The sequence below is a fragment of the Salarias fasciatus genome, chromosome 11 (assembly GCF_902148845.1).
Source record: "Salarias fasciatus chromosome 11, fSalaFa1.1, whole genome shotgun sequence".
Classification (NCBI taxonomy): domain Eukaryota; kingdom Metazoa; phylum Chordata; class Actinopteri; order Blenniiformes; family Blenniidae; genus Salarias; species Salarias fasciatus.
Genome location: NC_043755.1, coordinates 26,191,492 through 26,263,580, shown reverse-complemented (window position 1 = coordinate 26,263,580; position 72,089 = coordinate 26,191,492). Strand labels below are relative to the sequence as shown.

The 72,089-nt window shown below is 45.0% G+C and overlaps 1 protein-coding gene and 2 long non-coding RNA genes across 3 annotated transcripts; all 3 read left to right on the top strand.

Moving 5' to 3' along the window:
- Nucleotides 1–25,780: 25,780 nt before the first annotated feature.
- On the top strand, nt 25,781–28,479 carry LOC115396924 (uncharacterized). The gene is made up of 4 exons (XR_003932412.1): nt 25,781–26,557; nt 27,923–28,201; nt 28,298–28,351; nt 28,460–28,479. It is a non-coding gene; the product is annotated as an uncharacterized LOC115396924 (long non-coding RNA).
- Nucleotides 28,480–28,495: 16 nt separating this feature from the next.
- LOC115396923 (piggyBac transposable element-derived protein 3-like) lies at nt 28,496–30,358 on the top strand. Its single transcript, XM_030103008.1, has 2 exons — nt 28,496–29,526; nt 29,652–30,358. The coding sequence occupies exons 1-2, from the start codon at nt 28,837–28,839 to the stop codon at nt 30,051–30,053; spliced, it is 1,092 nt and encodes a 363-aa protein (XP_029958868.1). The 5' UTR covers nt 28,496–28,836; the 3' UTR covers nt 30,054–30,358.
- Nucleotides 30,359–31,703: 1,345 nt separating this feature from the next.
- LOC115396926 (uncharacterized) lies at nt 31,704–50,548 on the top strand. Its single transcript, XR_003932414.1, has 4 exons — nt 31,704–31,714; nt 35,274–35,279; nt 35,935–36,051; nt 50,523–50,548. It is a non-coding gene; the product is annotated as an uncharacterized LOC115396926 (long non-coding RNA).
- Nucleotides 50,549–72,089: the final 21,541 nt, after the last annotated feature.

Below are 72,089 nucleotides of genomic sequence, written 5' to 3'. Positions count from 1 at the left end.
GATGTTTCGAATTAACTGGTGCCCGTGTTAACTTGTGACCAATACATGATTGAAAAATGTAGTCGCTCTGGCGAACGTCGGTTATCGACAGTTACAGTGAGTGTATACGTTTAAAGTAATTTGTGAGTCTTAGTTTAACAACTGCTGTAATCAGCCTGTGTTTACACAGACCTCCGCCGTCATTCGTTAACATGGGAACCAGTTAATCCATAACACCAGCCGGCGATCGCTTGTATTCTGCTATAGAGCTCTTTATACAATTCGCTATTGCGCGATTTGGTTCCATCTCGCCTCTCCAATGTTTTTTCTGTCGGGTTTTTTTACTAAAAAGGTGTTTTTCAACCACCGTGGCGTTCTCTGCTGGTTTTTTGACTGTGCTGCTTCCCGTTTACTGGCATGTCACACATCACTACATATGAGGGAACGCATGCGCAGAACAAACACTCCCCCAGTTCAATCCGCTCTGCTGTCAGGCTCGTTTATAAGGGACACGGAGCGGATTGTCGATCGGCGTAGACCACCTCATACAATCGGCTCCAAATTACAATCCGCTCCGAGTGAAGCGGATCCACTCGGTCGTTTACATGACACATTTTACAATCCGCTCCACGTACAATCCGCTTATACCTGGTCCATGTAAACGTGCCTACTGACTGAGCAGCTGTGACTTCTCTCCTGTTGCAACTGGAAATAAAGGAACAAATAAGGAACTCATCGTTGGTGCATTATTAATAAAATTTCCACAACACAATTCACCAGAAAGTCCAACTCTTTTTTCTCACCAACAAAACCATAAATAATATCTTTTAAAAGAAAAGGTTCAACGCCAATATTTTTATGAATCCTCATGGATATCTGTCCATAGTGCATCAGTAAGACTGCAATGAAAGAATAAATGATGAGTGGTCTCCACTCCCCCACAAAATACACACTCAGAAGCATCAAATCCAAATCGCTGCTGCAGAAACACACTGGAAGGATACACATCGTTTAAAATTTTGAAATGTAATTCTTTTGCCTTTGGAGTAATTGGATATTTTAGATATTTTACACGCAAAGAATGTACAATGTCCCTAGAAAATAATTGATCACTAGAATTACGAAATGATAACATAGGATGAGAAATGTGTTCAAACATTATTCTAATTTTTTTGTTGGGGATTTTATTAGACATGAAATCATAGCGTTCCCCAAAAAGATGTGGAAAATTTTTAATGACATCTGCAGAAATTGAAGGACCACCTCTGATTAAACTTAAAACAGCATCAGGAATAACTTTTGTTATAGAAATGAAAGTTTTCTGGCTGATATTTACTTATATCCTAAACAGAAATTTTGATAGGACATTATACATCTTTCTTGATCAACAAACTGAATAATTGACCAGACATTTTTATCCATTAATTCCTTATTGTACAGTGATTTTCCTTTGGTTACTATATATCTGTTATTCCAGATCGGGGTATTGTGTGGAGTGAAATTATGATTGTACAGTAATTTCCAGTATAAAAGAACTTGTTGGTGAAAAAGGGACAGTTTGATAGGCAATCTCTGAATGGCAAAGTCACATCTTAATAACAGATCAATGCCTCCTATTTTCTTAAAAATTTCTCTGGGGATATGAAACCAAAAACTATTGTTATTACTTAAACAGGACTTTAATCAGTTAATCTTCAAGGTTCCATTCATGTGATCAAAGTCTATGGCTTGTAAACCTCCTCTTTCATACTCTTTAATCAAATCAGTTTTTTCAACATAGTGAGTTTTTCTTCTCCAGATAAAACCAAACATAATCTGATTAATCTTCTTGATGGCTCTCTTTGAAATATCTAAAGAATACGCTGGATAGACACGCCTCGAAATGCCCTCCATTTTCGCCAAAAACTCGACCAAGTAAAATGATGTCTCTCAACAACCAGGAATTAAGTTTAGCTTGGCATTTTTCAGACACCTTGAATATATATTCATGTCATCTCTTTCAGTATTATCTTTTGAAATATAAACACCTAAATATTTTACACCAGATTTTATAGGGATGTTATAAGCATTTTAGGGCAACAGCAGCTCAGTTGGTAGAGCAGGTCGTCTTATAACCGGAAGGTTGGCGGTTCGATCTCCGCTCCCGCAGGCGTAAAACTGTCGCTGTCTCCTTGGGCAAGACACTTCACCCACCTTGCCTAGTATGAAAGTTGTGAGAGTGAATGGTTGGTGGTGGGAGGGGCCGATGGCGCAGATTGGCAGCCTCGCTTCCGTCAGTCTGCCCCAGGGCAGCTGTGGCTACAGTAGTAGCTTACCACCACCCAGTATGGAGAGAATGAATAATGCAATGCGATGTAAGGCGTCTTTGAGCGCTATATAAAACCAATATTATTAGTTAATTCACAATTACGGATTGGCATCAGTTCACATTTATTGAGATTGAGCTTAAGCCCCGAGGCCTTGGAAAAGACATCAATAATTTGTATTATCTTTGGGACTTCAGTAAGCTGTTTCATGAAAATAGTTGTATCGTCTGCTAACTGGCTAATGATTAAAGTTTTGCCCAATACCTCTAAGGGAGAAATGTTTGAGTTCTTGATAAAAACAGAAAGCATTTCAGTAGCAACACCTGGGCAACCCTGTTTTATACCACGTCTGACATCAAATCTCGTTGAAGTGCCTCCCGGTAAAGAGATTGAACTATTTGTATTATCATAAAGCGATTCAATGATATTTCTAAATTTAACACCAAAGCCAAACAGTTTAAGAGACTGAAAAATAAAAGAATGTTCAATTGAATCAAAAGCTTTATAAAGTCGAGAAATAAAATAAAACCATCATCCTCAATGAGATAATTATAATCCAATAAATCTAACACTAAACGAATATTGTTATGAATTGATTGTTTTTTCATAAAGCCAGATTGAAGGTCACTAATAATCTTGTCTAAATTGGTTTTAAGTCTGTTTGCATAAACATGCGTTATGATTTTATAGTCCGTGTTCAGTAAGGTGATAGGTCGAAGGTTATCTATGATTCTAGGGTCTTTGCCAGGTTTAGGGATCAAGGTAATTACTTCTTGCTTCATGGTGGGAGGAAATGACAAACTAGCAGTTGCTTCTTTTAGCATGAGAAGAAATGGAGCTTTTAAAACATCCCAGAAATGTCGGTAAAAATTGGAAGTCAGACCATCACAGCCGGGGGATTTGTTCAAGGATAGACTCTCCACTACTTTGTCAAGCTCAAAATCAGTGATATCTGAATCACAAAAATTGGCAAACTCTACCTCTATAGAAGGAATAACATTTTCTATATGCTTGAAAAATGTGTCAGAGGCATTTATAGAAAACTTGGTGGAATATAACTTACTGTAAAATGAAACTAACTCCTGAGCGATAATGGATGGGTCTGAACAAAGCTGATCATTAATTAACAAATGTCTAACTGAGTTCCTCTCCTGTCTTCTTTTCTCTAAACAGCAAAAGTATGCAGTGCCCTTCTCACCTGCTAAATTTTGTTTATCACTATCAGAGAGTGAAGTTTTCATACAAAAAGTGTTAATTTATTTAATCAAATTTAGCTCAGTCTATCTGCAGTTCCTATTACAGGGGCTGTATCATGCTTTTTTAGCTAGTCCAAACCCTAGAAATGGCATTAACATGGTAATAGTTTATTTTTGGCGCTAAGGAAAAGTCATTTTGTGTGAAATAAAAGATTTTCTGGGGCTAATTCTGAAACCCGGAAGAGAAAACGCTCTGTTTCACTGAAATCCCGCCTCTCCCCCTGTGGACTTTGACTGAGAGCTACTTCAACCAATCAGAGCTTCAAAACAAATACGCTGGCTAGCTTTAGCTCTTTGGCTCTAGCTTCTCTACACGCAAAGACACGCGAAAACGTCTTTTCCTGTTAGAAACTCACCAAGCGCAGACCCTTCAGACCCTTCAGACCCTTCAGACCCTCCAGACCCTTCAGACCCTCCAGACCCTTCAGACCCTTCAGACCCTTCAGACCCTCCAGACCCTTCAGACCCTCCAGACCCTCCAGACCCTCCAGACCCTTCAGACCCTTCAGACCCTTCAGACTCTTGCTCTTGCTTGACTGTTGCTTTCAGACGATGGTCAAAGTTTATCTCCGTAATCGGAGATACAAAAAGCAGCAACACTGATTGCCGAGGGCCTGCGGGGGGGGGGGGGGGGGGGGGGGGGGGGGGGGGGGGGGGGGGGGGGGGGGGGGGCTCAGGGGAGCCATCTTCACCGTGTGACGTCAACGTGGGAAACAGAGCGTTTTCACGGGTGCGGGAGGGGCTGCCTCTCTGAGCAGCACAAACACGAGGAAAGCTCAAACACACAGGCACGAAGGAAAAAAAACGTTTTGGGGGTGTTTTTAAACATTTTCCCAAAATGAAGAGAGAATTCCCGAATTTTGAATTCAAGAAACTCCCATTTAGAAACATATGATGTCAAAGAACCTTCAGTCATCACTTCTATAATTAATTGTTTTATCCCCTCACAATAGGTATGATTCTTCAATAGACTTGCATTAAACTTCCAATAGCCCTTATTCCTATTACAGAATCCCTGTGATGAAAAGATAATTTTCAGAACCGAGTGATCTGTAAGAGGAGCAGCAGACAGAACAATCTGAGACCAGTTGTAACATGGGGACAGAAATTAACCAAAAATCAATTCTGGACTTTATTGTATCATTTGGTTTAAACCAGGAGTACTGCTTACTGTCAGGAAATTTTAAGCGCCAAGGATCTAATAAGTTATGTTTGCTACAAAAATGAGATAAAACAGGGTTGAGAAAGTTGGAATGACCCTTAGGAGGGCATCTATCCAGGTATTCATCATTAATCATATTAAAATCCCCCCCATAACTACATGGGCCAGTGGATAATCACTCTTAAACTTCTTAATCACATCAGAAACCTCTGAAATCAAATACTTGTTTAGTATGGGGTTATTAAAACCATAGATATTACCTAAAATAACATACTGCTCATCCAGTTTTAATACACAAATTAGCCATCTTCCATTATTACTGCATTTGGAGGTTAACATTTTCCCAGGAGAGTTGAAAAATAAAATAGCCAGACCTGGTGATTTAGTGGAACCATGATCAAAGAGGATCTTATCTCCCCACTGGTTAATCCAGAATTTTTCATCCTTTGGTATCGAGTGTGTTTCCTGTAATAAAACAAAATTATTTTTCCCACCCTTACAGAACAAAAATATCGCTTTTCTTTTATTGCTATCTCTTAAGCCCCGAACATTCAATGACAAACAAGAAAAAGGAACAGTCATCTTGAAGTGACAGAAATGAGAGAAGAAGAAGAAAAAAAACCTCTTAAATTGAACAATCAAAACAATGAATAAAAGTGAGAATAAAGGTCCAAACTTAGGCAACGTCCCTTCAAAATCTTTTTTTTTTTTAACTTAACTATCCAACCTGCTCATAACACAAAGGATATTTTTGCATGTAGAAGCTGCAAACCTTTTCTCAGTCCATGTAGTCCAGATTAAGTAATCTTCTGACCTTCGATGTAGCCATCACCGCCTCTGTAATATGCTCGTTTCCCTTCGGCTCGTGCCTGCTGAATCTTTGGCCACAGCTTTGCAGAGATCCTCCATGAAGCCGATGCCCTGATCCTTGCAGATGGAGGAGTTCTTGGTCATTTTCCACAAAGCGTCGCGATGTGTTCTCTGTGCGAACTGAATGATGACTTGCCTCGTTCTTCTTTCCTCTCGTCGGCCCAACCGGTGAACCGAGTCCACAATCTGCTCAATGTTCTGGGACCACTGGGGGGAGATTTTAATTAACAAGTTGGAGACCACCTCACAAATATTTTCTCCTTCTTTTTCTTTTATCCCCCGTATCCGCAGATTCCAACGCCGCTTGTACCGCTCCATCTCCAGGACTCTCTCACTCAGCTCAGCGTTGATTTTAACAACAGCGGCTACATCCTTCTCCAGAACTTTCACTTGCGATTTGCAATCTTTAATTTCTGATGCATTGAACTCAATGGCCTTCGACATGTTAGCCAGCAGGACGGAGTTCAGTTGAATCTGAATGCCTAATGAGTCCACCTTGTTTTCGATCGCTGAAGTCTGGGTCGAGAGCTGATTAATTGCTTCCAGAATAGCGTGCATACCTTCATCTGTCCCAGAGTCCTTCTTTTTGGGGTTTGGTTGGGTTTTGCCCGGAGAAAAGGGGACTTTTCTTTTGGCGCCATCAGTGGAAGTTTCCATTTCAGCTGCGCATTCGTGGCAGTCAATTGCCGAGTTTCCTCGGCCAGTGGCGGAGGGTTTCATTGAAAATAATAAAAAAAAGACGTTAAAGACATTAGGTCCTTTAAATCATCCAAATAATTCACCGGCAGGCTGGAAAGCAAGTTCTGGAGCAAAAAAGTTGGGACAGGCAGACGGAGCTCCAAACTATGCGTGTACCCAGTCCACCACCTTGCCTGGACCTCGCTGGCGAGCCGAGTCGCTGTGTTTTCCTCATTTCCTCATTCTTCAAGTCAGCTGGCGAGTTTTTGTGTTGCTGTCAAAATTTCATGTCCTTTTATCAGCGATCCTGTAGATGAAGGAGCGGCATTACTGTAGCGTGATTTGAATATTCGTCGGGAGATTATTTACAGACCGCACAGAGATGTTTTGGCGTTTCCGGACAGTTATCTTTTTGAACGGTACCGCTTCACGTCTCAATCCATACGTTACATTTCACAATCTTATCCGGCTATACATTTGCAACATAACCAATCGTAGTCGCGCACTCACATCCCAGCAGATATTGTGTGTTGCGCTGCGGTTCTTCGTAAATGGGAGTTTTTTTTATATAACACTGGAGATGCAGAGCACTAGGAGTTTAATCACCACCATCATTGCACCACAGCAAATAACAGACATGACACACATTTCATTTTGTCTTCTTTATTTCCTACAATAATAATAATAATAAGAAAAATAAAGGGTTTAGTTCATGTTCCAATAGTGAACGTAATTCACCTGTGACCATGAACCCACCTGCAACTTGTGCTCCAGTACCTCAATTTCCAATTTCGTCTTCTTCATCTGGAGGTCCAGATCCTGCTGTTCTTGAAGGGATTTCTCTATCTTGTGAAGTAAGTGGATTTTTTAAATTTCTTTGACTGGTAACTGGGAATACATAGAGGACATTAAATTATACAGCTGCACATGAATTGAATGAAATGAACCTCTGGTGTTTACTGAACATCATCTCACAGTGTTGATCTGTGATGTGGAAGCTGAGGGACCATCCTGCTGCTGACCAGCCATGATCTGTTAAAAAGGATGACAATTTGAATATTTCAGTGTCGGCTAAATGTCAAGCTCTATGTTCCACAGGACTATTCAGAATTTTAATGGGAGGAGAACAATCAGTAACGTACCTCCATATGACTTTCCGGATCCTCTGTGAAGGCAGCAGACACGGTTTCATCTTCCTCATCCTGGATAAATGACATCTTTCAGTATATTTTTCCAAACTAACATTTGGCAAAAATATTCTGAGTATTTCCTACTGACAGTTTCAGGTTGGTTGTAGCATGAAGGAGCTCCAGCAGGCAGATAGGACCTTCACAATCTGGGCCAAAAGAGGAAAAGGACATGAAAGACAAAATACATATTTGTATCAATAACATTTTTAAAATATTATACTCAAATAATAGATAATAATATTTAGTGCTGTCAGTTTTAATCGCGATTAATCCATTGAGGTCTGCCAATTGGGTCAAAGAAAAGAATTAGAGGATAATAGTGTTTTTCCTGACATTGGGACTGATTTATGAGGATTACATTCTTCATTGTGATTAATCTCTACTTTAAAAAAGTTAATTGTTGACAGTTTTCCATGAATTAATCACGATTAATTGCGATCAATGTGATTAAATTGCGATCAATGCGATTAAAACTGACAGCACTAATAATATTAGATTAAATAGGATTAATTATTTAACATAACATGATGTGTGACATAAAACAACTGCACAGTCCATCAGCCACTTAATATTTATGCTACTTTACAATGTTAAACATGCTTAAAATGATGCACCTCAATGAGATTATGCCGAGGTCTTTTGAACAATGTTTCTATATTTCATCTTTAGCTGCTGCCATGTGCGCTTCTTCCCCGCGGGATTACACCTAAATGAAATACCTTAATTGGTGACCATTCAAACAGTTTCCCTGTAATAATATTTAGTATTTAATAATATTCTGATATAAAGGACTACATTTAAACTTACGCATTGACACGGGCAGCAATTTTCTGCCACGGCATCTCCCTCTCCTTCGCTGCTGCAGCGGTGTTGCATTTTTTTTTCGAAAAATGTGTTCCAGCTGCCAAATGTCGCTCTCAGCTTCTCTGTTGCCATGGTGACTCATCGAATCGGCGCTCCATTGATGCTGGCTTTTTATAGTTGTCGTGCACGTGCTAAACTCCAGGTGAAACTACCTGAAGTTGAGTAATCCAACTCAAATCAGCTGTTGTGTAACCGAAAACCCAGCGTTTTTCATTTTAGAGTAGATCAATACAGAGTTCAGGATTTCCCTCAGAGTTTTTTCAACCTGCTTGGTGAAATGGACCTCTGCAGTGCTCTCTCTCGCTTTGTAGATATTTTTTCTAGCATCCAGACGTCCTTTTGTTTTTTTAATTCGCTGAAATGAGTAGCATGCTGTAATTACGTGGTAGTCAGCTCCCAGGTGATAGCTTTCCATTTTTGTTTACATTTCCCGGCCTGCCCCGTCCATCATGCATTGCGTGAAAGTCACGTGGTCTTCCCAGCTCATTATGTAATTGTAATAATATTAGCAGTATTGACTAGTCACATAATGCCGTAAAATATTTTCATTTTTATTTATATTGTCATTAATATGACATTTTACAATGCAATATTTACCATCTCAATTCAAAAAAAGTAGTTGACTGAATGATTCATTTCAATGTTAGCTAGATACTGGTCACAAAGAATGAAAATTAATTCTTTAAGCAGCAACACAGATGTATATTAGCCAAACTGAAAGGTTTTTTTTTTTTTTTTTAATATTTACTAATTTTCACATCAGTTTGTTACAATGGGGGAGCTCGGGATGCCCCACACTCCACACACACACAAGAGCACCCAGCTGCAGACAAGACGGTGGCCGCCAATGACGTATAGAATTACTAGACCGCTCGCTGCCCCCTGAGAGACGGCAAATCGCAGCTGACTTCCGGTAGGGGCAAAAAGCAGATTCAGAGTGGGACTCCAGCACGGTATGTGACTTTGTGTTTCGTGATTTACCAAGGTACAGTAAACTTCTGTGTTGGAATCAAGTCACAATGCTTGAGATACATTGTGAACACCAAGCCAGGAGACCCAGGAGTTTCTTTTTTTTTTTTTAAATTTATCTCCTCTGAAACAGAAGTCACAAAGACAAGTGTAACCTGCGACTGCGGAATGTGCAATTAATATGTCATTCATTCATTTTCTGCCGCTTTATCCCTTTCGGGGTCGCGGGTGGCTGGAGCCGATCCCAGCTGCTGTGGGCGAAGGCGGGGTACACCCTGGACAGTTCGCCAGTCTGTTGCAGGGCTGACATATATAGACAAACAACCATTCACTCACACATTCATAATATGTCATTGTGTGCATTTTTTCATTTACTGTGAATAAACTTTTAATTTTTATTGCAATTACTGTTTCATGCTTTCATTTTTCCATTTCTTGTCTTCCTTTGGCTGTTTCACTCAGTCTGTTGTAATTATTCTAGAAATGAGTGTCCGTTGTATTCAATGGACCCCACTGCTTAAATTGACTTCATTTTTTATTACACTACTTTATCTCTTACATTTTACTCTGAGAAACCTCTGTGTATGTTAAGGTATTCAGTTCAGTTCAGTTCTTTATTGAGCATTAAAGCATTATTACATAAATATATTACATAAATACTGTGCATGTTCGGACTGCAACAATTGCTCCTCCAGAAACTTTTTATCGCCATTTTTGTGGGAGGAAAAAAGCAACCATTCCAAGGTCTGTGGGTCTGAGCAGCTGTGAAAGTCCAGCTGAATCATTTGAATTGGAGAAAAATTGTTTAAAACACTTTCTTATTTGGCATTATTTCTGTTTTGGCAGAAACATTGATTTCAATCAGCAGTTGAGGGACCATCTAGAATTTACAGGACGCTGGAACAGTGAAGACAAACGCCATATCCAATAAATTTGATAGGAGACAAATGAAGGTTGTGGTGATTATGGTGACACTGCAGTGAATCCCACTGGTGGTATTACGTTTTGTTTTTTTGTGTTAGTTTTTTTTTTTTTTTTTTTTGGTGTTTATCTTCACTGTTGCAGCGTCTTGTAAATTGTAGACGGTCCCTTAACCCCACAGCAGGACCGGCTGCTTATAGAAATTAATATTGTTTCTGATGCTTGATAGACACATTCTTTTAATAAAAATGAGCTTGTAACATGTCGTCCACCTCACAACGATGGGATGGAGGCGCCCTTTGTAAGTTACTGACGTTTTGTGTAAGAGTTATTGAGACCGAAAGTCCGTATCTGTCAACTAAAAACATGCTTTGTTTTTTCTTGTCTGTGAGGGCTAAACAACACTGTGATTGCCATGACAACGTGCCTAGGACAGAGATTTTACTGTCTGCTAACAGTAAAAGCCATAACATAACACGTATTGTCCCATCAGTGATGACAAGCAGGCCTTGAAGTCTGTGTATTTACACTGGATGACACAGCGCCCCACAGCTTCCTGCCCCTACCGGAAGTCAGCGCCGATTTGCCATGGCACCGCTGCTGTCCGCCGAGCAGCGAGCGGTCTAGTAATTCTATACGTCATTGGTGGCCACCATTTGCAATCCATACCGGAAGTCCATACCGGAAGTCCAAACCGGAAGTTAGTCCATACCGGAAGTCCGTACCGGAAGTTGACCGCGGAAGTGTTTTTTTTAAAGTAAGATTATAGAATGCAAACAGTACAGACAAACATCAAACATTTAGACAGAGACACACCATTCACACGTCATTACATTAAGAGTATCCTATTATACCACCAGAGGAGAAAATAGTGAACAAAAATGACGTTCATAATAAAATAGAAAAACAACAATAAGCAAAGGAAACGACAAACAAGGGATTTACTGATCCATCAGATGGAGAAGAACTTTTCCATTGAAGCCAGAGTCTTTACAGCCTCTTTACAGGTTCTGTTTGATCGACCTGTGGGCCCAATATTGTTTCTGAACAATTTGAACATTTATTGATATCCATTCCATTTATTAATATCTGCTTTTCAATTTTCTGAGTTTGTGGGTTGAGTTTTGATCCTTTTAATAGATGAATCAAGCCTTTTGGTATCACTGAAACAATAATGTTATAGTCTATTTGTGAAAGTGAGATTTTGTATTTAGTGATTAATTCATTATAGCTGATTATTTCTCCTAGTTCGTTTATTATTTGATTTGCCCATTACCAAACCAGGTTTTGAAAAATAAAGTTGTGTTTTAGTGTGTGATACTTTCATTGTTCCCGAGAGCAGCTGGTTGTAGATCAGCCTCCTATAATTTGTGAAAATTATAGAGCGCAATGGGATTTTCTCTATTTTATAATTACATTTAAGTAGGAACTGAATTCCACCCACCATATTAAATATATATTTTGGGATAGCATTCTATATATTGAGGTCCTGTTTAATTAATCGACATAGTTAATTTTGAATGCATTGTTAAAGCGATACTTCAACATTTTGGCAAATTGGCCCATCTAGGGCAATTCGGTAGTCATTTAGAACAGCATACTTACTTTTTTTGTGAGGGCGAGCTGTTGTTTATTCAGCGGTGAGTCTGAGGAGAGCTTCACGGCGGACATAATGGAAGTGGATGGTACAGTAGCTTCCCTCGTCAAACTCATCAATCCAACACAATCCAACAACCCCAAAACACACTTTGGTGGACACGTTATAATCCCCACATTCACTACGCTGTGAAATATTAATGCAAAATTACGAGATTGAGCGTTTTTTTGCGAAGATTGCTAAGACGGAACTACTTACTAAACATGGCGTCTGGGCGTAGTGATCTCAAAAGAAAAAGTAGTTCCCAATATTTGCTTCAATGTCGTAACGCTACAATATTATTTGTTGGTGTTTCACAGCGTAGTGAATGTGCGGATTATAACGTGTCCACCAAAGTGTGTTTTGGGGTTGTTGGATTGTGTATTTGATGAGTTTGACGAGGGGAAGCAACTGTACCGTCCACTTCCATTATGTCCGCCGTGAAGCTCTCCTCAGACGCACCGCTGAATAAACAACAGCTCGCCCTCACAAAAAAAGTAAGTATGCTGTTCTAAATGACTACCGAATTGCCCTAGATGGGCCAATTTGCCAAAATGTTGAAGTATCGCTTTAAGTGTTTGAAAACTTAATCCTTCCATCCCCCACCTTTTTTCTTATTTCACATAAGTTCCCTTTTTACATAGTGGACCTTGTTCTTCCAGGTGAAATTAAATAAAATCTTGTCTAGTTTTTTAAGAACCTGTGGGCTCATCTCCATAGCTAATTCTATACGTCATTGGCGGCCACAGTGTTGTCTGCAGCTGGGTGCCTCCATAGATATCTTATAGAACACTAGATGCCTTAACGGCAGATTCCACGACGTCCGCAGAGGTCGGCCATCTTTGTACAGGAAAGCTGTCAGAGTTTCTGTAGAACGCAATGTAAGGTTGGTGATCTGTGCAGACGTTTATACTCTTTTTTCACTGAATTTTTTTAATGGAACATCTTAAAGCACTATAAGGTAATTGCTGTTGTGACTGTGAGTTATATAAAAATTGATTGATCAAGAGATTCACTCAGTTGCCTTTTATTCGTTTACTTAATTATATTGTGACTGTAATTCCATTATTTGACTTGAGACTTTCTGAGCTCCTTTTATAAATTTTTACAATGCCTAATTAAATACTTTTTTTTAAACAATGTGTTTTCTGGTTCACTGTTTCATGTTTAAATAATCTATGGGGGGGGGGGCATTATACATTCACAAAAGATTTAATAATGTGGAAGGTTGCTGTTTAATGTTATATATTAATGAAAAATAATATAATACATTCAATATAATGAGGTTCATGAGATTTAAGTATTTCTGAAGTTTCAGGTGGGTAAATTGTTCATCTTCAGCCTCCACTACAGCGCTGCCACGTCTTAAAATATTTTCACCAAAACTAAAAATATGGACATGTATGGCTTGTCTAAATTATTCATAAGTGCTTTAAATATATCTCAGTGTAAGGATTTGAACATGGAGCCTAATATGAAGAATATTATGAATATTTAGGATATGATATATATTTATTATATATATTTAAGGCATGCCATGCTCATCAAACATATGTCATGTCATTAACAGAGATTTGATGTTTATTACAAACCAAACCGTTTGAAAATCGGGAAAAATTTGAGCAAGTTATAGCTTGTTAAGCAGTTCAACACAATGTCATGAGCGAGCCAGATTCCCGTACAAAGATGGCCGACCTCTGCGGACGTCCGACTTCATTGGCCATCAGCGGGGACGAGGTATTAGTGTTATATAAGATATCTATGGGTGCCTCTCCATACCAACCAGGACCGCCACTGTCTGAGTGGAGCTGCGCAGGAAGAAATGCAATGACGTCACTCCTCCATTCATTCGGGTAACTCCCCCCCCCCCCCCCCCCCCCCCCCCACCACCACCGGTTTAAACAGCTTCCCGCGCGCCTGGGGGAGGGGCACAGAGCGAGCTGTTTGCACAAAGGACCGGAAGAGAGGCTGCTGACAAACTCTGCAAGGAGCAGGAGACAAAAAAAAAAAACAATCCATCTCAACGTGCCAGTATCGATCCGCCCCCTTCGTTTGTGAGCCTCCAGATGAAAACCACGAGAAGGAGAAGAGTCCGCCTCCAAGTCACGGCTGTATTTTTCCGTGAGAGGAAACATTTCATCTGCTTCAGCGACTCGGACTTCTGTTCAGGTTTTCAGAGAGTTCATTACTGAGAGGATAAAAGCTGCTGCTGCAGAAATCTTCACTGCGTTGGAAGAAAGGATGGTTCCGTGTAAGGAGGAGCTGGATGTCCAGGACAGACTGCTGGGAGTCAGCGGGGGAGCTCAGAGGGACTTCCCCACAACAGGTAGAGAAAAGTCCGCATCTGGTTCCTTCTGTTTCTTCTCCTTATATTTCTCAGTTGTAACTTTATTACATCAAGCACATACATATTACGGCAGCCTGCCTCAGTCTCAGTGAGTGCCACACTCAATCGGGTCCCTCCAGGAACATGTAACAAACGTTCCACGTGGCACAGGATCAACTCCTGAACGTGCAGCTGGAGGATGGATCCTGTTCTCTAGAAGCCAGCAGACAGAAATGAGGCTGCAGCTGTTTCTTCTGCTTCAAAGTGACTTTAAAGCAGAAAGCTTCAGGATGAAACATCTGGATCAGAAGCAGAGGAAACGCTGAAGAAGGTTTTTATTGAGGCTCAGTCTGAGCTGACTGACGAACTGACTTTCTTTAGATCAAACACAAACTAAAGCTCCATTTCTCTGAACGTGTGATGGGTTCTGATCAGAAACATGTCCTAAAACAGTATTCTGTGTTTTCCTGAAGGATAAGCCTTTATTTTTCAGAATGTTAACATGTAAAGAATATAAATAAATAAACTGAGGGAGTTAGAAAGTACTAAATATAAATTACATGGAAAAATACAACAGAAAATAAACACAAAGAAGTTATACACAGAGATTCTATAATAAAATTTAATAAAATGAGAAAAGGCGGCTTATCTTGGGTTATATTGACAGATAAGAGCATCAAATGTTTCTTCCTGAGTATTTTTGATTGATTTTAAACTTCTGTAAAACTATTTGAATTTCTTTAATACAGCATGTCAGTGGGTTCTTTGGGAGAATCTCTTATCTTCAGACTTTCATGCACTGCTGCTTCACCAACAACTTCCACAGGATGGCGGCATCAAGGCATCACAGATACATACAATATAGACTTGGTAGACAAGCTCATCCACCGTCAACGTGGGGTCTATGCATGGATGTCCTTGCTCCTCATGGCCATGCTGTTATACAGGTTCCGGGGCGACGTGGAGTCCAGTTGTTTGGACTTCCATGTTGAAAAGAATGCATACAGAGCTAGACAATTACAGCAGAAATTGTGGCTTTTTGGCCCCCGAATCTCTCTCTCTCTCTCTCTCTCTCTCTCTCTCTCTCTCTCTCTCTCTCTCCTCTCTCTCTCTCTCTCTCTCTCTCTCTCTCTCTCTCTCTCTCTCTCTCTCTCTCTCTCTCTGTGTCCTGTTCCTGTGAGCTTCTGTCAGCCATGGCAGAGTCTGCAGCTGCTCTGTTGCCATGGAAATGAGCTCCACTCACCCGCCATGACAGTGAATCAGCACTTTTTCATGCAGTGTGCATATTTGAAGAAATGTCGTCTGTCGAGAACCGAGGATGGAAAATACCCCCCAAAAAATGTCACTTTCTAAGTCACGAGCCTTTTGTGGATTTATAGTGAAAATTTCATGTCTGTAGGATCTTCCATTCAGGCTCGGCGAGTTTGTAAAGATGTGTGAAATTTTGGATTCAGGCGAGAAAATCTCTCTCCAAAATGCATTGGAGCGGATGTGAGAAAATACTGCACTCTCTTTTTTAGAACTTAAATTTTATTATGAGTTTTTTTTACCGCACAGAGCATTAGAACAAGTGTTATCAGCCAAGAATTACCATCAATACACAAAACACCAAAATAAAAAAATATATTCTAGTACAACGAAGAAACATATTTACAATCACATACTAGATGACTTTACCGATCTAAAGAAAATAACTTTTATGTCATCAATGACTTGGCTATGCGCCATCGCAAGCAAAAGACATGCGCTTGAAGCCTTAATGTGTAAGTTATCCTTTCCATTTGATAAAGTTTCTTCACTTTTTGGATCCAAACATTTAAGGATGGCGGATCGATTTTCATCCAAGAAATTGAAAGACGCAGCTGTAAAAAGTATGTTTAAAAGATGCGATTCAGCACGGCTATGTATCTCTGGTGGAGTAACACCAAGAACTGCCACAAACAGATCTCTGGGTATGGTGACTTGAAATATTTGATTTATTGCTATATACACCTCATCCCAAAAATGTTGTATTTTAGGGCATGACCAGAAGATGTGTGTATGATTAGGTACCTCTGTGCCACAATTTCTCCAGCACAGACTAGGAGCATCTTTGAAATAATGTCTGGAGTCAGACAATACCTACTAATTATCTTACATTTAAATTCCCTCCATGTGTTTGAATTTGTGGTATGGTGTGCCTCTGAACATATTTCCTTCCACGTTTCATCAGAGATGGTTTTTGCCGCCTCTGCCTCCCATCTTTGTTTTGCTGAAATGGGCTTATTTGGTGACATTAGCGAGAATAATTTGTAGAGTTAAGCGATTACTTTATCACCTTCCCACTTTTGAATTTTAATTATTAAATTTTCAATAGGTGATGAATCTACTAGTTTTTCCCACTCCTTATTAGAGGTCAAAAAAGACCTTAATTGTAGATAACTAAAGAAATCATTTTTATTGAGATGGTTTTGCCTTCTTAGCTGCTCAAAGGACAATAAGCCATCCTTATCAATTAGTTGATGAATATAAACTAAGCTGTGATCAGCCCATTTCAGAAAACCTCTATCTAAACTGTTTGGTATGAAGGATTTAATATACCCTATACTAGAAAGCACAGATAGATTCATTGGTAATTCAAAGGTCCTTTGGATTCTTTTCCAAATGTCAGTCGTAGTTTTAGTCTAGGGGTGGACGGTATAAACGGTGTAAACGGTATGCGATATAAATTTGGCCCACGGTAGGGATTTTGGTCATACCACCCAATCGCGATAGCACATTACCTCCTCTAGGTGGCAGTAATGCAACGTATTAGATGCCCGTTCCCAGAAGAGGTAGTGTCTCAAGAACTGCGAGTAATTCTTTGAACAGCAGAGGGCAGCATTACACTGTATATGTGTACAGCCTGCCGGAAAGGAGAAGAAGAAAAAGAGGTAGTACACAACAACAGCGGTGGCGGTGAACAGTGAATAGACAGAGGAAGAGCTCGTGAAAAAGATTGGTGCAACATCTATAACAGTGGTCGGCAACTGGCGGCCCGCGGGACACTATTGGCCCGCAAACAATAATATCTGGCCCACCAGATGATTTTGAGAATCTGAGGCAGCTGCTTCACGGAGGCAGTAACACCGTCCATTAACCTGTTAGCATCCAGCTCCTCCTAAACCGCCTTCATTACCTGTGAAACACCTGGAAACCCTCTGATTCAGTGAACAACCTGAGCCCTGCTGCCTTCAGGGACACTTTGTGTCCTGCTGCTCGATGCCACCGGTGTGTCAGTCAGCTGTTAGCTTAGCTGTTAGCCACTGACGAACGAGCTGGCTTTGAATGATTCCTTCGTGCTCCAGCTTCAGCGGGACGCAATCTCAACTTCTGTGACGGCGGAAAGAAGATTTAAACACTGAGCGTCTGGGACAGAACGGGAAAGGTTGTTACTGACGGACAGTCCAGTTCTGAGAGGAAGGATTTGAGCAGCGAAACAGCGGCTTGGAGATAACAAGGGAAACATTGTTCTGGTAGGTTTAATTTCTGCGTTTAGTGTGGCTGTTTACTGTTTTGCTTGTTGTTTTATCTTCATCTTGTTGTTGAGTGATTATCGTGTTGCTATCAGGAGTGAAGGAGCTGCAGCTTTGTTTTGACTCTGAGTGAAGCAGTAGACACTGAAGTTAATAGCAGTAGTCTGTGGTCTGTGTCAATTGCAAGCTACTTTTTTAAATGAGAAAATTTCTGACACCATTGTTTTAACGTTCAAGATTTTTGACATTTTTGTTTTTTTAATTGCATTTCAGAAAATAAAGAACTTTATCACAATATTCTAATTTTCTGAGACAGTCCTGTATATGTATGTGTGTGTATAATATATATATATATATATATATATACACACACACACACATACACGCGCGTACATATACACATACATACATGCACACATATACACATATATGCACAAATACATACATACACATGCACATGAACAAATATAGATATCCACACATGTGGAAAATTAAAAATAGATGCCAAAGCCAGTCAGTTCAAGCATATTCAGAGAGAGCAGAAGTCTACACCAGGAGGCCAGGAGACCCCTGGTGTCTCCACCTCTGTGACTATAGGAGCAAGAACGGCGTGGGAGGATCGAAGCCATAGAATCAAAACAAGACAATCAATTTCTGATTTGTGCAATGAAAGGACCCCAGATGTTATAAAACACAGGTTGGGCTCCAGCCAAACAGTAGCGTACTTCCTCAAGGTAGATGCAGGAAACCATATCATTCAACCACGTTTTGAAACAGGGGGGTGACGGCAACTTCCACTCTCGCAATATGACACGTTTTGCAATAACCAAACCAAATGCAAGGGCCTTTTGTAATGCTCTTGGAAAAGACAGGGTATGCTTAGAATGACCGAGAATCACCAGTAAACCATCAGGGAGCAGTTGTCTGTCGAATACGTTACTGTAGAAATTGAAAACACTATCCCAAAAAATCGTAAGCGCAAGGCAGGCCCAGAAAAGATGACCAACCGTCCCATTGGCAGACTTGCACCTGTCACAGGTCGGAGATACGGTACTGAAACTGCTTTAATTTCAACTGAAAATGAAGAGAAGCAGTGCAACATAATGTCTGAAACCTTGTAACTTTCACATAATACAATGGTCTTTAAAGTTCTGAAAAATAAAAGTGCTCGCACAGTATCTGCTTTATATCAATTAAACCAGCGGTTTTCAAAGTGTGAGGCGCACCTCCCCTGGGGGGGCGACAGAGGGCTTCATTGGAGGCGCGGCGAGCTTTTTGTCCCTGTGCGGCTGCCGTACCCCCAGCGTGTCATTTTATTCACAACAGCAGAACATTACACCTGAAAAGAAAGCTCTGAGTGAGCACCGTCCCCCCGGTCCGACAGTACGGGTGAGCGCTGGCCTATCCGACACACAGATGCGCACCATGCTATCCCCAAATCTTGGTACGCAAATGAGCGTTACAATGTTTCATCAGGTACGCATTTTTTAATTTGGTAGCACATGCGCACCAGTGCACCGATATGTGCAGCCCTGTATATAAAAGAATTTCCACACTGCCGACGATTTGGTGAGACGAGCAACCGTTCTCGTTCCTGTTGTCTCTGCACTGGATGTGACTCACGGAGAATCAACCTGCTGCAGTGTAGCTCAGCACCTGTCAGCGCCACCTCCTGGAGAGGAGCTTCTTCCTCTTTCATGTTTAACGGCAGCTTGCATCCCATTCGGTTGCACTACCGCCATCTGCTGGTGAGGAGGGCTTACTACGCCTGGGATTTTCTTGTCTTGAGCATCAGCATCTGGCATCGGTAGCCTTCAAGAGTACTTGATACTTTCAAATAAGGCCAGTATCGGCCTGATACCGATACCGGGTATCGGTACTCGCACATCCCTAGAAAAAAATTGCTTGTTTTTGGCAATTTTCTCGGTTATTTTTCACCTGGCATGGCAGTAGAGGGTTCAGGAGGAGAGTGACCTTCACTCGGACAGTGCGACTGGTGAGCGCTGTGTGCTTCGGTCCAGCTGTTTTCCCCGTTTCATTGGTTGACTTTACTGCATGCACTCTGCCTCCATCTGCTCTCTTGATGCGCTCTGCAGGTCTGTGTGTGTGTTTAATTTTTTTTAGTCTGACAGCATTGACAAAGCGCATCAGGTGACGGTGTGTGACGCACAAATCATGCGAAATGATGAATCACTGATGAAATTCATCATCAACGCTTGATCATTGATTTGTTGTTGCAGCCCAATATAGTATAATTACTAATATTTCGTGATATAAAAGCACTCTGTAGTGCTAGGGGTGCTAAAATAGCTTATTATTGACTGTAGAGGTCTTTGGCAGGCTGGGCAAAGCATGATATGGCTCCTTTAAGTGTTTGCGGTCCTGTCTCATCCATCCATCACCTCAGTGACTTGATCTGGTTTCCCTGCAGAGAGGCCCCAGCAGCACATTGGTGACCAGAGGACGGCGTCCACTGTGGAGCAGGAGGAACATGAAGCTCCACACATGAAAGAGGAGGAGGATCCTGTTGAGGAGGGTGTTCCTGATGGTGGAAGTGAAAATCCCCACCACTCTCTGAGAGACCTGACCAGCCAGAGACTGACTGCTGCTGCTGCTGTGGAAATCTCCAGCGTGTTTGAACAGACTCTGGTCCAGTACCAGGAGGAGTCTGATGGTCGCTGCAGACTGCCGGCCGTCATCTGGAACCCTCAGATCCAGCTCCACAGAGCAGGTATGGAAAGGTGTGAATGTGGCTGCTGGAGGATCTCCATGGTTATGGCTGTCTGCTTTATCCCCCGCAGACCAAGCAGGATCTGTGTCTCTTATGCTTTTAATATTTGGATCCCCTTTATTCAGCAGACTGGGAGCTCCAAACGCTTTCTTTCTACTTCACCTTCACCACTCAGCGCCCCCTCTGGTGTGGAAGTGGAATCACAGGAACAGCCCAGCGTTCCACTTTAGGAAGCACAGCGTGTCCTTTTTCCCCAACCAAACATTCTTTCTCAACTCAGCTGTAAATAATATCTAGAAGTGTAACAAACAGTCTAAAGTGTGGGTCTTTCACAGCATATCTGCAGCGACAGTAAACAAACATGTAAGACTGTAAACAGTGTCCACTGACCAGCAGGCTGCTGTATGTCTTCTGAAGTCAGTGAGGAGCTCCTTCATCCTGCTGGTGTTCAGGACCAAGTCCCTGCTCACACAGCAGGATGTGAGGACCTGGACCTCCTCTCTGGAGACCGTCTCCTCATTGCTGCTGATCAGTCCCACCACGGCTGATGGAACCATGACACTTTGTTCCCTCATGGACTGAACACTGAAGTTATGGACACTGATGTTTTCTGAAGAGTCATTTCCTGAGAACATTTCAAAGCAGGACGTCTCTTTGTCCCTCCGTCTCAGGTAGCGTGGTAAACAGTGAACAGAAGGTCAGTGAACACACCACGAGAAAAACTTCATGAAAAAAGTAGTCTTGATACTGATCTTTGGCGGAGTTGTGGAAATCTCTCTCTCTCTCTCTCTCTCTCTGTCTCTCTCACTCTCTCTCTCTCTCTCTCTCTCACTCTCTCTCTCTCTCTCTCTCTCTCTCTCCTCTCTCTCTCTCTCTCCCCCTCCCCTCTCTCTCTCTCTCTCTCTCTCTCTCTCCCCCCTCCCTCTCTCTACCCCACCCCACCCCAACCAGAATACCAGAAAGCTGCCTCCTCTGAGCCTGGTTCTGCAGGGTTCTCCTCCTCTGAGCCTGGTTCTGCAGGGTTCTCCTCCTCTGAGCCTGGTTCTGCAGGGTTCTCCTCCTCTGAGCCTGGTTCTGCAGGGTTCTTCCTGTTAAATGGGAGCTTTTCCTTTCCACAGTCGCTTATGTTTGCTCATGTGGATCTGTTGAGCTTTCTCTGTAAAAGTGTCCAGAAATGACTATGTTGTAATTGTCGCTTTATAAATAAAGCTGAATTGAATTGAATCTTTGATGTTGTATTTTTCTGTGTCTGCAGAGCTGCAGCAGCCCCACGACTGCAGAGAGGAGCAGCTCTTGGACCAGGAAACAAGCTGCTGTCTACAACAGGGAGAACCAGAACCTCCACATATCAAACAGGAAGAAGAACCAGAACCTCCACAGATCAAACAGGAACAAGAAGAACCAGAACCTCCACAGATCAAACAGGAACAAGAAGAACCAGAACCTCCAGAGATCAAACAGGAAGAAGAAGAAGAACCAGAACTTCCACATATCAAACAGGAAGAAGAAGAAGAACCAGAACTTCCACATATCAAACAGGAAGAAGAAGAAGAACCAGAACTTCCACATATCAAACAGGAAGAAGAAGAAGAACCAGAACCTTCAAAGATCAAACAGGAACAAGAATCAGAACCTCCAGAGATGGAGGAACTTGAGGTTCTGGGTACCAGCCAGGAGGGAGACCAGCTTATTCTTAAGTTTGAGAGCGAAAGTGACCTGAGAGAACCAGAAGAAGTACGGGACACTGAGCAGCTCCTCTCTCAGGACTCTGAAGGTCAAAAGCTTTGTGAGGAAACATGTGGTGAACCTGTCCGCAAAAAACCAAAATTGCATCCAAAGGCAGGAGCAGTAACTGACAAGAAGAAAACTTGTGAAACATGTGGGAAAAGTTTTAGTCATCAGGGGACTTTATTGGTCCACAAGAGAGTTCACACAGGTGAGAAGCCATTTCCTTGTGAAACATGTGGGAAAAGTTTCAGTCGGAACAGTCATTTGTTGGTCCACATGAGATCTCACACAGGTGAGAAACCGTATCCTTGTGGAGTATGTGGGAAAAGTTTCAATCAGAACAGTCATTTGTTGGTCCACATGAGATCTCACACAGGTGAGAAACCGTATCCTTGTGAAACATGTGGAAAAAGTTTCCGTGATCAGAGTGCTTTATTGGTCCACAAGAGATCTCACACAGGTGAGAAGCCATATCCTTGTGAAACATGTGGCAAAAGTTTTAATAACCGGAGTAATTTGTTGGTCCACATGAGATCTCACACAGGTGAGAAGCCATATCCTTGTGAAACATGTGGCAAAAGTTTTATTAACCGAAGTCATTTGTTGCGCCACATAAGATCTCACACAGGTGAGAAGCCGTATCCTTGTGAAACATGTGGGAAAGGTTTTATTAATCGGAGTCATTTGTCGATCCACATGAGATCTCACACAGGTGAGAAGCCATATCCTTGCGAAACATGTGGGAAAAGTTTCAGTCAACAGAGTGCTTTATTGGCCCACAAGAGATCTCACACAGGTGAGAAGCCGTATCCTTGTGAAACATGTGGAAAAAGTTTCAGTCGGCACAGTAATTTATTGGTCCACAAGAGATCTCACACAGGTGAAAAGCCGTATCCTTGTGAAACGTGTGGGAAAAGTTTTATTAACCGGAGTCATTTGTTGGTCCACATGAGATCTCACACAGGTGAGAAGCCATATCCTTGTGAAACATGTGGTAAAAGTTTTGGTCATCGTTGTTCTTTGCTGCACCACATGAAAATTCATTTGGAGGTGGTGAAAGAATATTGAAGATCTCATTGGCCCAGTTTACAAGCATGTTTTTTCAGTTCCATTGAAAACAATCTAGTAGATTTATACAAGTACGGCGTACAAAGCGATCCACGATCAGTCCTCATTTATAAGGATTAAGCTGCGTTCACATCGCCAAATGATTTCCACGTTTTTGCGTCAAAATGTAATTGAAAACAATGGGGAATACGTGTTCCACTGGCGACGAAACGTGATGCGTCGGACGTGATGTGTTGTCGCGACGTGTCAGACGCGTTTTCGCGGCGCGTCGGGCGTTCTTGCGTCGGGTCGCGATTCTGCAGCCGACACTGAAGTTGGGAAATCTGAACTATTGACGCGTCGCAATTTTGCGGCAAACCAATCAGAGAGCGTGTCTATGGTGACTTAGGTCAGGGAGTGGGGACCGGTGAAAGCGACACCGGTGCAGCTCCTGGAGTGAACGGTGAAACTCACAAAACTCCGACCGTCTGTGGATAATATCGTGCACCCAGGCACGGCATACTGACCACCGACGGCGTCGTTGTCTGGCTTTATTAAGCATATACCACTCGCTCAACAGCTTCAGCCATGATGCTAAGCTAACACATTAAAAGGCAGGACGTCCCGCCTTCCCACCACAGACGTGTCACGTCAGAACGAGCAGCGTTGGTCAGCGTTGGACGTCAAAATTCGCGCGTGTTCGACTTCTCGGGTTGTAGCGATTTTTGACGCAAAATCGCGTTTGGTGTGAACACGGCTTTATACTTCGTCCTATGACATGCACACAAAATCTCTTGCTGAACTTTCAGGTCTTTAGCTTTGCAGCCAGCAGTCCTCAGCGTGGAGCAGTCTTTTTATCTGCTCAAAAAATGTTCCAACATCTCCATGGTATGTTGCTCAGAGAGCTCCTCCCCCAACCAGAGTCCCGCCCCCCGGCACATCCCGGTGTAAAGCACCGGGGCTCAGCTCCGCCGATGTTATGAATTAACTGGTGCCCATGTTAAGTTGTGACTAACAGATGTTCAAACACCAGCTGAAACTTGGAGTGGTTCAAGCAAACAACGGTCATCTACATTTACAGGATGTGTTTACACAGAAATCTGCCGTCACTCGTTAACATGGGAGACCAGTTAATCCATAACACCGGCTGTTCGGTCTACTCATAGTGTGCCTTGGAGCTCTTTGAACAACTCACTGTTGCGTGCTTTGTGGCCATCTCGCCTCTCCAGTGTTTGTTCTCTCGGGGTTTTGTCTACTACGGAGGCCCTAGTAAGGGCTCTGCTCTCTCCAGGCAGTACTTGTCCCACAGGGTTGTGGACACTGTTCGCCATTCCAGGCCGCAGGCTGGCCTCTGCCCGAGGGTTTGCATTGCCATTCCACCAGGGTGGTGTCCATGTCATGGATCGCCCTGGAGGGGGTGCCCTTGGACGAGCTATGTGCTGCTGCCGTCTGGACGATGCCCGACACCTTCTCCAGGTTCTACAGGTTGGCCGTTGTGCCTCCGCATCCACTGCAGGTGGTACTGGGCCCTGCAGAGGCTTCTCAGTGAGGTTGGTCTCTGGAATTCCTCATGAAAAAGTTGGCTTACGTCATTCCAGTGCTTTCAGCGCCGCCTCTGGTGGTCAGTACAGATGAAATAGAACGACAATTACGAATGTAACTATGGTTCTATGAATCCCAGATGACCGCCAGAGCACTCTGTCACTTGGAATCCTCGTGGCCACATGAGAAGATTCTGTAGGAGCCGAACCTGGGTCAGACCCGAACTTAGAAGCAGTTCCTGGGTCACCCAGGGGTCACAAGTGAAATTGTTGGTATACATACTGGAACTGTGCGAAGGGATCATTCCAGTGCTTTCAGCACCACCTCTGGCGGTCAGTAGGGATTCATAGAACTGCAGTTACATTGGTAACTTTCGTTTCTCAACCATCGTCCAGTTCTCCTTCTTCTTGTTTTTGACTGTCCTGCTTCCTGTTTACTGCGCACGTCTTCACACCACTACGTACGAGGGAGTGCATGCGTGGAACAATAATCCACCGTTTATTCATTTCAGTCAGACAGTGATTGTATGAGACACGGCATGGGTTATAGATCAGCGTAGAATACCTCATACAGTCGGATCTGAAATACAATCCACTCCGAGTGAAGCAGATCCACCCAGTGTTAATATGACACATTTAAAATCCGATTATACAGGGCCCATGTAAACATGGCCATTGAGGAAGTTCATCTGTAGCTAACACTAGAACAGCCAAGACGGTCTGACAGACCGTTTGAGTTTCTATAATTCAAATAAATCTGTTGGGCGGGGGGGGGGGGGGGTCTCTAAAGCTTTGAGCTTCAATAAACAGCATTTTTATTAAACTATTCTTGACTACTTTATTTAATTAATAATGAAAATATAACTTTGCAGATTGCAAAGTTTCCATGTGGCCGCAATAAAGTGATTGCCCGTGTGACCCTTCTTTGAATATTTCCCGTGTGGCCCCAAAATAATTCACACTTATGGCCGTGTCACCCGAGTATTTTTAAAGTCCAACGTTCTTCAAATATTTTCAGAAATGAACTCCTGTCCTGTTAACTCCTGACATTAATTAGCGTTAACCAGGCAATAAAGGTGGAGGCATTGGCCTGCAGTAACCATTGGGAAATTATTTCAAGTGGGAAGGGTTAAAGATTTAAGACCTTTATTGGAACTTCTAACTTTAACAAAAAACCTTAAAGTATTAAACGAGACATGTTTTAAATATGAAGTGCTTTTATTAATGTAATATGACATTAAGAATGAATCATAGCACAAGTTTCTTTAATAATCATAACATTTCAAACAAACAGCACATTTTATTCAATGCATTTCCAATACTGGGGCCCCATTAAAGTTCAAGTTTCTTTCAGTGTCAAATAACATTTACAACAAAGTAATAAACATGAGTATATATAATATGTACAATGCACAAGTGTCTCCTCAGTGTTCTGCACAGTGTTCAGTTCATTGCCAACATTCTCTCCTGCCAGTCCACTGATCCTGCTGGGGAGTTGCTGCAATGCTTGAGTAGATTTCGCTGCCTCTTCCTATCACGTGAGGCTGTGTTGGGGCCTTGCACAACGATAGTGTCCTCCAAGTTCCGTCCTCTCTGTGCCCCAGGCTGCAGGTTCCCATCTGGTTGTGAACAGTCCACAAGTGTATTCTGGAGCACTGGGTAGCGAGTGCACATCAGGTTGTGGAGGATGCAGCAAGCTTCCACAATGATTCTGACAGTTTCATGGTGGTGAGCAGGATCTGGAACCTGTTGGCCAGGATGCCGAAGGCATTCTCCACGACCCGTCTTGCCCTAGACAGCCGGTAGTTGAAGATGTGCTCTTCATGGGTGAGATTTCTGGTGCTGTACAGCTTCATGAGGTAGGTCTGCAGTGAGAAGGCGTCCTCCCTGATGATGACGTAAGGCACATCCTGATAGGGGTAGGGGGTCTGGCTGAGGAAAGGCATGGATCCTGTTCTGGTCAAGCCCACGATGGAGATAACTTTCGTTGGAGATCTGCGTGTCTGAGGATGAGCCGTTGCCTGAGACGGCATTGTAGGTGAACTTGTAGTCAGCATCCACCATGGCAAACAGGATCACGCTGTAAAAGCCCTTGTAGTTGTAGAATTCTGAGCCAGAGTTAGGAGGAGCTTTACAGGCCTCGTGCTTGCCATCAATGGCACCAACTGTGTGGGGAAAGTTCCATCTCTGGTACCATTGGTCAGCCAGGTGTCTCCATCCTTGTTCAGTTGTTGGGCAAAACAAGAGTTCATCTGTGTACTCCTCAATGATGGCCTCTACCACTTCTCTGACTACCACACTGATGGTGTTGTGGGGAACCCTCCAGGCATACTGCATGTTTCTTTGGTGTTACCAGAGGCCAGGTGCCATAGGGTGATAGCCACTTTTTGAGACCAAGTTCCAGGCTTGCACAGTAGTTGGTGTCTTGCTTGGTCAATCTGGGGGTCAGCCTCTGTACAAGTTCATCAAACATGTCTGGTGGCATCCTCATGAAGTGCTGGAAGGCTCGTGGATCCTCATTCCTCAGCTCCACCATCAGCTTGTCATACAGTCCATGTTCAGGCCTTCTCAGTATCCACTGTCTGACCCACACAACTCTCTCTCCTTCTTCTCTCTCTTCTCCTTATGTCAACAGCTTGTTGCAATCTGAGGAGGTTCTGATTCTGCTGCTGGACTAGTGCACCAATCATAGCAAGTCTCTCAGCATCCATTGTGATACAGTTTTACTGTAACTTTGAGCAAATTCAATATAGATGAGGTCTGAACTCAACGGCAGATAGATTCCAAATGAGCTCCTGGTCCATTTCTCCCTGTATTTATAGCCAAATTCTGGTCCCACTCCGACACCTCTATACCAACACCAAACCAAAGTTCATCGCCGCCATGAATAGCTGCTTCAATGCTGGACACTGTTCCAGCAACCCCGTGTCCACTCGTAAAACGCTTACAACTGCTCCATCAAAGTTTGTGCAACGTTTAATCACCACTCAGGCAACGTCAGGCGATGGTGGACTAGGCATTGGTGGAGCGGGGGGCGGAAAATTGCCCCCTCCTCACTGCTCGCAATATTTTGTGCAGCTCAAAACTTTCGGAGCGGTAGGAGGGCCCCTCCAGAAACATCAGCGGTGGTCGAGCGTATACGGCGTTGCTTTAACAGGGGCCAACTTCTGTTTAAAGGTGGTGAACGGTTTACGAGCGGTGATGTATTTTTTTCACCGCTCCAGGAACGCTCCAGCAAAGTTCGAGCGGTGTGACCGGGCCTTTAGCAATTATACAGGAGATAAGTGAGGATGAATCGGATGGCGGAGACATGTTGGACATCAGCGATCTTGACTGGAGTGAAGAGGAGGAAAGCTCTGAATCAGAGTCAGAACAGCCACGGGCCAAACAGCGAAAAAAATGTAATCCTGCTGCCCCAAAAATGCCCAATCGATCTCCAGCTGTTGTCCAGTCCAGCGCAGAACCTGCAGTTGCGCATGGAAGCGCTCACGCGTCACCTCCAGGTATAGAGAATTACTGTAGGCTGCTGTCAGTTTACGACAAAATGACATAAAATGATGTAAAAAAATAAACTAATGTAATAAATCTCAACACAACAGTGAACAGCAGGAGCACTGGCCCAGCGTCTCCAGAGGTGCCAATTACAAATTCAGGTAAAGTATTATATACTCCATCAAAGTACAGCAAACCATGTATTTCTTGTTTCCAAAAATTAATTTTAGAATGAAAATATTTTCTGAATAAATACCTTTGTCCTGCAGAGCCTGCAATCCCAGAAACAAATGAGAAGGGTAAGGACGGGACCGTGTGGAAAGGTGTCCGACCCGGTGCGCAGCCGGGGAGACGACGGGCCCAAAAGCTGCTCACCGAATCTTCTGGTCCCACACCTTATGCCAAGCACAATATTGAGGGTGCAGTGAGTGCTTTTTTGTGCTTGCTGGATGGGAAAATACTGCAGCACATAAGAGACTGCACTGTGGAAGAGGCGCACTGCAGTGAAGACCAGTCCTGGGATCTGTCCGTGGCTGAGCTGAAAGCATTCATTGCTCTCCTTTACGTAAGAGGAGTGTACAATACAAACATTCCGCTGGACAGTCTTTGGTCTGAAGAATGGGGGCTTGCATTTTTCAGAGCCACGATGCCCAAAAATAGATTCAAGGACATCATGCGCTACTTGCGCTTTGACAAGAAGGAAGACAGGTTTTCCCGTTTGAGCACAGATAAATTTGCCCTCATGTCACACGTGTGGTCCAGCTTTATAAAGAACTGTATTGCTTGCTATAAACCTGGGGCATGCATCACAGTTGATGAGCAGCTCTTCCCCACCAAATCACGCTGCCACTTCACCCAATATATGGCCAACAAGCCAGACAAGTTTGGCATCAAGTTTTGGTTAGCTGCAGATGTGGAATCAAAATATCTCCTGAATGGCTTTCCGTATCTGGGCAAAGACGACAGCACACCAGCACAGCAGCGTCTGGGGGAGAATGTTGTGATGAAGCTGGTGGAGCCATATCTGGGGAAAGGACGAAATATCACCACAGACAGCTTCTTCACGTCTCTCTCCCTGGCCAAGAATCTGCTGCAAAAAAACACCAGCCTGGTAGGCACAGTCAATAAGGCCAGACAGGAGCTTCCACCCTCAGTTCAGCAAAAACGAGAGCTGTTCTCCACAAAGGTGCTGAAGCACGGGCGCGCAACTCTCACCGTGTACCAGGGGAAACCACGCAAAAACATACTTCTCCTCAGCACCATGCATCCCACTGTCTCCATTGAGTCTGACATAAAGAAAAAGCCGGAGACTGTAGCCTTCTACAACGCCACAAAGGTGAGCTATTTTGTAATAAATAAATACATTCATACATACATACATTCATACAAATAAATAATATTTGTAGTTGTTATTACAACAAAATCACAATAATGTTATGCTTTTGCTCCCATTGTTGTTAGGTCGGGGTGGATGTGCTGGACCGGATGGCTCGAATGTATTCAGTCAAAGCCGCCACAAGAAGATGGCCTGTTGCAGTCTTCTGTAACCTTTTGGACATGGCTGCAATAAATGCCCATGTCCTTTTCAAGGAATGCACCTCCTCTGTCATCCCAAGAAGAGCCTTCATCCTCCAGCTGGCAAAGGAACTGCGGGAGGAACATTTGCGCACCAAGCCCACTCTGACACTGGTGAAACCAGATCTGACGCAAGAGCCAGCTGCCATAGAAAAACGTCGGCAGTGTCAGATCAACAGCCACTGCAAACAAAATAAGACTTGGATCTCCTGCAAAGGATGCAAGCGTTTCTTGTGTGGCAAATGCACCGCGAAGGTGGACAGCTTTTGCGCGGAGTGCACGCAGTAGGGATCGTGCGCTGTCCGTTGCGCTGTGTTGTTTTCTTTCTGTAAGTGGTTTTTTGATTTATTCTTGTTTGCCTGTTTTGTTGAAGTCTTTTTGATATGTTATTGTTCAAGATGTTGCAGTAATCTAAATCTGTAAATTTTACGTCTGCTTAGGAAATATAATTAACTGTCATGTAAGATCTGTGAATGAGTAATTTTAATATGTTCTTGATTATTATTGACGATTAAATAATCCAACTATTTTGTGTGTGTTGATGTGTGTGTGCGTGTTTATCAGGGAAACGAGTGCACGGTGTGCGAGTGAGAGGTGACGCTGCGCAAATGCACACTGCAAAAAGTTAAATAAATTTTAAAACCTGATTTGAGGCATTAATAAAGCAGACATGAGGTATTAAAAGGTGTGCTGATCCTCTTGACTTAATATTTTGTTTGTATATCTTAATTTCTAATACATTAAATTACAGAAAAACAACCTATTGTGCTCCTGTGTAAAAACACTGCAAAATGTATGATGGTCTGGCTGACCGTTGCGGACTTTGGAAGAGTTTTTTGTGTAGAAATGTGAATTTTTCAGAAATGGCAATAAAATGTTGATGTAAATCTGATGGGTTTTGTTTTTGAGTTTTTTTTTTCACTTAACATAACTGAGTCATAATTTAACTTTTTTTTTTTGTTTTAATTGTTCTAATGAACGCTCACTTCACATCACATCACCCAACTTCACATTTATCATTTCTTCAAATCGGCTCATTCTGCCGATAGATTAGTCATAATCAGCGTTAAGATAGTTTCATCCCTGCTGGTGAAATTTGATGTAATGTGTTAAATGTGTTGTCAACAGGAAAACCAATTTCAATGAGAAAGTCAGACACTCATAAAATTTGTCAAATCCTTCAGGACTGATTTTCGGAGAGTCGGCTTTCCATTCTTAATAAAGTTCCAAACTTTGACGGTGATGATTCTCAAAGTGTCTGCTGTCACAGGCTGGTGAGGTTTCTGGTCCAAGAGTTGGTGTTTCCATCCATTCAGCAAGACGGAGAGGTTTTCAAAAACAGTTTCACCTGGAGCTTTTCTCAATCCACATTGATCCTTGGTTTGCTACTTGACACAATGAAAATGCTGTGCCAACGAAGCTCAGCTTTGGGAGGAGACTGACAAAAGACAAAGAGACAAGGATTTGTGTTGTTTTAGAAAAATGTTCAGTTCTTCAAATCTAAATTGAATTCAGGCATGCAGACAAAGGAAGGTGGGTTTTTATTAGTCCGGAGAGAAAATGCTGAAAGTGTGGGTATGGATTGGGTCTGATACCCTCACAGAGCAAACTCAAAAGAGTGCAATAGTTCATAGAGTTTATCTAAAAACTAATGTCAAAAGCATTCAGAGGGTAGTCCTGAACCAAGTCCAAAGAACGGTCCAAAATACAAGAGATGTCATGAGACGAAGGTACGGTGACGGCCTGGGAACAGCAACAAGAGGGGAAGGGGTTGAAATAGACTGGGGAGGGAAGACAGAGGTGAGCTGACTGATACCCCTTTCCAGGCCCGCTGACAGCTTTTTCTGGGCCCAGGACAACTTATTGTTAGTTGGGCCCTGTCCCAACTAGCAGAGCCGGGGGGGGGGTATCGGAGCAGTACGGCGTGCGGGAAACGTTGCAGTGGAGCGGTGCAGCACGGTGCTTACGTGCAGTGTAGGACCGGGCGGTGGGGAGGTGCGGAGCAGCGCGTGGAGCGCGGTGCCTGCATGCTGCGTCGGGAGCCGTGACTGGATGCCCCCCCCAGGGGGCCATCGAAAGGCACGCAGGCACAGAGAAGCACCAATGCAACAGAGGGCTGCAGGTGCGTCCTCCCTCCAGTTATTTTTTCGGGAAGCATCACCTGAAGATGATATCTGCTGCAGAACTTTTTGAAGTCTCTCATGCACACTTCTTGTTTCCATAAAAAAGTTGTGTATATTTTTTGCACTGCAGTTTGAAATGTTATGAATAACTACACATTTTATGGAAAAAAAAATTACCTTCTCAGGAATATTTTCCTACAAACATATGCGCCCCCGCCCCCCCCCCCCCCCCCCGCGACCTGTCCTCCTTTTTGGTGTTGTAGGAATGGCCACCCTCGTTCCCATTACCTGTAGGCGACAAATTTATAGAGCTTCAGAACGTTTAATGTGCTTCTCGTTCACAGCCACCACAGCTCAAGCGCGTAACATCCAGCACTTCCAGTTAAGCCTTTCACAATAAAACTCTTAACACCACATCCCCCTTTCTTGAAAACAGTGCAAACTATACTAAACATTTTACTGCAAACCTGAAAACACTTTTTTTTCTGTTACATTTCCCTTTTTTTTCCCCTCTCTGTTGCTTTTTCCTTTTACCTTACTTTTTCAAGTTACATTTTCATATCCTTTCCAAGCTTTCCAAGTTTTGTTTCAAGTTCAGTTTTTGAGGTTTCACAACAACTCGCCCAAACCTAGTTTTGACAACACCTGGGGTTGCTGTCTTCTGAGTCTGAGCTGTAGTCTCAGAACTTTTAGGTGTGGGAAAGACGCCCTCTGGTGGTTTTCCAGGTGTACTTGGTATTTGAATTTCTGGTGTGCTTTTAAGGCAATGGTTGGAGGTAATGCCTGTTTCTCCTGATGGCTCCTGAAGGGCTCTCCACTACATATGAACGTGGTGCAGAGTGATGACACTATTGTCACAGATGCTGGACTTCCTTCCTCTAGGCTTATTCATTGTCTTCTCCGATCAGTCCTATGATAGTGGTGTCATCAGCAAACTTAACGATGGTGTTGCTGCAGTGAACAGGAGAGCAGTCATGTGTGAACATGGAGTAGAGAAGGGGGATCAAGGTTAGCAGAAATGGCAGCCTTAATATGGGGAGATATGAGTTTTCGAAGCCTTTGGTTATGATGGGGTTAGAGTCATTCAGGCAGCTCACTGTGCTCTTCTTGGGCACAGGGATGATGGCAGCTGTTTTAAGGCAGGTGGGGATTACAGACTGTAGCAGCCAGAGGTTAAAGATGGTGGTGAAAACCTCTGCCTGCTGTTTAGCACATGACTTTAGAACTCTTAACTGGAACACCGTTCTGACCAGGTGTGATTTTCGCATGTTGACTCTGGACCTGATGCTGCTACAGGCTGGATGGGGGGGTCGTTCTCTCAGGAAGAGGCAGCGAAGGTGGGGGCCTTGTCCTTGCGTTGGTCAAAACAAGCAAAAAAGGAATCAGTTTCAGAGTGTCTGGTAGACTGAGGTTGTACGATCCATGGCTTATAGCGAGGTGATGTGTACCGAATTTCGGTAAATTTTTTGGTCCCGACCGAATTCCCGCTGAAGTACCAGGTATCGAGTCACGGGAAATACGTTCCCGGCACACATTTTGGTACCTGAAACGCACCTGTTTTTTTTTTTTTTGACCCTGAACGCACCTTGACATTATGCAATACGGCAAGAGCGGAGGACACTGTGACGCGGTTACTGGGTCCAAAATCTTGGAGTATTTTGACGTCGCAGACCGGGATCAAATATATAATATACCGGGAGAGCGGACACACACACAGTGAGAGCGGGCGGGGGGGGCGGCCGCTTTGTGGCTGCTGGCCGGAATAGACCCCACTGGCCTGGAACACACCAGCCGTTCGGAAACCTCCCGATGGCCACCCCATAGACATATTTGGGCCACCCCGCCCCTGTTCGGAGTTGTTCACGGGAGGAACAAGCCGCTTCTTGCTGCTTCTGCTTCGTGCGATGCTCACTCCCGCTGCATGTCACTTCCTAAACAATGCTATGGCGCATGCGCGGCTCGAAACAAGAGCGTGCATCGAGTGCGCGACTCGACATGATATGTCATCACGCAAGAAGCGTCCCCCCGTGGCTTTTGATTGACATTATGACTGCCCAATCAACGAGTTGGAGAACCATACAATTCTGATCCTCCAGTATACCTTTGAGTGTTTACTGTAGAGGTGCCTGGTGCTGCTAATGTGAAACATTTTATACAGTTATTTATTCTGAAAGTTGTTTGTTACTGTATGGGCAGCAGGTGCAAATGTGAAAACATTTCATACAGCTATTTATTTTGAGTCTATTTTTATTAGTGTTATTATTATGTGTTATTTATTAAATTTTTTTACCTTGATCCCCACACACATTTTTCTCAAGTTCTATGTTGGAGTTATTTCAGTTGAATGTTATTGAACATAAATGTTGAAATTCTGGAGTTTTGACAATTTTTTTAAATATACAAAATAACTTTAATTACCAAATGCATATTCCCACCCCCCCCCCCCCCCCCCCCCCCGCCAACAAAAAAAAAAAAAAAAAAAAAGGATCGAAAACAGGTACCGAAAAATAGCGGTATCGATTCACAGGTACCGAGTATCGGTATCGTATCGATTCAGATGTGAAAGGTACCCATCCCTACTTATAGCCAATGAGTCTCTGGATTCCTTGCCACATGTTCCGAGTGTTGTTGTTGTCAAAGTGTTCCTTAATCCCCTGTTTGTATTTGCGCTTGGCCGTGTTGATGTCTTTTTGCAGGGATCACCGTGCCTCTTGATATGCCTGCTGGTCTCCTGACTTAAAGGCAGCCTCCCACACTCTCAGCAGAGTGTGCACCTCGCTGTTAAACCATGGTTTTAGGTTTGGGAACACTTTAACAATCCTTGTTGATGTACCACTCTCAGAGCAGAAGTTGATGTGGGAGAGCACAGCAGATGTGTGACTCACCAGATCTGCCCCTTCTGCAAATATCTCCCAGTCTGAGGTCTCAAAACAGTCCTGCAAGGCCGAGGTGGCTTCTTCAGTCCATACACCAACTGGTTTTGTTGACAGATTTATAAGCAGGAATCAGGGAGAGAAAGAAATGGTCTGAGAGTCCCAGATGTGGCAGGGGGGTGACTTTGTAGGCATCTGGAATGTTTGTGTAGACCTGGTCCAGGATGTTGCTTTCCCTCACTGGAAAGCTCACATTTTTAAAGAATCTTGGCAGTACTGGCTTCAGGTTGGAATGATTAAAGTCTTTGCCGCAATCATAACACAGTCAGGGTGTGCCGATAGCTGCTGGTTTATGGAACGTTGTAGTCAGTGGCGGCTCCAGAGTATTTTTTCTGGTGAGGCTAAGGTGGGGCTGGCCCATATTGTGGCAGGGCTCCAAAAAATGCCAGAACTTCAATGTGAATGTATATTTAAAATAAAACAACACCTCGGCTCGATCTAGATGCAGTGAGATCACGGTCGCTCCCTGGGTCGAGCCAACTTTCTTCGTTTGCCGCATTTTTGTCTGTGTGAGGCTTCCGTAGCGCACGACACGAACTCTGAGCATGCACATCAAGCATGGCGGAGAGCCGGTCTTCCTTCTGAAAGTCAGCGATTTGTACAGCCTGCAGAAAAATCATGTACAACAGAACAACCATTCTGGCTGGGTTCCGTCTCCGGTCCGGAATCACCGCAGCACACCGCCTGCAATGCCTCTGCAGTCCGCTGGAGAAGGTTGCCAGATCTGTCATGAAACCCGTTTAACTCAATAGAAAGCAGCCCAAACCGCCATCTCGGTTGAAAATGCACGTTAAAACCGTATTTGTATAATAAAAAAAAAAAAAAAAACACTTCGTAAACACATAATCATTTCATCAACCCGTCCGACGTGTTCAATAAAGAAGCTTGATTTGGCAGAAACCCGCCCAATCTGGCAACACAGAGCTGCTCCGGTCATACAGCTGTATTCCACAGAACAGCCAAGAATCTAAACACAGCTCCAAAAAATTAGGAATGTTTTCAGCAAGAGCGCATTGAGGAGGCAAACCACACGCAGCAGTCAGGAAAATAATATACGAGGGCGTACCCAAAGTTCCCGGAATTTGACTGTAACTTTTTATTTTATGATTTAAGGAACCATAACTGATTTAATGAGCCATTTGCAGTTTCACTGTACCGGCCGTGTGTACTTAGACTTGCATGGCTTAATCTTTGAGACAAGCATATGCTACTGGCAGGATCAACCAGGTAGTCTCTCTGTGTTGGGTTTGAGTTTTTATTTCTGACATTTCAAAATAAAACATCATCGTCACCTTCAAAATAATCTCCATCTGCATTAATGCAGCGCTCCAGCCGTGTCTCCCACTTCACCAATGTGTCGTGACACCCATACGTAATTGTGCCATTCTGGGCCGGCTGCGATTTGTCTGTCACCTCCTCCACATCTGCAAACCGCTGTCCCTTCAGCTCCTTCTTCAACTTGGGGAACAAGAAAAAGTCACTCGAGGCTACATCTGGCGAATAACGTGGATGGGAGAGGAGATTCATCTCATTCTTCGCCAGAAACTGCGTGAGGCGCAGCGCCGTGTCCACTGGCGCTCTGTGGTGGTGGAGTGTTTCTGCTGCTGGTTTTTTACCAGCAAAAAGCAGAATTTAATGTTTGCACGCTGCTCTGGCTTCCCAGTCAATCTCGCCATTTGGGAAAAAAATTGCAGACCGTAGCGGCACTCTGTTACTATAAATAGCGCCTGACAGGCGTCAGTGTAACTCTGGGAGCTCAGCTTTTTCACAGATATGCACGAGGCTTACCTGCAGCACATCTGACGGGCAGAAGTCGAAACTCATTATTATTAGTATTTTATGACCTAATTCTGGTTTCTTTTGGGTACCCCCTCGTACAATATTAAACTCACCAGGCTGATTTTCACAGAAATACAGTCCTGTGGTTTTTCTGACTGGAGGCACAAAACACAGGTGCACAGGTCCGCTGCTGTCCCGAATCTCGCTCCACGACTCTTCTGCACGTTTGTCTGATAATGTCGCTATGACTGACTCTGATAAGTATTGTGGATGAAAGCTCAAGAGCGGGAGATTGGAGCTGGTCAGACATGAATTCTGTGACACGGAAAAGCTCCTCGAAAAGTGTGAGAAGCAAGACAAACTGTTCATCAACAAGACGGACCGTCCGGCTACGTTTAAAAACGAATGTGTCCATGTTTTGAGCAGCTTACTACAGTTAACTTAATCACGGGTGACTATGAGCCAGGTTAGCTAAGGACCCCATCTATCCCAGGACCCTGATGAGTGACAGCTCAGCTGTCATCGCAGATGCCTGTCTTAAAGGTGGAATACAGGATTTTGATTTTCGGGTGGATCACCTAAATAATTGGTGGCTCTGTTTGTCAATCATTCTGACGAGCTGGTTTCGTAAGGTGGTTCTACGTGCTTGCGCCCAATAAGCTTCTCCCTTTTGCGCATTCAGAGTGTTTATGTAGCTGGTGAGCTTCTGAGCTAGTACTGACCGATGGCGAGTCTGACATAATGAAACTGGTACTGTTTCGGAAAACAAGCTTTATGTATGAGCGACGCCGATCGCAGAAACTGGAAACAGAGCCGTGCACATCCGGAGAAGAGGAGATCGCGCTCGCACGCTTCCGTGTTTCCTGGGAGAAGCAGGAGAGCCGGGCGGATGGTCTGGCGCATGGCGTTGTTCAAAAAGTGAGTAACAGACGTTTGGCTTCGTCTTTTCGAGAAAATCCTGTATTATACCTTTAATGTCGTTATATGCACCGTAGTGACGCTGCTGGATTTCAAACTTTTATTTTTTCTTGGTTGGCTTATGGTAGGGCTAATACAATTCTTGGTGGGGCTTTAGCCCAACCAAGCCCCACCCTGGTGCCGCCTATGGTTGTAGTGTATCCATAGAAACCTTAGATAACACCGAAGGCTGGATGATGGAGGAGGCGGTGAAGGGCTCACAGGCACTGAGGTACTTCAGTCCACGTTGCACTGTGCACCTCCTGCACCTTCTTAAACAGCTGAGTCACACGGTTGCCCTGGCTCCTCTCCCACATCATCATGGCCACCCGGTAGTCACAGGAGTGCCTGCAGACAGTCCAATCATTCTACTGAATGTCACATACTAATATTTCTAGAATGTCAGTAAAGTAATGTATTATTCTATATTTTATACATGTGCAAACATGTATAAGTACACCGTTCTTATCGTTAATGTAGTTTACCTGTAGGTCAGAATGGTGGAGAATTTCCGGTGGTGCTCAAAGTCCAGTCAGTCCGGCCATGACGCGGCCTCTGTTGATGGCGATGGCACGGCACATTGGCATCAGGACCTCAGCCGTATTCTGAATCTCCTCGATGTCCTCGGGGGAGAGCTGGGCTCTCTCGTGGCAGATCTTGTCGATGGAGCCCAGCAAGAAGGTCATGTTGTTAGCTAGGGCGAACGTCTGGTTGCTGCTAGCGTAACCTCAATCCAAAAAGCCCACCATGCGCCTGTCCCTCTCTGACGGCAGCATGGGCTTTCCGCCAGGCCAGGTGGAGGATCTGGAAAGAAGGCACAGTCTAACGGATTCCTCTATGGCAGGTACTCCTGAGATCGGCGGCCAGCCGTCCGCGCAGCAATATTCGCGGTAGCCCTTCACCGTGCCCTTGGCGGTGAGCGGCATACTGCAGTCCCGCTGCACGTGTGCATGAAAAGATGGCACAGTGAGACATAACACCGCAGTCCGGGACCGAGTCCGTGACTGGGTTGCTAGCCCGAGTGGAAAGTCGCGCTGCACCGGCTCCGAAGGCTGCGGCGGCAGCGCGAGGCTGGTGTGCCCGGCGGTGGACGTCAAGAGCTCCGTGAGGTGTTCTACAGGCTCGTGGGGGGCGTCCTGGCAGCTGGCTCGAGAGAAGGTGAAGACGGAGTCGTCATGCTGAGTCGACCTCCGCGACACCGAGGCGCTGCCGCTGCTGCTGCTGCTGATGCTGCCGCTGACCTCGGCCCAGTCATACTTGACGGGGGCGAAGGCGTCTTCGGCGGCGTCCTCGCGGGCGGGAACCGGGGAGGCGGAGCCCATGAAGGTCGCTCGCCGCTGACTTTCTTCAAGTGGCAGAATGAGGCAGGCCGGGCATGACGACCACTGGCGGTGATGCTGCCAACCAAGGCAGATGAAGCAGCGCTCGTGGTGATCCTGCTCGATGAGCGGAGCGCCGCAGGAGCGGCAGGTAAAGGGCCCGATGCCCATTGGCGAGTCTTCTCGGGCCGGCGAATCCATCCAATCTTGATCTGAAGAATCTTGAGCGGCTTCTTGATGCCTCAAGGGCTGAGGAAGAAGAAGGGATTGCTACTGCTGCTGGCTCGGGATATACCCTCAGCGAGGGGCGTGGTGCTGTGCCATCACGCGGCGAGGATTGATTCGTCGAGTTTTCTGTTGTCTCAGTGGATTGGCTGCACCAAAGAGGAGTACCAATAGCGAAGCCCGTAGGTGGGCTAAGCATATCACGAAGTAGAACAAACTCACCAAATTCACCAGGTAAGCTTTATGTACTTATGTTATAAGCAAATACTGCTGTTTCCGTGCTTCCCGTCCTGACAACCTTTCTGCTCTGGTGTTTTTTCAGTTATATAGGCTACATATAGCAGAATAGCCACCTTAGCCATAGCCATATGCTCATTACAGAGAAAGATATAAAAGTAGTTGTTTCAAATGATGATCATATGTTGACAGAATCATCAGTCACAAGTAATGCCAAGTTACAAGAGCAAGGTGGCTGTAACTTGCTTGAGAAACTTTAGATGTATTTGGAAGTCTGAAACGTCCAGATAAAATAAAATACGTTCACTGATGTTTTGCCTGAATTCATAGTGAAACAAAAAAGGCAAACTCTTTGCTTATATTTTTTTCTTCACAAAATAAAGTTAAAATGAATCAATTATGACACAGTGAATGTGAAATTGGGACTTGAAATGAATTAGAGAGAAATTTAAGGTCTTCCTGAATTGAAAAAATATATTGCACTTGATGCTGACTGCAAGAAGGTTCTGCTTTGTTACAGCTTTAACAGGCGTTATCCTATTGATGACAAGTAATGCAGCCAAGACTGCTTCCTGATTATATATTATATTAATATAATATTTTAGGGCTTGTTCAGTGGTGTAGGGCTTTTGTAACTTCACTTTTTGTTTTTACTATGGCAGGTGGACAAAGATGCTGATGGGATGAAGGAAACTGTAAAAGTCTATTCCTCATTCTGGAGACCGTGTGGAGGCCAGCTTTACATTTGACTGTGTTTTTTCCTGTTCAGTTTCATGCAATTTTATTTTTATGACAAACTCTTCTCAGTTCCTGAGTGATTTTATTGCAAAATAGCATTGTCAACAAAGATTCTGTTTTTATATTGAACTGTTTCAACTCAAGACAGTCTTTTTTAATATTTCCCAGTCAAATTATATTGATTCCTATCTATGATTTCATGAATACTGGTTTCTACTGCTCTTAAAGCATTAAAGACACCAGAGAGACTGTTGTACCTTACCTGTACAGAGCCCAACTTTACCTCACAGTGAAGCTGTGTTGTTTTACAACCAGGAGCTCAATGTCTGCAACAAAGACCGGAGAGGAGGCGAGGATGCAGGGCTCAACACTGTTTATTTACAAAATGTGGAAAACTTCAGACTGTCAGTTATCAGTGGTATGGATGTATGTGGTTGTGTGTGAACAAACTACAACAAAAAGTAAGTCAGATAAACCATCTGACCTCAACCTTTATTAGGCTACATGTCGGACGTCTTGGTTGCTTTGATGTGAAAATCAAAATATCTACAAAAATGATTAACATTCAGGAATGTTTTGAGACTGTCCTATAAAAATAAATGATTTAACATGACCTGATGATGGTTTGACGATCCTAAATAAAACCTAGCACACATGGATCTTGAGTGTTACTTCAGTATTAATGAATGCCGCAGCTGAGCACAGTAGTGTAAGTTAAGCATATACAATGGATTGTTTCTTTAAGAAAGTGTGGTTATTTGTGAAGCAGATTCACACTTAGAGGACATGCAAACATCCCACATTTGAACACATTTTTTTTGTTCCAATGCATCCATGAGATGTTTCATACAAACTAACACTGTAAAAGAGACAATCGGAAAACAGATGTGTATAAAACACTGGAAATGGAAGTGTGCTCAACACAGTAGGCTAAAGTTTATAACAATGACTATTGTGACTACAGTTTTGGTAGGTGGGGGTTAATCTGACTCTGACAGCTGTTCTCATTAAGGCCTCAGCTGTCTGTACAGTCTGGTTGGCTCAGCAGCATTATGACCTGCCTTAAGATTCAGTTTGTTCATGACTACAAGGCAGAGCTTGTCAAGATCTGGATCAGAGACAAAGTCAGTTTTCCAAAGACAGATGTCCTCTTCCAAGACAATGTTCCCTCTGTCCACTGGCTGGAGGGAGTCCTGTGCTTGATAAAGTTCTAGTACATGATACAGAGGAAAGGTTTTCCATGGAATCGATCGTATCCTTTAGTGCCTGGCTGGATCCCATGGGTGTTCCACATTCTTATCACGACATCCAGCTCCTTCTGTAAAATAAAAAAGACACAAGACTTTGGTCAATAAAAATTAATGTGCAAGTAAATGAAAGTGAGTAAGCATGTGAGTGAGTGAGTTAATGAAACGAGATGTTTCCTTTGTGACATTAAGAACGCAGAACTGGACATGACATTCAAAATATTACTATTTTCTTTCTTGCCATTATCAGTGTTCTGTGCACATCAGTTGGTTATATGTGTGTACGAGGGGGGACCCAAAAGTCCCCGGACTGTGGTTTTAAAAAAAAAAAAAAAAAAACAAGAATGATTTCAGACTTTTGGCCGTTATATGTCGCTATAGCATAGCCTTAAGCATAACTGTGAAAAATTTCACCTCCCAAAGACACACAGGCAGCTCACACGCAGTGTTTATGTTATTACAGTCCCGCCCCCTTCTTCGAAAAATGCGAAAATGGTCCGGCGCCTCTGAACCACGGAGCAGAACCAGGCTGGGTGGACATGTGCCAGGAGCTGAACAGGCAGCTGGAGGATGATGGAGGCTGTTTGGAAGATCCTCCCTGCTGCGACGCTCCGGGAGGCGGACAGGCTGAAGAGGCGGCGCTGTGGGAGAGGGGGGACTGTTTTACGCACAGGGCTCTGCGGTAAAACAGTTCCTGATGAAAAACGGCATGGCCCTGCTGCCCCATCCGCCGTATTCCCTCCATTCAGCCCCGTGAGACCTCTGTCTCTTCCCAAGAATGAACAAGGAACTGAAGGGGCGGAGCTTTGATGATGTGGAAGAGGTGCAAAAAAAAATCGAAGAACGCTCTTAAAGGGACCATTATGCAGCAGCATGCTGACTGTATGGAGCAATGGAAAGCCCGGCTGCAGCACTTGATTCAAGCCGAAGGAGAAGACTTTGAAGGTGACAGTTTTGATTTAATGTGAAAATAAAAAAATAAAAAGTTATAAGCACAGTCCAGTGTCTTTTGGGTCACCCCTCGTACATGTATGTACATATACTGTATGTGTCATTTGGTGCAGGCAGGGCCGGTCCGAGGCATAGGCGAACTAGACGGCCGCCTAGGGCACAGTGTACGGGGGGGTTGGCGCCATGACTGTACAAGGGGCACCCTGGTGCGCCGTCGCATCGCACTGCTTGGCATCGCTCGGCAACCCCCCCCCCACCACCACCACCACCACCACCATTTGTTTTGTTTACCTTTCACTATAAAACTTGAAATTCAATAAAAGTATTGGGGGGAAAAAACCCAGCCAACATGTACATGTGGGCCCCATATGGGTTGTAAAGGGGCAACATGGGTACCAAGTGGGTATGGGCTTGAACTGGACAAATTGTCTGGGCCCCATATAGTTTCAGTAACATGGGTCCTATATAGAAAGCCTATATGGGCAGCCCATATGGGCCCCATAGGGGATATGAGTCGGTTAAGTGGACATGGGATAGAAGTAGGCAGATTATATGGGTCCCATATGGGTCACTTAACATGGGCCCCCAGATGGAAAGCCCATAAGGGCCCCATAAGGGATGTAATGGGGCAAAGTAAACACGGGATGGAACACCATGAACCTGTTGCTTCAATGACATCGGCTTTCATCAGAAAGTCATGACTGTGGGGAAGAATTATGTATAGGTTAGACAGCATTTTCTGTGTTTTTGTTTGTTTTTTTAAATGTGTTCCATTTATTGTTTCATCCTAATATCAAAATCCCAGTTTGACAATGGTGGATTAACTTTCATAATTAACATTAATCCAGACATTCCGATTCTGAATAACACCCTGATTAACATACAGGCTCTATATTTCCTAATAACTATGTGACTACATGAAAGCAGCTGTCAATGTGCTGTAACAAAGTGAAATGTGCCTCAATTTTTATTTATTTATTTATTTATTTATTTATTTATTTATTTATGTTTTCACTGACTGACTGGCCACTGGTTTGAGACTTAGGCTACTGCTCGTGCAGTTTATTACAGTCAAACCGTTGATATGATTAATTTCCTAACACAGACAATTTTGCTCTAAATTTAATTCTTTAAAAAAAAAACCTACTTGTGTTTCCCACAGACCAGGAATCTCTTTGTGGTGGTTAGATAGTAATGGTTTTAAACCATAAGATGGCGCCATCTCCTGACCCCCACCCCCTCCCTCACTGGGTAAATCAATGGGTGATTGGGGGTGGGGGAAGGGGGAGGCAGCTGCACACATACACACACACACACACACACACACACACACACACACACCACACACTAGTGGTCAATAACACATTAAGTTTGACACCCTTGAGCAACGCCCCAAATTAATGTGTGGGAAACACTGGTTAATATTGCTCCAAAATTATGGTGTTATTCTAAGACACAGTTGTCCACTTTTCAAAATTGGTAGGTGACGTAGTCACGTAGCATACGTGACCTAATGGTCGCAGTGCACGCTATTTTTCAAATTTTTCCGGGAGGCGCCAACAGCAGCTCTGAGAGTGGTAGGAGTACAGCAGTACGCTTCGGATACTGGTGAGTGGTGTATCTGTCTCTGTATATTCATTGTTTCAAACCATTACTATCTAAGCACTGTGATGAACAAGTTCGAATGCAAAAATGCAAGCTAAATTACCACAGCAGCTACGTGACCAGGTAAAGAAGAAGTAGTTGTTAGCAACCTAGCATGCTAACGTTTGGGCTCTGTGGCCCTGCTCTGCAGCTGGTTTGGAGGTGTGGATGCCCACCGAGCCTCTTGAAAAGTGACTGTGTGAAGCCATCAGGCTGTCGCTCTGTCTAGAACAGATATTTTTCTGCCATTAACTCCAAAAAGTGCTTTCATAAACTTTGTGCTTCGCATGACGATGTTTCGAATTAACTGGTGCCCGTGTTAAGGGTGTAATACAACATTTTGATTTCCGGGTGGATCACCTAAATAATTGGTGGGTCTGTTTGTCAATCATTCTGACGAGCTGCTTTCATAAGGCGGTTCTACGTGCTTGCGCCCAATCAGCTTCTCCCTTTTGCGCATTCAGAGTGTTTATGTAGCCGTGAGCTTCTGAGCTAGTACTTACCGATGGCGAGTCTGACATAATGAAACTGTAACTGTTTCGGAAAAAAAGCTTTATTTACGTCCAGAGAAGAGGAGATCGCGCTCGCACGCTTCCGCGTTTCCTGGGAGAAGCAGGAGAGCCGGGCGGATGGTCTGGCGCATGCGCGTTGTTCAAAAAATAAGTAACAGACGTGGGGCTTCGTCTTTTCGAGAAAATCGTGTATCAGACCTTTAACTTGTGACCGATAGATGACTGAGACTCGTTGTCGTTCTAGCAAACGTTGGTTTTCTACAGTTACAGTGAATGTATAAGTTTAAAGTCTTTTGTGAGTCTTACTTTAACAACTGCTGTTATCAGCATGCATTTACACTAAATTCCACCGTCACTCGTTAACATGGGAACCAGTTAATCCATAACACCGGCCAAGCGATTGCTTGTATTCTGCTACAGAGCTCTTTATACAACTTGCTGTTGCGTGATTTGCTTCCATCGCCCCTCTCCAGTGTTTTTTCTCTCGGGGTTTTCATTTAAAAAAGTGTTTTTCAACCACCGTAGTCTTCTGCTTGTTTTGACTGTCCTGCTTCCAGTTTACTGCGCAGGTCGTCACGTCACTACGTATGAGGGAACGCACGCAGAACAAATAATCCCCCTTTTTCCCCCTTGGTGCCAGGCTGCGTTGATATGAGACACGGAGCGGATTGTCGATTGGTGTACACCACCTCGTACAATCGGCTCCTAAATACGAGCAGATCGACTCAGCCGTTTACATGACCGATTCGCTCTGCCCTATAAGCCTTTATATGGGGCGCATGTAAATATGCCTAGTGTTAATGCCAGGCGTGCCACCCGTGCAGACCCCTGACATAGAACCTTTTCATGATTTTTAGCACATAAATGAAGCATTCTGGTGTGCTGTGAGCAGCCCTATTCACCTTATTCAGGCCCGCCCATTTCTCTAGGGGCGGGACTTCTGCTTTGTGTTTGCACTTCGGTTAGCGACAACTGCGGTGTAAACAGACGAGAAAATAGAGTGGGGAGAAACTAAAATCTCTCTTAAAATCTCCAGTGAAACAAGTCTGCCTCATCCGAGGCTTTTAACAGAGTGGGAGGATGACATGCGGAAGTGGTCTCCAGTCATGTATGGTGATATTTTAATGACTTTGTGCTATTGCTGGGTGTGGACGGTTCAGCCTGGAGGAACTACAAGAGCAGGGGAGCTAACAAATATCTTCACAGTGGGAGAGTCGGCTGTTTTTTTTTTTTTTTTTTTTAAATCAGCAACAGGGCTATACGTTTTTTAAAGCCAGTGTTAGCCCAAGTCAGGCCAGGACCTCTTCACATTTAGCACGGATGTCGGTGACAGCTGACAGTGACAGAGAGCCGTGGAGACCATGGGATGCTCTTTTATTGCGGGGTTGGGACGGTCCTGAAAATCTACTGAAGTATAATCTGGCTCAAAATTCAGAACGAGGTAAGAGCTGAGTACCTTCTTTGTTTTTATTTTCATGAATGAAGTCCTCTGTCGTGCACTGTAGCCGTTCGATAGCTTAGCATGTTAGCCTGTGGTTGCTGCTAAAACCCTGAGTTTTAAACACAACAGAGAGATATATGTTTGTTTTATCTCTCAGAAGGCATAGTTAGATTTGTTGAGGAAGGAGGAGCACCCTAATCCAGCAGCAGAGGTCCTATTCTTTAGACAGAGATGGGTGCTAAGTTTGCTGACCCGCAGCATTCAGATCTGGGCTTCCCGTGCTCTAAACTATTTTGAGAAAGCCAAAGCTTCATCTTCTTAAAGTTGTTGTGGCATCCATGGACGGAGCAGATGAGGCTGGTCATGTTAAGACTTAATAAAAGTGAGCAATATAGCTGACGAACTCGCTGTCAACACAGCGCAGAGCCAGTAAACCGGAAGTTGCAACACACAATGGTGCTGCCCAGCAGCACTTCCTGAATAAGGTCAATACTGAGCTAGTTAGTTTAGAGTTAGAGGCAGCCCATCAACATTCACACGAATAGTCAACGTATCTGTTGTCACTATTGCACTTTTTCTAACAAGCCTTAGACATTAATTTTTTTTAATACAAGAGTTATATGGTTCATTTAAAAAACATTTAATTTTACTACTCAGGTAAAATCTGTTACCATATCACAAAACTGTCAAATAAGAGACTAAAAATAAAACTGATTTCCATAGACCAAATTTTAACTAAAACAATTCAAAACTGAAAGACTAACTTTAACTAAATCTTTGTTGAGTGACTAAGACTAAAATTAAAAGTTTTTCTTGAAATTAGCACTGTGAAGTCGCACAAGCCATTTCACATGTGACCTGTGGGAACACTTCTGTGTGTTTTAGTGAAATGGATTACTTCCATGGCAATTCAAGGACAAGGAGGAGGAGAATCAAAAGAAGGGTGCAGCAACATTTGATGACCCTTGCCATGGAGGCTCTGGACCATGCCGACGAGACAGTGGACCATGCAGACCAGGCTGTGGATCAAGAAGTGCAGGCGGTGGACCAAGAAATGCAGGCACTTGATTCAGATGTCCAGGTTGAGGAATATATGGAGAACAGTATTGATGAGGCTGTAAATCTGCAGTTGGACTTTGACACTGATGTTGATGACCTGTATGTGTGGAGTGACTGTGAAGAAGATCCTGCCGGTGATTTTACTGAGGAGGAACTTTACTCGGATGCAAAGAGGAAACTAGCTGAATGGGCAGCTAACCGTCAGGTGTCTCATTCTACCCTGTCAGAGTTACTGGCGATACTCTTGGAGCGAGCTTTGGATGTACCCAAGGACCCCAGAACTCTCCTTGCTACAGTGAAAGACTGTGAGGTCAAAGAGATGGGACAGGGAAGTGTCGTGGAATTTTATTTTAAAAAGTATCCTAGGCCAGTCACGGTGCAAAAAACCCCACAAACATATATTCCAGAAAAAACGTAAAATCCCCAAGTATATCCACTCTTGGTTCTTGAAGTCTTCCATCGTAGTTCTCCTCAGAAAAATCAGGCAGAGTCAGAGTCAGAATGCAAAAGGAGGACTTTATTCCCAAAAAAACCCTCCTGGCAGTCAGGTTGACCGAAAGAACTGACGCGTCGATCGCTCTCCGCTCCATCTATTTATACTATTTCTTGGGAGTTCGTCAACTCTCCATGGACTCTTCGTCAAGACACAATTGTTCCCCCCTCCCTACAAAGGTCAAGGTCCGTGACCCCTTGGGAGGCCCTCTCAGTCTCCATCAAGTCTCCATCAAGTCTTCCCAAATGCCAGGTGTTGTGCAACAAATCATAGTGTCACATTTCTTGTCCAATGAGCCTCATTTGCACCAGAGGGAGACAGAGAGACAATTGACCTGTAGTCTTAACTTTAGAAAAAACAAACTGTCCAGCTGCCAAGAGGCTGCCGTAAAAATAAAACATGGCAGGCTGGCAAACAGAAAAAGGATACATGTCTTTTCTACACCTGCGTCTACTAGCATACTATAACTAACAGAGACATGCATTACATGAACAATAGTAAATAACATAATATAATAAGCATGATGTAAAGAATATTATAAAATTATTCAACAGAAGTTACTACCACTTTGGGCTTGCAAGTGCAATACTGTCAGAACTGAAAATGGAAAATGAGCATGAACTGACAACAGATACATTGACTATTTGTGTGAATGTTGATGGGCTGCCTCTTTCAAGAAGCTCTAATATGCAGCTGTGGCCTATTTTAGGTCAAATAGTTGAACTACCAAAAGCAAAAGTGTTTATCATCGGTGTATATGCGGGTCCCTGTAAACCTGAGTGTGTGAATGACTACATGCATGATTTTATTGAAGATTTAAAAGCAATCTCAACAACTGGTGTAATGTTAAATGGGAAACACTACAATGTTGCACTTCCTGATGCTTTCATCTGTGACACTCCAGCAAGAGCTTTTTTAAAGTGTATCAAAGGTCATGGTGGCTATAGTTCTTGTGAGCGTTGCACACAGTATGGCATTTATGTTAACAGGAGAGTTGTGTTTCCAGAAATTGATTCCAGCCTGAGGACAGACACTCCTTTTGAACATATGTCTGATGAAGACCTCTAAATCCCCTCTCCAAGGGCTAGGCATTGGTATGGTTTCTGCATTTCCTCTGGACTACATGCATTTAGTTTGCTTGGGCATTGTGCGCAAATTGATTGGTCTGTGGTTTAAGGGGCCATTGCAGTGTCGGGTTCCATCTTCTGCCCTTTCTGCCATCTCTGATCACTTGAAACTGTGTAGACAAAGCTTACCCCGGAGCTTTTCCAGAAAGCCAAGATCATTGTTCGAGTACGGCCAATGGAAAGCTACAGAATTTCGACAGTTCTTATTGTATACAGGGCCAGTTGTGCTTTTTGAAAGATTGCCCAAGCAACAATACAGAAACTTCCTGGTTTTGTCATGTGCTATGAGAATACTTCTTTCTCCTTTGTGTAAAGAGTTCTGTGGTTATGCGAGAAAATTGTTAAGATTATTTGTTACTGACTTTGCTAAGATATATGGGACAGAATTTCTGCACAATACACAATACACACAGTCTTATACATTTAGCAGATGAGGCTGAAAAATATGGCCCTCTGGATTCAGTTTCATGTTTCCCTTTTGAGAACTATTTGGGACAGTTGAAAAAAAATGGTGAGAAGACCACATGGTCCTGTGCAACAAATTGTCAGACGTGTCTATGAAAGGCAATTATTTCCTCACATGTCAAAAGATGTGCTTAAAGGTGTTGAACTGAAACAGCCCCATGCATCTGGACCACTGCCAACTGATTATTCCATGCATCAGGGTGTTCAATATAAGATGTATAAACTCAAAGACACAATAATCTCCAACTCCAGTGATTCCAATTGTTTTGAACTAGGGAGAAGAGTTGCAATTGTGAGGAATATTGTGCATTCCTCTACAGAGACACATATAGTGTATGAACTTTTTGAGACAGGGGCACATTTTTTCACCTACACCATTGACTCGACATGTCTTGGAGTGTGTTTACAATCAAAACTGTCTGGTTAGCTTGCCAGTGCTCCAGTAACAGACTTCACAAAACCGCTATGGCGTTATATTTGTGCCACAATTCCGACGCGAGCAAAAGATGAAGTACGCGAGCGCACCCACAATTTTGTGCGCTCGCTCGACCCGCCTCTCTCTCGCTCTCTCAACCTGCCTCCTGCGCTCGCTCGACGAGCCCTGTGCGCTCGCTCCACGGTGTGCGGTGTTAGAATTCTGCCACGCTGATTGGTTGCTGCGGCTCCAATCAGATTTTAGCATTCCGGAAGTACGTCTGGAACCAACGGAGAATAACATATGACTCAAGTTGTGGTAGTAAATATGTGTTATTTTGAAGTTATCTGGCCTTTTCTTGTTTGTTTTTACATAAATGCTGGAGGTGTGTTTTGATGTCTACTCAGCTTGCTGAAACATTTTACATATACTGAAGTGATTGTGACAAAATCCATACCAACATATTTAGGAGCTTAAATACAGTTTGAGTTTATCAGTGTGAAAATTGTCATTTCATATTTAAATGCTTATTTGTGTTTGAGATGCGAAGTGATTATTTACAGGTTAAAATATTCACAGATGATTAGGTACAGTTCATGTTGTGGTAATTACTTTTGAAAATATGTGTATAAATAAGTTAAGGTTAAAAATCCATATGGATATGGTTTGTTGGATGTTATGGAGTAAACTGAGGTTTTCTGGAAGTTTGCATATTTATTGCCTGTTAAAAAAATTAAGTTTCGTTGTGCGTGTGGCTGTCCTGGATCAGACAGACAGTTGGGCAAGTGGAGTGGAGCCACACAGTTTTCTGACCTGTCTTTCTCTTTGTATCGCTAGATATTTATTTTATTTCATTTATTTTTCTGGATGTAATGTTTTTGTCACACCACTTTGAAGTTTAAACAGTTTGAGTGAATCGAGAGGATTCTGTGGAGTTTTTTGTATTTCATGTGTGGATTTCAGGAGGAGATAGGAGTGTCAAGCTTAGGCTTCATTATTCAGGAACCTACAATATATGTCTGTTACACCACTCAGGCGACGACAACGTTGTGTGGAAAAAGAGTTCACTTTTATTGATTACCGCCAGGACAGAAGGAAAAATGCAAAGATCTTTGAATGCTCCCCAGAACACACCTGCAAGAAGCTTGGTCTCTTCTCTACTGACACTTCTTCTGCTGACAGTCATTGATCTCAGAGTTTTACTCTGCCCCCTACTGGCAACACTAAGTATGCTACATTAACACCAGAACTAACAAATGAATGAAACCTCTAAGGAAAATAATGAAATACTGTTCACAGAAAAATAACCATTTTTCTCCTGGTGCTACATGGCCAATGTATTTGTTCTTACCTCTTAATTGTCCGTGAATCTACAGGCATGCTGATACCAAATAAAGCTGTTTTTCGAGTGGAATTGTTTTGGTAACCGATTGAAAGGAAAGGCATATTTTTATTTGGCAGTTCAAATACAAGTCATGTGAAACATGTCACGACAAAACGTAAAAAGCAGTAGCATGGAGTCCTAAGTTTTCATGAAAAAGAATAACCTACAGCTGTTCTTTAATACTGCATAGAAACATTTACAGTTCAGTCAAAAGGCACAACAGTGTCACTGATGTTCATCAGTGAAGCACAGGTGCACAATTTTGTCATCATCATTATCAATATGGCATATGTTGGTAGCCCTGTGTTAAAACAAACCTTCTCGTCATCATCTTTCAATGTTTCTTCTCCAATTTCAGCAGCTGTCAGTTTGTTTTTTAATTCCAAAATTCTCTGCAGTGAGTCGGTTGATCTCATCCTGCATGCCAGTGAGACTGATCTGACAATCCTGATCAGTTCCCTCCTCTTCTGGCTGCAGCATGTCGGTCTGCTCCTCCATCGGTTCACAACCACTGGTTGCACAGTCACTTCATGACACGTTCTGTAAAGCCACCAAACTCTCAGCAGCTTCTGAATCTTTCCTCCTCTTGTTGAGGCTTCCAGCACGTTCAGCAGGAGCCTGGGCTCCAGGAGGTGGTGCTGGGACCTTGTTGTGGCCCAGATCCACTAACGGCAACCAGTCAGTTGTGTCTGGGGGGAACAGGTCTGATGGATGTCCTGGAGTGGAAAGATTAAAAAAAAAAAGACATTTAAAAAAAAAATCAATCTCACAAAGCAGGTCATTACATTAACTACAATTTACACAGACTCTACTATATCAAATATGAGCAATAACCCTGGACATACTGTCTTGCAATCACTTTTTAACTCCTATAATAAATCATAGTCACTTCATCATACACATTCTGTTGCACTAAAACATACTGTACATATTAGTATATATATATTAAAGCTCCTGCTATATTTTAGATTTATGTTGGATTTAAGAGTTAGGTCTTTCCTACTTTTAGATAAATATTATATTATCCTATTATCATTCTTATTAAGATTTGCACTATTATTTATTCTTATTCCTTATTCACACATTCCCTGGCTGTTTTGCCCCTGTGTGTTCTTTGAGCCTCTGTAATGGTAAATTTCTCCATGGTGAGATAAATAAAGGCTATTCTATACACATCCACACATGCTCACAGAATTGCTCCAAACCTTGAAGACTAAGAAATGCAGAATGCTGAATTTTATCCTTACAATATCAAACAATTTATATGATGCATTGGGAGTTGATTTGTTATTTTGGAACAGATTTACTTACTTTACTTTACATTATAAACGTGTTGGCATGTGTTTGTCTCGTTGACACGGACGGGCTAACTGAGCATTGGACAGCTAATGTAATTCAAAATTTAAAGACACACAAGCTTACAAAAAAACCGCAATTTGATTAAGTTTATCACAATGTGGTAGCGTAATAATATAATGAAACAAACTACTCACTTGTGGCTGTGGTGGTAAACGTTGGTCTCGCTCTGAAGCCATGCCGTTGTCTGTTGTCGAAATCAAAATGCTTGCTGTTTGTTTACGTTCTCTTCTTCTTCTTCGTTGGTTCTAGACGTACTTCCGGGATGCTAAAATCTGATTGGAGCCGCAGCAACCAATCAGCGTGGCAGAATTCTAACACAGCACACTGTGGAGCGAGCACACAGGGCTCTTCCAGCGAGCGCAGGAGGCAGATTGAGAGAGCGAGACAGAGGCGGGTCGAGCGAGCGCACAAAATTGTAGGTGCGCTCGCGTAGTTCATCTTTTGCTCGCGTCGGAATTGTGGCACAAATGTAACGCCATAAACCACTGCTACTACTGCCTCTTAAGAAAATGTTTGTGGCTTTGCCTCAGCTACACAGCACATAACATGATTAACTTTGCAAGATGGCCTCATTCAGTGTGGTGGAGTTTGTGGACGAAATTGATCATGATGGCTGCAAGCAGGTGGACATTGTTCCTTCTGAGTGGTTCGAGGGAACAGATGGAAAACAATGCTGGTGGCCACCAGCAGGAATAGTAAATGTGACCAAGGCTGTAAAAGAGGGCACACCACCAGCTGAAAACTGGATCCTGTGTAATGTGTGTGTGATGAGAAAAGCAGGTAACTTAAATTTTTCTCATTTTAAAGCTCTATTTGCTTTACTTAATTTAAAACCTCTGTCCCCAAGTTATTCTTTTTCTCATGTTCATTTTTCTTTTAAGTTTCCCTGAGCTATATTGTTAAAGGGCAACTCCAGTTTTTTTGACACCTGGACCTTATTTATAGGTGTGTCATGCTCATATACTCACTCAGACAAACATCGTGCAGCTCGGAGTCCTTCAGAAGTTATTTAGATCCAACCGATTTAGCCGCACTTTGCGGGGGCCACGGCAAGGGAGCTTCAGCGCGGGACATAATCTCTGCAAAGTCGCTCATTTCGGCTCTATTTTTTCATCCAGCGCCAGTGTTATCATAAAGTCAGCTCGTGACCCACCTGAAGACGGTAGACGCGCTGACTTTATGATAACACTGGCGATGAATGAAAAAATATAAGGGCTGGTGCAGCTGCAGATTGTCTTTCCAAACAAGCAGGATCACACCAAACTCAATTCATTCAATTCAGTTGATTTCAGTTCTCACATGCCATAGTTGTGGGTGTGTCCTGTTTGGTTGGATGCCTGCAACCACACAATCCCTCTGTGTTGTCTGGCTATTACTCATGACTTCTAAACAATGATTTTCAAATAATCATATTTTATTTACCATAGTACCGTAACTGTCTGTGGATATTCTCATTTATCCAGGTCATGTTCTCTCTGGGAAAATTGAATCGTAGGCACTTCGACTTGCATTTGTCCAGGAAAGACAAATGCATGTCCAGCTACGAGTAAACTCTAATCTATCCTTTTTTCCTCATTTGCTGATGAGAAAAATTAGCTGAATTGTGACTCAGTACTGTGATTTTATTGAAATTGTGAATTTTGTGATACACGAAAACTATATTCCTATAATATAGTACTTTTTTAATATCTCCTTCACTCCTTTTATTTTGTATACCGGCCTCAGCCACAATGCGAAGACGTGATGTCCTTTTTCACAGATGTTTATTGGTTTCACCCACACCAAACACTGTAGAACTAATAACACAATGCAAAACACAAAATATAACAATAACAAGCGATTAACCCCAATACCAGCATATATACTGATTTACAGAGGAAAAATAAAACGTACCACTTTGGCCTGCTTATGGCTTAGGCTGGAGTCGTCTTCCCTTTTGCATCTTGCCTTAATACGACAAACTTTACACATCGAGGCGATCTTCTGCCATCAGCTGCTCAGACGTGTAAACCTTCCGCTGACATCACATCACCCGGAAGCGGAACTTATTCGAGTAAATACAATTTTTCCCCAACATGTCAATAAAAAAATATAGGTAAAATTTAAATTCTTAGCAAAATACCAAAGTTGATACACAAAACATACAATATTTAGCATGCTTCTTCAGGATTACAACATACAAATAAACACAATATGAAATTATTTACAGTGCAACACCGCCACCTATAGGATTTTAAATGGCATTCCATGTAAATATGACACCATCCTTTCCATTTTGTGTTATTGTATTTTACAGCCACTTAAGCAGAGGCCAGGGTGAAGCTACATCAAGCAGAGTATACATCAGACCTGACAGACACCGAAGATGGCATGAGAAAGAGAAGGTTGGTATTTATGAGAGAATACAGGTTTCACGTCATTTCCATAATATAGAGACAGTAGGTATGGCTTACCTCATATATCGTCATTTTAACCTTTCTAGGGTAAGGGGAAGCCTCTGGTGGCAAAGCAAGCACCTAGAATCAAGTGACGATTCTGATTCCGAGGAAGAAATTCCACCAACTCCCCCAGAAAAACTCCTTGGGCTAGCAGCAAAGAAAGTGGCCAGCCGGATCACCAGCTCCACACCCCAGCGAGGCAGCCACTCCACACCCCAGCGAGGCACCAGCTCCACACCCCAGCGAGGCACCAGCTCCACACCCCAGCGAGGCACCAGCTCCACACCCCAGCGAGGGACCAGCTCCACACCCCAACGAGGCACCAGCTCCACACCCCAGCGAGGCAGCCACTCCACACCCCAGCGAGACACCAGCTCCACAACCCAACAAGGCAGCCACTCCACACCCCAACGAGGCAGCCACTCCACACCCCAGCGAGACACCAGCTCCACAACCCAGCGAGGCAGCCACTCCACACCCCAGCGAGGCACCAGCTCCACACCCCAACGAGGCACCAGCTCCACACCCCAGCGAGGCACCAGCTCCACACCCCAGCGAGGCACCAGCTCCACACCCCAGCGAGACACCAGCTCCACAACCCAGCGAGGCAGCCACTCCACACCCCAGCGAGGCACCAGCTCCACACCCCAGCGAGGCACCAGCTCCACACCCCAGCGAGGCACCAGCTCCACACCCCAACGAGGCACCAGCTCCACACCCCAGCGAGGCAGCCACTCCACACCCCAGCGAGGCACCAGCTCCACACCCCAGCGAGGCAGCCACTCCACACCCCAGCGAGGCACCAGCTCCACACCCCAACGAGGCAGCCACTCCACACCCCAGCGAGACACCAGCTCCACAACCCAGCGAGGCAGCCACTCCACACCCCAGCGAGGCACCAGCTCCACACCCCAGCGAGGCACCAGCTCCACACCCCAGCGAGGCACCAGCTCCACACCCCAGCGAGGCACCAGCTCCACACCCCAGCGAGGCACCAGCTCCACACCCCAGCGAGGCACCAGCTCCACACCCCAACGAGGCAGCCACTCCACACCCCAACGAGGCAGCCACTCCACACCCCAGCGAGACACCAGCTCCACAACCCAGCGAGGCAGCCACTCCACACCCCAGCGAGGCACCAGCTCCACACCCCAACGAGGCACCAGCTCCACACCCCAGCGAGGCACCAGCTCCACACCCCAGCGAGGCACCAGCTCCACACCCCAGCGAGGCACCAGCTCCACACCCCAGCGAGGCACCAGCTCCACACCCCAGCGAGACACCAGCTCCACAACCCAGCGAGGCAGCCACTCCACACCCCAGCGAGGCACCAGCTCCACACCCCAGCGAGGGACCAGCTCCACAACCCAGCGAGGCAGCCACTCCACACCCCAGCGAGACACCAGCTCCACACCCCAGCGAGGCAGCCACTCCACACCCCAGCGAGGCACCAGCTCCACACCCCAGCGAGGCAGCCACTCCACACCCCAGCGAGGGACCAGCTCCACACCCCAGCGAGGCACCAGCTCCACACCCCAACGAGGCACCAGCTCCACACCCCAGCGAGGCACCAGCTCCACAACCCAACGAGGCAGCCACTCCACACCCCAACGAGGCAGCCACTCCACACCCCAGCGAGACACCAGCTCCACAACCCAACAAGGCAGCCACTCCACACCCCAACGAGGCAGCCACTCCACACCCCAGCGAGACACCAGCTCCACAACCCAGCGAGGCAGCCACTCCACACCCCAGCGAGGCACCAGCTCCACACCCCAACGAGGCACCAGCTCCACACCCCAGCGAGGCACCAGCTCCACACCCCAGCGAGGCACCAGCTCCACACCCCAGCGAGACACCAGCTCCACAACCCAGCGAGGCAGCCACTCCACACCCCAGCGAGGCACCAGCTCCACACCCCAGCGAGGCACCAGCTCCACACCCCAGCGAGGCACCAGCTCCACACCCCAACGAGGCACCAGCTCCACACCCCAGCGAGGCAGCCACTCCACACCCCAGCGAGGCACCAGCTCCACACCCCAGCGAGGCAGCCACTCCACACCCCAGCGAGGCACCAGCTCCACACCCCAACGAGGCAGCCACTCCACACCCCAGCGAGACACCAGCTCCACAACCCAGCGAGGCAGCCACTCCACACCCCAGCGAGGCACCAGCTCCACACCCCAGCGAGGCACCAGCTCCACACCCCAGCGAGGCACCAGCTCCACACCCCAGCGAGGCACCAGCTCCACACCCCAGCGAGGCACCAGCTCCACACCCCAGCGAGGCACCAGCTCCACACCCCAACGAGGCAGCCACTCCACACCCCAACGAGGCAGCCACTCCACACCCCAGCGAGACACCAGCTCCACAACCCAGCGAGGCAGCCACTCCACACCCCAGCGAGGCACCAGCTCCACACCCCAACGAGGCACCAGCTCCACACCCCAGCGAGGCACCAGCTCCACACCCCAGCGAGGCACCAGCTCCACACCCCAGCGAGGCACCAGCTCCACACCCCAGCGAGGCACCAGCTCCACACCCCAGCGAGACACCAGCTCCACAACCCAGCGAGGCAGCCACTCCACACCCCAGCGAGGCACCAGCTCCACACCCCAGCGAGGGACCAGCTCCACAACCCAGCGAGGCAGCCACTCCACACCCCAGCGAGACACCAGCTCCACACCCCAGCGAGGCAGCCACTCCACACCCCAGCGAGGCACCAGCTCCACACCCCAGCGAGGCAGCCACTCCACACCCCAGCGAGGGACCAGCTCCACACCCCAGCGAGGCACCAGCTCCACACCCCAACGAGGCACCAGCTCCACACCCCAGCGAGGCACCAGCTCCACAACCTTACGAGGCACCAGCTCCACACCCCAGCGAGGCACCAGCTCCACACCCCAGCGAGGGACCAGCTCCACACCCCAGCGAGGCAGCCACTCCACACCCCAGCGAGGCAGCCACTCCACACCCCAGCGAGGCACCAGCTCCACACCCCAGCGAGGCACCAGCTCCACACCCCAACGAGGCACCAGCTCCACAACCCAACGAGGCACCAGCTCCACACCCCAGCGAGGGACCAGCTCCACACCCCAACGAGGCACCAGCTCCACACCCCAGCGAGGGACCAGCTCCACACCCCAACGAGGCACCAGCTCCACACCCCAGCGAGGGACCAGCTCCACACCCCAGCGAGGCACCAGCTCCACAATCCAACGAGGCAGCCACTCCACACCCCAGCGGGACACCAGCTCCACAACCCAGCGAGGCAGCCACTCCACACCCCAGCGAGGCACCAGCTTCACACCCCAACGAGGCACCAGCTCCACACCCCAGCGAGGCACCAGCTCCACACCCCAGCGAGGCACCAGCTCCACACCCCAGCGAGGGACCAGCTCCACACCCCAGCGAGGCAGCCACTCCACACCCCAGCGAGGGACTAGCTCCACTGCCCAGAGGGTTGCATCCCCCACTTGTGAAGCCATGTTCTCTAAGCTTCTTACAATTGTTGAAGAAATTAAGGAGTCCCAGAGGGTTCATGCCAAGATGCTAAATGTACTGTTGAAGAAGGAAGATGCATCAATGATGGAGGTTCCTAATGGAGTGGTCTTCCTGCTTAGAGTTGCCAACCGTTCCTTGAAAAATGGAATCGTTACGTATTTGGACTCGAAGTGTGCGTTCCGTATTGAGCTGAAAAGGAACGCACTTTGTTCCGTATTTTTGTGAGAGTCAAAACGTGAGCAATGGAACTTGTGCTTTTTTTTGAAAACTTGGTAAATTGTTCACCGGCTCTCTGACGTTCTGTGACCAATGAGCTGACAAACATAGCTTGACAACACATCTTATTGGTCAAAAAAAGACCGTTCCTAGGAGGCTTCAGCAGTTCATTGGCCAATAGTCAGTTTCGTCACAGAGCGCATGGGAAGAAGTAAATCAAAACATTAAAGCAGCGCAGCATGGCTTCCAGAAACACCTAAGTTTGTGCTGTTTCCATATCGGATATATCATGTTTAGTTCATTGATTTGTGTCTGCTGCTGCAGACTGTGGTGTGTTTTCAGTTTAGAAACGGAACCTTGTTGGTTTTTTCTGTTCAGAAGGTTTTTCAGTTTTGATTTTGCACTTTCTTAGTTGAAAATAAAAAAAGAACATGTTAAAATCCAGAAGAGACAGCAGCTGTTTGATGTTATTTTGCACATTTAGCAATAAATATAGAATAGAATAGAATAGAATAGAATAGGAATAGAAGACTTCACTAATCTCACAGTGGAGAAATTTACAGGTGTATAGGCTCATAGAACCCAAAGTGGGGTGCAAAAGTAATGAATGGTGCAATAATTAACAATTTATAGTGCAAATCATACTAGGATTGACAATAGAAGCTAAAGAAAATGAAGATCTAACTGTATGTACATCCTGAATCTTAAAAATATAACAGGATATATATATTATATACAATATATACAATACAATATGCAATATAAGATGCAATATGTAACTATACAGTATGATATAATATGTACAATATGTTTTAGCAGAGTGAATGGATGATAAAGTGTCGGTGAATTTCTGAAAGGGGGGGGGGGGGGTGCAGGATATTATAAAGTCCAGGATTATTGCTCATATTCTACACAGTAGAACTGTACAGTCTGACAGCGGTGGGGATGAGAGGCCTGTGGTAGCTCCTTCCTGCTCTGAGGGTCTCAGTCTCCTCTGAAGGAGCTGCTGAGCTGCTCTGGTCCGGTGCAGTGGCTGAGAGCTGCTGTCCATGATGGATGATACCTGAATGATAACTGTCTCACTGTAGGCCTCAAATACAAACAGATCAAGCTGATCATGAGTTATTGTAGGTGTGATGCAGTAGCCTAATGTGTTTTTATAGTCTGTAATAGGTATAACTGTGGCAAAATGCTGTTATATATGCGTTTTGACCCCCCAAAAACCCAGTTTTTTTAAGCTGCCTGCGAGAGGCGTCCCTTATTTCAATCTCTGGGAGTTGGCAACCCTATTCCCGCTGCAAACTCAAGCAGATGTTGAGGCTCTCGAGGAGAAACTGGGGGACCGCAGTCTAATGTCTGCTGTCGTAAGTTATTTTGTTTCTTTTTAAAGTTTGTTTTTCCAAATTGATTTTCATTAGCTTACAAAAAAATACGTATCACATTACAGTAAATTACATAAATGCTACAGCAGGGTCTGAAATTTACCATTTCCTGCCTGGTCCAAGTAAAAACACTCTTTAGGCAAGCAGAACCTGCGTGGACTTTCCTGATCAGTCAAGCACCAAATTGGATTCTTTTTTTCTTTTTTCCCCCCGTTCTTGTATTTCTTTTACTGTTTCTGTCCTTGAAGGAGTTCTACATGAGAGCAGGTTGCATATTGTTGGCAAACACACTTGTCTCCTTTTCATTAGCCTCTGTGGCCGCTCAGCTCCAACTCATGTATCAAATAATAGCCCTTGACACCTCTCTGCTCCGCCTCCAGAGGTCAGAGGTCAGCATCATGGGGAACTGCACACACCTACACAGTGCATGTAGTGAGACAGCTAAACATAAACAACAGATCACTTTGGCTTAATGAGGTTGATTTGCTGTTCCAATTACTCTGTGATTTTTCATTTGACTTGTTCTCTTGTAGAGCACATGTGTTGTAGGCTATTATGAAATGTTTCCATCTTCGTCCACTTGGCTAATTTCTCTCCATCCATAGCGTCATGTCAGCTTTAGCTTTAGGACAGATAGTGTGTGACTAATGTTTACAAATGATGATTTTACTGTTTTAATTTTTTTAAGTTCCAAAGCTGAGGCTTTGTTCTGTAGGCAAGAAACTCAAACACATTTTTTTTTTGCAAATCTGGACATTAATGGCAAGTCAGTAATCAGCAGTATTGTAAAATTGAATTGATACTCAATAAGTTGGTAATCAACTTGAGACTTAAATAATCATAACTGAATCTAATCGGCAGCACACAAACAGTTTCACAGTACACTTTTACTTTTGCTGATATTCAGAAAACTATAACATGAAATAAAGAAGGTAGATATATTGCCTTCTAAGTTAAAGCTGGTGTCCGGAGTTTCCGTTCGTTTCCAATGTATGTATCATTTTTCAACAGAGCTTAAATGTGTCAGTCTGGTTCGATACTACAATATAATATTAGTATAAAGCAATATAAAAATTTATTTATGAGCCCCGCCTTCGTCTCATAGACCCCCATGTTATCCGAAAAAGCGCCGGTCAGCGTCAGCCAATAGATTTCGAGCTTCCTCATTCTCGTGCTGTCAATCAAAGTGTGGAGCAGCCAGAGAGCACGGCCGCTCGCCCAGCAGAGGAGAGTTAGCTCTGCAGCAGCCGCCACGCTCACCTCGGATATATCCACTGTCTGCTGAACATCCACCGTAAACAGCTCAACATGGAGGATGCTGGAGGACTCAGAGGCTCTCATTTTCACCCGACAGATAATGCGCGTGCACAATTAAAGGGACGTGGCTTGGTCGCTCATGAAAGTAGAGGGAGGGCGGAACCTGAGACATTGGATTAAAAAAACCTCTCTCTTTCAAAACTCTGGACACGAGCTTTAATGTTTACATATCTGACTATGACGCAAGTGATGAAGACAGCACCTACACACAAACAAAATAGGACTGTCGACTGTGCTCGACCCCTGAGCCATCTATACCAGCACTGATGCCGTGTCATGGCCACACCACAATGAGGCTTAACGTTTTCATTCTCCATACACACTCGTTAATTCACAGCACACACTCATACTCATTATTGCTACAGCCACGAAAGATGAGACGGTCGGGCACCGAGCCTTTGTCAATGATCAGTCAACTATGCGCAAAATCTGCTGAATCAGATTCGACTGTGAAAATCCTTTGTTGAAGACAGCCGTGGATTAGACTTTTTTATGCCCCCCCCCCATTTTTTCTACAACTTTAAGTATACACTAACGTGAATACACTGTAGCGAGCACATAAATGGAGGCAGAAACCGTCTTTCAGTCAGTAATGCAGCCATTCAACGACACACAGGAGCTCTTTCAAGCTGGACACAGTGTGTGTGCGCCTGCATGTGTTACACCACTCAGGCGACGACGACGTGGTGTTGAAAAGAGTTCACTTTTATTGATTACCGTCAGGACAGAAGGAAAAATGCAAAGATCTTAGAATACTCCAGAACACACCCTCAAGAAGCTTCGTCTCGTCTCTACTCTGACACTTCTTCTGCTAGACCAGTGGTCCCCAAACTACGGCCCGCGGGCCGGATACGGCCCGCCTCCACATTTGATCCGGCCCCCAGAGAGCATTTTAATTTTTTTCATGTACCGTATTTTCTGCACTATAAGGCACCTAAAAGCCTCAAATTTTCTCAAAAACCAACAGTGCGCCTTTTTTGTGGAAAATACGGTAATAAAAACCACCCGGTTGTCAGTCTGACGGCCCGAACGCACTGGACGCGGAAGCGCCGCGCGCGGTAGCGCCGCGCACTGCGCTTCTGATCGCCTCCCATGTTAACCTATCTAACCGGCCGCACCGAACGCGCAGTGGAGCGCCGCGCGCGCCGCGGCTCGCGCTCTGCAGCGCGCCCGCTCCGCTTCGTTCTATTTTTCACGCGAGCCGCGAGCGCCGGGAGCGCCATGTGTCAAGCTGGATCAAGCAGATCGGACCAGACAGGAAGTCGGAAACAGAAAAGGCAAGAGAATCCGGTCAATTTTCAAAATATAACAAATTAAATAACGATTAGTTACGGACGGTGTTGCTCGTCCGTCTATAATTTGTCACTTGGGTCTAATCACAAGACAGATGGACACACAAACAGACATACGCATGTACGCACCCAAACACACACACACACACACACACACACACACACACACACACACACACACACACACACACACACACACACACACACACACACACAGCGACAGACATTCACGTGATGCAGAAAAAAAGAGGACAGGAGGAGAAAAAGTCTCTCCACAGGTCACCAAAACACACACATCCATACTGGCAGAGCGAGACAGAGGGAACAGGGAACAAACGTGAAAACCGAGAGCTGACGGAGCGAGCCGAGTGCAGCCGATGTGTGACCAGCGCGGAGAGCGCAGGCGCCTCCAGTGCGAACAGCCAAGCGCCGGCGCGGAGACCGCTACGCTTCCGCGTCCAGTGCGTTCCCGGCGTGAGCTGTTTGACTGCGCCCGCCGCGACACTGGGAGGCCGCGCTGCGCTGCAGGTCCGTGCAGAGGAGCGTCCTCAGTCAAACTGGCTTTGATACGTCGCTTTACTCACTATTGAACACATTTCCACTGAGAATGGAACCACCTAGATCACCAATATGCATTTCGCTCATACAGAACGTGGATAGTTTCTTCCTCCCCTGGACTGGACACTATCGCCATGTCTCCAGAATGTTCCTGTTCAGCAGTGTGGCTGCACACATCTTTAAAATTACCGTCAGTGTGAACAGGGCAATGATAGTGAAGGTGGCTGTTATCTGAGCGTCTGAATAAAAGAAACAACAGTATATGCATCGTTTAATGTGAGGGGGCGTGGCCAGGCGACTCTCATTGAAATGTATTAGTTTAAAAAGAGACCTGACTCAGAGCATGAATTGCCGTGAGACTGGGTTGTCTGTTGTATGGGCCTTAAAATGCAGCGAGTCCTATATATGAAAAAAGTAAAAAAATAAAATAAAATAAAATAAAAAAATCCATTCATTGACGGTGTGCCTTATAGTGCGAAAAATATGGTATGTGTATTTGTATTTAATAATAAAGTTGGACTTTTGCAAACTGACCCCGGCGTCAAGGGGGAGCCGGGGTCAGTTTGCGTTGCCCCCTCACGCAGACTCCCCCGCCCCCTCAGTCAAAGTACAGTATTCCATTAAAAAAAATAAAGCTTTCAGTATATTATGTGCTTAAAAAACAACAGAAAATTCTGCTGGCTTGGTCAAATCAATATGAAGTGTTGTGCTATTCAAAATATAAAAAAAGAGCAGACTCCAGCTCTACTAAAGGTGAGAGCTGCGTATTTTATCATTTGTTTTGTTACCATTTGTGCTTTTTAGCAATGTGGTTAATGATCATACGTTGTGCGTTGCCCCCCACCCCGCCCCGGGGACTGCCCGGCCCCCCATCAGATAAGGGCAAAATTATGTGGCCTTTGCAGGAGAAAGTTTGGGGACCCCTGTGCTAGACTGACAGTCATTGATCTCACAGTTTTACTCTGCCCCCTACTGGCAACACTAAATATCAACACCAGAACTAAATGAATGAAACCTCTAAGGAAAATACTGAATACTGTTCAAAGAAAAAAAAAAAACATTTTCTCCTGGTGCTACGCATTTGTGTCGGGGCAGCCCTACTTAATTCTAAATTGTGTTTGAAGACATGTTCATAGCTGTTCACGTTCATGGCTCATACTGTCACCCAACTTTGTTTTACAGAGGCTGTGAAGAAGAACAGTTTGACGGCACAGGTGAACCAGCAGGAAGCAGAGAGGGCACTCTCAAAGTGGTTCACTGGGGCAAGAGACAGAGGACGAAGAAGGGCGTCTCGACAGCCAATGTCAAATTAAGTATTAGAAGCAGCGAGTGCAATTTGTTTCAAGTAGTTACCCTGTTCAGATATTGTTTACTTCTTAAAGTGTTTTGCAATGATATTTTTCTTATCAATAAATCTGTGTGGAAAACATATTCATAAATAAAAAGTTGAAATCAGAGAATGTGGCAGTTTTTAAAATTGGATAGAGCCTGTCTCAAACTGGTTGGTGATAATTTATTTTTTGACTGGATGGATCTTAAAGCTGCGACCAAGACGGTCTTATGTATTCAACCAATTTGGGGTGTACTTAACACCTATTATTGCACAGCTCTATTGGATGCTGCGCTGTAATTTGTCAGTTTATGAATTGAGAAAAGTTGAGTTTTTATCGACATGTTTCAGATTAATTATTTTACACACAAGCCATGTAATAAGCGAGATAATGTGTAGTTTGTCGGTTGTTATGGAGAAATGAACCCCTGCAGGATGTATCAGGCTAGAATGCAACCAATGTAAAACACATAGACTATCCCACTTGCAACCTATGTTTCGGCTCATATTGTCTCCATGTAGGACCCACATAGGACTGAAAGCGGGACAAAAATGGGCCTTACATATTGCTCAGTCAGAGCCTACTTAACAACTAGTGTAATCCTGCATTAAAACTGCATGGGGCCGACATGGAACCTGTGGACAATCCCACTTGCAACCCATATTTCAGCCCATACTGTTCCCATGTAAGTCCCATATAGAACTTAAAGCTGGGACCAAGATGGGTCTTGTCTGTTTTGCCCAGCTGGGGCCCACCTGTCACCTACTGCAATCCTACCTAAAACCCACATGGGCAACTGACTTGGGGCCAACATGGAACCCGCGGACAATCCCATATGGGTGTGATCTGACAATCCCATATGGGGCCCATCATTTTGCCCATTTTGTACCCACATGGGCCCGACGTAAAAATGTTGGCTGGGAACAAAAGAAGGCAGAACTGAATGAGAACCTTGTCAACCGCGTCCCCACTGAAGTTTTACACTGATTAGAACTCCTGCAAAAACTTTCTCCAGCAGTCTGCTTGCTGTCTATGATATTGTTGCCATCAGCTTTAAACTCACTCAATTAATTTTCTCACGTCACACGTCTGTACGGATGTATCAAGCAGCATGGAAACAGCAGTATTTACATAAAGCTTACCTGGTGAATTTGGTTGGTTTGTTGAAGTTCTTTGGGCTGCACAAGGCTGCAGCTCATCCTGCTCCAGAACACAGACACAGTCTGGGTCATACACAAGAAAACACAAAGGTCCCTGCATTAGGAGGCTAAATAACGGTGTTCCATTGTGCAAATGCCGGACAGATAGTTTTTGGTTAGCATGCATCTTATAAGTTATTCAGAAATGGGTAACAGGACAGAGAAACTCATTAATAGGCCGCTGTCTGGTGAAAGACTGTGATTTCCGGTTCGCCGTCGTTTTCTCGAGATAATGAGAAAAATAACTCGAGATCTCGAGAAAACCACTGAAATTCACTCGTTATCATGGGAAAACGGAGGAAATAAAAAAGTGTTCAACCATGTCGTTTTAGGGCTTCTATATAAAACATAGCAAAGCCAAACTCTTTCTTTTCAAACTGACGAGCGGCCTGCAGTTCCCCCTGTGTCCAGCAGGAGTCAGTGTGAAGCGGAGCGCTGTTTGCGAGCCTCCAGATGAAAACCACGAGAAGAAGAAGAGTCCGCCTCCAAGTCACGGCTGTATTTTTCCGTGAGAGGAAACATTTCATCTGCTTCAGCGACTCGGACTTCTGTTCAGGTTTTCAGAGAGTTCATTACTGAGAGGATAAAAGCTGCTGCTGCAGAAATCTTCACTGCGTTGGAAGAAAGGATGGTTCCGTGTAAGGAGGAGCTGGATGTCCAGGACAGACTGCTGGGAGTCAGCGGGGGAGCTCAGAGGGACTTCCCCACAACAGGTAGAGAAAAGTCCGCATCTGGTTCCTTCTGTTTCTTCTCCTTATATGCGCACAATGGACGATCAACTGTAATTTCTCAGTTGTAACTTTATTACATCAAACACATGCATATTACGGCAGCCTGCCTCAGTCTCAGTGAGTGCCACACTCAATCGGGTCCCCCCAGGAACATGTAACAAACGTTCCACGTGGCACAGGATCAGCTCCTGAACGTGCAGCTGGAGGATGGATCCTGTTCTCTAGAACAGGGTTTCCCAACCCTGGTCCTCGGGAAACACTATCCTGCATGTTTTGGATGTTTCCCTCTTACAACACACTTGATTCAAATGATCAGGATTGTTGTCAGGCTTCTGCAGAGCTTGATGACGAGCTGGTCAAGTGAATCACCAGGACCAGGGTTGGGAAACCCTGGTGTAGAAGTCAGCAGACAGAAATGAGGCTGCAGCTGTTTCTTCTGCTTCAAAGTGACTTTAAAGGGGCTGTATCATGCTTTTTTAGCTAGTCTGGGGCTAATTCTGAAACCTGGAAGAGAAAACGCTCTGTTTCACTGAAATCCCGCCTCTCCCCCTGTGGACTTTGACTGACAGCAAACTTCAACCAATCAGAGCTTCAAAACAAATATGCTGGCTCTTTAGCTCTGGCTTCTCCACACGCAAAAACGTCTTTTCCTGTGAGAAACTCACCAAGCGCAGACCCTTCAGACCCTTCAGACTCTTGCTCTTGCTTGACTGTTGCTTTCAGACGATGGTCAAAGTTTATCCTCAAAATCGGAGTTACAAAAAGCAGCAACGCTGATTGCCGAGGGCCTGCTGGGGGGGGGGGGGGGGACGACACATCTTCACCGTGTGACGTCAACGTGGGAAACAGAGCGTTTTCACGGTGGGAGGGGCTGCCTCTCTGAGCAGCAGAAACACTGGGAAAGCTTAAACACACAGGCACGAAGGAAAAAAACGCTTTGGGGGTGTTTTTGGTGAATACATAACTATATAACAAGGTTAAAACATACAAAAAGTGAATTTTGCATGATACAGCCCCTTTAAAGCAGAAAGCTTCAGGATGAAACAACATCTGGATCAGAAGCAGAGGAAACGCTGAAGAAGGTTTTTATTGAGGCTCAGTCTGAGCTGACTGACGAACTGACTTTATTTAGATCAAACACAAACTAAAGCTCCATTTCTCTGAACGTGTGATGGGTTCTGATCAGAAACATGTTCTGAAACAGTATTCTGTCTTTTCCTGAAGGATAAGCCTTTGTTATTCAGAATGTTAACATATAAATAAAATAAAATAAATAAATTGAGAGAGTTAGAAAGTACTAAATAAAAATTACATGAAAAATACAACAGGAAATAAACACAAAGAAGTTATACACAGATTCTATAATAACATTTAATAAAATGAGAAAAGGTGGCTTATCTTGGGTTATATTGACAGATAAGAGCATCAAATGTTTCTTCTTGAGTATTTTTGATTGATTTTAAACTTCTGTAAAACTATTTGAATTTCTTTAATACAGCATGTTGGGTGGGTTCTTTGGGAGAACCTTTTATCTTCAGACTTTCAGGCACTGCTGCTTCACCAACTTCCACAGGATGGCGGCATCTAGGCATCACAGATACATACAATATAGACTTGGTAGACAAGCTCATCCACCGTCAACGCGGGCTCTATGCATGGATGTCTACGCTCCTTGAGGCGTCATGGAGTCCAGTTGTTTGGACTTCCATGTTGAAAAGAATTGACGAAGTTGGGCGGAAGTGACAAAGTCATGTGATCTACCTAGCAACCAATGCCACCATTTTGAACAAGGGGAAAACAACGCCTTTGCAGCATTACCATGTACCTATGATTCCGTGATATTTAATAGACTAATGACATTAGGACCATTTAATGAAAAATAACCATTCGTCCGATGTCCTAGATTCTGTAGAACTTTGAATTTTGAAAATCGGTAAAGAAATGGCTGAGAGACACATTTTTGCCTTTGGCTTTATTTTATCTCTGTCAATTTTGTACCAATTTTCAAAATTTCAAATTCTACATAATCAGAACGGTCTCCTCTTTATATGTAGGCTTGCTTTGTGAAAGTTTCAGCACTAAAATTACTCACATTTAGAGATTATTACGTGCCAGCAGTCCAAATGTGCTTGTTTTACTTGGTTTTCCCCTATGCCAAATTGGCGCCCTTGGTCGCTAGGTTTGTGACGTCACGCCGACTTCGAGAATGCATGTAGAACTGGACAATTCCAGCGGAAATGGTGGCTTTTTTTTTTTTTTACCTTTTGCTTGCAAGTGGCTGCCAAATCTGTGTGTGTGTGTGTCCTCCAGTGAGCTGTGAGCTCAGATCAGCCATGACAGAGTCTGCAGCTGCTCTGTTGCCATGGAATATACATGGCAATTTTCTGCCGATCTGCGGATTTCCGCCGATTTAATTTCAAATTGGATCATTTATGTGAACCGTCTAGATCCGGTAAGAAAATTTTAGAGGGGGGTTAGCGGGGTTGTCGCTGATGTTAACGTCGTTAACATCTCGTGAGAGTGAGGTGTGAGTTTCTCATCTACGTGGCGCTCCCTCACACGCAGCAGGCCGCGGCCACCTCGCGGAGCTGTGCGGAGCATGCCTCCGGCGTCTCACCACCGCGCTCGCTCCGCCGGAAGCCTCCCACCACTGCCTGATGAAGCAGCGCTGCCCGCACGCCTCTCCCTCAAGGCTAAATTAAGGCTAAATTACACAGGATGCTTGTCCGTTCCGTCTCTGCTCCGCCGCGGCAGCGGAGCAGATACGTTTCCATTAAAAGCAATGCGTGTACTCCTGCTGCCTGCGGCACGGCTGCGTCTGCTTCGCCGGCCTCCGGCATACGGCGGAGATATACAGACCTTCTATTTTTGCCGGATGCCAAACCACGGTGCAGCAATTCATCACACAGAATATCATGCGGGAGAGGAAGTCGAGCACAAACACAAAATAAATATCCGGAGATGTTTCAAAATAAAATAAACCATCTCAACAACGGAAAAGCGCTGCACCTGGAAAACGTCATCAGGGCGGAGACAGACCTGCTGTCAAAGGTTCAGTCTCACCCCACTTCACCATGGAGGAGGAGCGTTTGATTGTGGAGGTGCAAAATCAAAAAATACTTTATGACCCGTCACATGTTTTTTATAAGGACAACCAAAGAAAGGATGAGGCATGAAAAAAAATTGCAGAAGTTGTTGGTGTGGATGGTAAATAAATAGTATGTTCATATAAAGAAAAATAAGTTGAAAAGTAATATAACTTGCATTTAATGATACAGAAAACCATCAGAAAAATTGCAAAAACTGTCCCAATGCATTGTTTTATTTTTGTCAATTGTTCTGATGATATTGTTAACTAAATTTGAGTTAATTACAGTAGAGTGTTGTTAATGTTACGTCGTGTCATTTCTGTCTAGCGGCTGAGGCTAGCGGCCCGAAATATAGCAGCAGCAGCAGCACCACCCCCTGCTCCCCGTTCAGCTGAAATCAGAATTTCCTGTTGCCATGTATGCATGGAAATGAGCTCCACTCACCAGCCATGACAGTGAATCAGCACTTTTTCATGCAGTGCGCATATTTGAAGAAATGCCTTCTCTCGAGAACTGAGGATAGAAATTCCCAAAAAATGTTTTCACTTTCTAAGTCACGAGCCTTTCATGGATTTATCCTGAAAATTTCATATCTCTAGGATCTCCATATAGCCACAGCAAGTGTGGGAAGTAGGGATGTGCCAATTTACGATATCATCGTGATTTCCGATATTGCACAGCCGAGATTATCATATCACGTCATTTACAACATATCGTCTGTTTCATTTGGAGACAGGCCCATTACTGAAACAAACATCTATTGATCTTACGCAAAGTGTCAGATCAGTATCAGCATCACAGTACAGCAGCCCCCAGCGGCGCCTGCCGCCTGCCACATAGCCCACACCTAAGGAGTTTGCACGTCCCCGAAACCCCAAAGTCATAAACAGAAGGGATCCAACATGCCGCCGACAGCAGCGTAATGAACAGCGCGGACCCACCGGCGTTGGTCTGAGCCGGGGGTCAGCATCAACAGTTTCAGTCCGGTTACCTCCAACCTCCCTCCCTTCTGGCGACGCCAACGGAAGGTACTCCAGTTCAGGCCCCCCAGTGATCTCCGGCTCCGGGGGGGAACCAAACACCAAGTCTGTGAGCGTTCTCAGTTCACGGCCAAACATCAGCGCAGCCAGTGTGTACTGGCTCGATTCCTGGACTACAGTTCTGTAGGACCACAGGACCAGGGGCAGGTGTCGGTCCCAGTCTCGTTGATGGCGGCTGGTGAGGATTGCGTGCTGGGTAGCAAGGGTCTGGTGAAACCGCTCCACCAGCCCATCGCTTTGGGGGTGCAACGGCGTTGTCCGGGTCTTGGACACCTCCAGCCGCCGGCAGACCTCGCTGAAGACCTGGGACTCGAAGTTCCGCCCTTGGTCACTGTGCAGCTCCTCTGGCACACCGAAGCGGGCAAACATCTCCTCCACAAGTCACTCCACTGTTGTCGCTGCGCTCTGGTCGGGAATGATGCCTCTGGCCACTTGGTGAAATAATCCATGGCCACCAGAACGTAGCGATTCCCGGAGTTGGTGACGAGGAATGGCCCGAAAATGTCCACCCCGATGCACTCCATTGGGGCCCCCACCAGGTACCGCTGCAGTGGCGTGTGGAACCGTGCCTGGCCCCCACCGCGCCGTGGACCAACGCCAGTACTTGAGTGCGGAGCGCCCATGGGACCAGCAGCTGAAGGAGGTCGTGACCCCGGCCCGGCACCTGCCAGCGCCGGTAAAGCAAGCCCCCACTGGACTTGATGCTGCGCCACTGGGAGTGGTATGCCTTCAGCTCAGGCGCACAGCCCAATACCTCAGACCACTCCAGCCGCCGGCCAGCCTCCAGCCACCTCTGGAGCTCACGTAGCATTTCGTCAGTTGTCTGATAGGTCTGTAACTCGGTAGAAGACATTGAGAGTCCAGGGGGAGTACTCACTATCGCCGTGCTCTGGACCTTGGTGCCCCGCTGCTCCTGCCGCTGGCAGTAGCGACTCTGAGCTGCCGCACAGGGACGTCTGGACAGCACATCTGCGTTAGCATGCTGCCGGCTTGCCCGGTGCTGGATGTCGAACTCATACTCTTGAAGGAGCTCGAGCCAGAGTGCCACCTGGCCCTCTGGTTCTTTGAAGCTCATCAGCCAGGTCAGTGAAGCATGATTGTGCTGAGCAGGAACCGCCGTCCCAGGAGAGATGGCTGAAACTGTCACAGCACCTGCACCACAGCCAGCAGCTCACGGCGGGTGACGCAGTAATTTCTTTCTGCACGATTCAGCGCTTTGCTGTAGAATGCCACCACTTTTTCAGCCTCCCCTGCTCTTTGTGACAGCACCGCTCCCACGCCTATGTTGCTGGCGTCGGTGTCCACCACAAATGGCTGTTGCGACGAGGGATACGCCAGTACGGGGGCTGCAATCATGGCGGCTTTGAGCGTGTGGAAGGCGGTGGTGCAGCTGTCGTCCCACTGGAATGGCTGGCCCTTGTCTGTCAGGCGGTGCAGCGGACTGGCGATGGTGGCAAAGTCTTTTACAAAGTGCCGGTAATACGACGCTAGCCCCAGGAAGCTTCTGAGTTCATTGACGGTGGTCGGCCTCGGCCACTTCCGGACCACGGTCACTTTGTTGGAGTTGGTAGCCACACCCTCGGCGCTGATGAAGTGACCCAGAAACTCAGTCTCTCGGCTCAGCAGGCGGCCTTTTCTGGGATGCAGTCTCAGCCCGGCACGGCGGATCCGTCCAAAAACCTCCCTCAGGTTGGCGAGGGCCCCATCAAAGCTGTCGGCATGCACCAGCAGGTCGTCCAGATACACCACACATCGCTCTCGGGGGACGGCGGACAGCACCCTCTCCATCAGCCGCTGTAACGTCGCTGGTGCATTACAG

Excerpts from the sequence above, each read along its gene's own strand:
- LOC115396923 (XM_030103008.1), top strand. The coding sequence starts at position 28,837 with ATGCCCAAAAATAGATTCAAGGACATCATGCGCTACTTGCGCTTTGAC. Across the intron at positions 29,527-29,651 it reads CCTTCTACAACGCCACAAAG|GTCGGGGTGGATGTGCTGGA; the intron begins GTGAGCTATTTT and ends CATTGTTGTTAG.